Source organism: Cenococcum geophilum (assembly GCF_001692895.1).
Source record: "Cenococcum geophilum 1.58 unplaced genomic scaffold K441scaffold_19, whole genome shotgun sequence".
Classification (NCBI taxonomy): domain Eukaryota; kingdom Fungi; phylum Ascomycota; class Dothideomycetes; order Gloniales; family Gloniaceae; genus Cenococcum; species Cenococcum geophilum.
In genome coordinates this window covers 2242294-2314382 of record NW_027137577.1, presented here as the reverse complement: position 1 = coordinate 2314382, position 72089 = coordinate 2242294, and the positions used below count along the sequence as shown (strand labels likewise).

At 35.0% G+C, this 72089-nt stretch overlaps 3 protein-coding genes across 3 annotated transcripts; 2 read left to right on the top strand and 1 right to left on the bottom strand.

The window, feature by feature from the left end:
* Positions 1-5205: 5205 nt before the first annotated feature.
* On the top strand, positions 5206-5679 carry K441DRAFT_559194 (CENP-B protein; the record flags this gene model as incomplete). Its single annotated transcript, XM_067643441.1, has 1 exon — positions 5206-5679. A coding segment is annotated over one exon (474 nt), but the record flags the coding sequence as incomplete, so codon positions are not given.
* A 44857-nt stretch (positions 5680-50536) lies between these two features.
* K441DRAFT_705422 (amidohydrolase family protein) lies at positions 50537-51829 on the bottom strand (the record flags this gene model as incomplete). The annotated part of the gene is made up of 2 exons (XM_067653599.1): positions 51531-51829; positions 50537-51447 (listed from the first exon to the last, which is right to left on the bottom strand). Exons 1-2 carry the CDS (start codon positions 51580-51582, stop codon positions 50537-50539), a joined length of 963 nt encoding a protein of 320 aa, XP_067504493.1. The 5' UTR covers positions 51583-51829.
* Positions 51830-60385: 8556 nt separating this feature from the next.
* Positions 60386-61215, top strand: K441DRAFT_530416 (uncharacterized protein; the record flags this gene model as incomplete). The annotated part of the gene is made up of 2 exons (XM_067642174.1): positions 60386-60493; positions 60547-61215. Coding segments are annotated over 2 exons (777 nt in total), but the record flags the coding sequence as incomplete, so codon positions are not given.
* Positions 61216-72089: the final 10874 nt, after the last annotated feature.

The window sequence follows — 72089 nt, the reverse complement described above, 5'->3', positions numbered from 1 at the left end:
AGGGCCTACTATTAGTAGGTCGTTTACGTAGACTACTAGGTAGATATAACCTTTGGCAAACACGCTAAGGTTAGATAAGAGGGATAAAAGCTTAGACCTTTTAGGAAGAGGGCTAGAGTATAATACTAGATTTATGGTAATTATTTAAGTCCGTAAAGAGCCTTATTTAGTTAATAAACTCTTTTTATCCCGTTTTCTAGCCCCATTAGTTGCTTAATATATATTTATTTATTAATTGCTCTATAGAGGAAGGCTATTTTAATGTCTATTTATTTAATTTTAAGGTTAAGGGCTGTAGCTATAGCAAAGATCGTTTTATAGCTTATTAGTTTAACTACTAATGCAAATATCTTATTATAGTTAACGCCTTCTTGTTATTTAAATCCACGTATAACCCAGCGGGCTTTATACCGTAGTATTTTACCATTTAGTCCTCTTTTAAGTTTGTAGACCTATTTCCCTTATAAAACTCATCTATTTATAGGAGGGTTGACTAGGGTCTACGTGGTATTATTAAGTAGGGACTTGTTTTCGTCTTTTATAGCTATAGGCTATTATTTTTAAGAGATATTAGCCCTGGCTTATGGCAGTGTTTTCGGTTTAAAGGGCTTAGTTACAGCTTTTGCTGCTCCTAGGAGCGCTGCCATAAATATATACCTCCTTATTAAATCTTCTAAGTATTAGCCTTTAGTTGCTCTTATTAAAATTCGCAGCTTAGGGTGGCTTTAAAATGTTTTATCAGGTACTAAGTATACGTTCTCTGTTTTAGACGGTAGTTCCCTATTATTATCCGTGGCCTTCGTTAGCTGCGCCTTGACCACCCACCCGAAGGGTGGGTGGTGGACATCCAAATAGCCAGGACACCTCAATAGCCATAATTGATCAACTTTCTTAATTATTTAAGGCCACCACTAATCACACACCCCCTAAATGATGCACGTATACCCCCCAATTGATACACATACACCCCCTACCTTATTTAGTTTAGATGCTTCCTTATTAAGTTAGGATATCACGTGCGTTTGACTTGTTTGCGCCTGCATCGCGAAATTAAAGTACGAGCCCATAGTATTTCGTTCAAATGCTGAGGGCTCTCTACGAGTAGATCTGTTGACGCGATTGGCAATTATAGAGCTAGTTATAGAGTTAATAGGCCGACTACCGCGACGCTCTATAATTGCAGGCTCTTAGATGCAAAGTAGAGGTGTTAATTTGGGTCCCACCGGGCGCAGGCGCGGGCGCGGGCGTGGGCGCGGGCGGGGGGCGCGAAGCAGAGGTGGCAGCACCCAAATTGGTTTGCACGACGCCTTATAAAGCGCTACGCAATCTAGTTAATTAACTCACGCGCGATCCAAATTTAGATTCTACTACTTATACTATAACTAAAATTAAGACTTGATCGTGATGTTGCAGTCATAAAACTTACATGGCGCGACTTTGATTTTCGCGATGCAGGCGCAAACAAGTCAAACGCACGTGATATCCTAACTTAATGAGGAAGCATCTAACTTAATAAGGAAGCGTCTAAACTAAATAAGGTAGGGGGTGTATGCGTATCAATTGGGGGGTGTACGTGCATCATTTAGGGGGTGTATGATTAGTGGTGGCCTTATCCCATCATGCGGCAGAAGTCACTGTTCGTATTGGGCGCTTTTGGCGCTTTTGCTTGGGTTAGCATACTGCAGGCACCCTAGCTAGCGCGATTTAACTAGCAAGCCCCACCAAACACGTCGATATTGCGATGCCGACAAAATGCTGCAGAAGGCCACCACTAAAAACACCAATAAAATATATTTTTTGAGGAAGTTAAGCAAAAAGTCGTAATATATAACGTTATGTCTATAGGTTTCTACCCTCCCTCCGTTAACCAGCTGCTAATTATATAGGAAAATCCTCTATTAAAGTCCACTGAATTACTGCCACCTATACGCTTTATATACATTCTTAACGTTAATAAGGATAAGCCGGTAAAGGACCAGCTTAAGGTTATAAGGGAGAACGTGCAGTATACGTTAAATGAGATGTATTAAGTGCTATAGGTTATTATACGGTTTAGTCAGCGGTTATTTGGCATAAAGGATTAATTAAAGGCGGTAGAGAAGGACTTAAAGGAGGCTAAGCAGGACGCTGTACTAAAAGCTTAATTAGCTTTAGAGTCTTAATATTAGGGGCATAAGGAAGTAAAGGGCTTAAAATAGTTACCTAGTTATTGCCTATTAAATGGAAGTTATTAAAGCACTAAAGGCATAAAGGAAGCCTACAAACCTTATATTTATATACTGTTCGCCTTATCTTTATTATAAGCTTTTTTACCTCCTTCTATCTACATATTTAGTACCTTAGTAGGCCCTTATAACCTTGCTTCTTTATAAATCTTTTAATAAAACGGTAAGTCCGTGTCCTACACCGTCAAATTATAGGTAGTGGGGTTTTAGCAGTAACGTAGGTGGTTTTTTAATTTGTTCCAATATTTCTATAGCTAGGCCTAATACTAGGTTAATATTACCTATGTTTTAGTAAGCCCTAACGAAGAAGACGCTTAGTATCTTGCTTATTTAGGCCTATCTGCCAACTACCTATAATAATAAGATTCCATGCCAATTGTATGCGGAAACGGCAGTGGTTTTAAAGGAAGGGCCTGCTTAATATTTAGAAGATCTTCTTACTAATAATATAAGCGTTAATTATAGCTGTATTAAGCGCCTAGAAGAATAAGGGCAGCTAAGTACATACAGTAGTAATCTAGGTGGTATAGTAGCTTTAAAGCTGATTATAAATATTAACGCCGCCTATTTAGTTATTGTAGTTAATAGAGACCCTAGAAAGCGTTAACTTCTTAACTAGATTATTACCCTAAACATTAGCTACTAGCTTTTTAAGGAAGAAATTATATACCCGTAGTTAACGCCAATTAACTTTATTAATGTCTTTATTACTATATAAGTAAGCTGTTATTAAAAACCGTACTAAATTCTTATCCTGCTATATAATTAAAAGCACTAGATTAATTACGCTAATAACTATTCCTGTAATAAAATTAAACGGTAGCCTTTCCTTTATTTTATTAACCCTTTTATACACCTCTAAATAGTCCTTTAAGTTTGATCAAACTGTCTTAGCTGTAGCAATTCTAAGTTGTTGAAGCACCTGGAATAACGGAATATTTATAAAGTAGTTATTTAAAAATAGGCAAAATTAACGAGCCTAAAGAGGAAGTTATTGGGTAAGGTAGAGAACGTACTTAGAGGTATTTAAGAAAACAATATCTTAATAATCTATTTAAGAAGGAAGCCTAAAAAAGTAGCCAGGTAAGGTAAATATAAAGCTATAGTAATATCTATATTAACAAAGACTCATTATCTTAAAGCCCTTAGGTATTGGCTTACTAGGCAATTTAACTATAGCCGTAAATCGTTTAGTAAACCTTACTATTATCTTATTAAAGCTAACTATAGATCTAGGTATAACGTACTTTTTAAACGCCTCGCCTAAAGGAGTTGTTAACGGCTCGATTTTCTTAAAGATATAACGTTTAACGCCCTCTAGTGGAGGTGGTAAGATATAAAAGAAGCGCTTAAGTTGCTTCTATCTTTTCTAACCTATAAATAAGCTAATTAAGTGTTTAGGATATTTAGGATCTATAGCCCAAAGATCTTACACCTGAGTACCTTTAAAGACGCCTATATAGATAATAAGCCCTACCCAAATTATTAATTCGCTAGTAGAGGTCTCCTTTTATACCCGTAATTGTTTACCTATATATCGTCCTAATTAGTAATATCCGCTAGTATTTTGAGATACTATATATAGGTTTGTATTAACAGCAAGCCTCTTAAATATACTAATATTAAAGAATAGTAGAAATACTTAAATCGGTAGGTCTTATCTAGATCTACATCTACTAGACGTTATACTAATCTAATTTACTAGTATACAATAAGCAGAGCACTTATCCTCAACTTGGTTAGGAAGATTATTGGATTTATTGCCCGCGTTAAAGCCACTAATAGGCTCACCAGCACGCCGAGCGGCGAATATTAACTTATCTAGAAGGTTAATAACTTTAAGATCTAGCTTAGGAACAGCGGCTATAGGTTCCCATAAAGTAGGAACGGTAGGAAGGCCCATTCTTATAACTTCTTTAGCTAATAGCTCTGGTAGTTTAGTCTCATCTACCTTATCTGCCTTATCCTTAGTAGTCTTACCACGGGCCTTAAAAACGGCTCCTAATTCGTCCTTAATATCCTTAATCTAGCTGCTTGGCCAAGTGTCCTTAATATTCTTAATCAGCACCGCTACCTGCTGTATAGCTACTAAAGCTACTAAAGCCTTTAGAGGCTACGCAACTACTGCCAACGGGCTATTATATATATACTACATCGCTTAAAAGGATTATAAATAGGACTCCTAGGCTGAAGGTGCTTTTGGAGGCTTTAAAGGCCTTAGAGGCTTCGGAGCCGAAAATACACGACATTTTTTAGGTGGCATAAGGACAATATTTTACTAGCAATTCAAGGATTAAATAGGCGGCGACGATATTAAAGCTTTTTAATTAACTACACCAAATATTATACAGGCTTCCTAGCCACGTCGCTACTATTCACCGCAATATTCAAACGTCGAAGATATCAATAAGGCGTTAGCACCCCTGCCGCCAAGTAATTGTACTGACTCAAGGCCTCAACACCAAGCTATATACGGTATAGAGCCTTAGATAGGCTTATAAGGCTTGCATATACGAAAAGTGCAAGAAACGGTTGCCACACAATGGGATTTAATTACTACACAACCACCAATATGAGCGATTATCTATCAACCGAAAACCAGGTCGCTTGCCTTGCTCAAGCCATCCGCAACGGCGAATATCCCTCAATTGCAGAGGCAACGCGTGAGAACCCTGACCTGTACTGTCGCGTCAAGTATCGCGTTTCTGGACGAACATCTCGATCAGATCGACCTGCAACAAATAGGCTACTCAGCGATACTGAAGAAGAAGGCATTATGCTATGGATTACACGGCTAAACGATATTGGGCAACGCCCTAGCATTTCTATGCTCGAACGATTCGTTAATCGTATTCTTGTCGACCGTCATATAGATCCTACTAAACCACCACGTACCTGCGGTACTAAATGGGCTATACGATTCTGTAAGCGCCGAAAGGTTATACTTAAGACTGAGGTACCCAAAGAGGCAAAGAGATAGGCCGCTGAAGATCCTCTTCTTGTAAAAGAGTGGTTTGACGCGCTAGGGAGAGATATTAAGAAGTACGCGGTACAGCATGAAGATATATACAATATGGACGAATTAGGCATACGTATAGGACAAGGCAAGAAAGAGAAGGTACTTGTTATTTATAATAAGGCAGCACGGTGTGAGGCAGGTAAGGCGTTTAGCCGTGAATCTGCTATAATTACAGAGACGATTTGCGCGGACGGCCACGTTATCCCGCCTTTTATTATCTTTAAAGGCAAGACCCACCAGATGCGCTGGTACTCAGAGATAACAATTCCCGATAGCTATACTATCGGTATTAGTGATACGGCGTATACGAATGACGAGATTGCGCTTGAATGGATTAAATACTTTGATTTTTATACGCAAAGCCAGACAAAGGGTGTATATAGACTCCTTATTCTTGACGGCCACGGCTCTCACAAGACGCTAGAATTTACGTAATACTGTATTGATTAAAAGATCTTACTAGCGTGCTTTCCCTTGCATCTTACGCATAAGATGCAGCCGCTTGATGCGGTTGTATTTTAGCCATTTAAGCACTGGTACGGCAAGGCCGTAAACCAGGCTTACCGCACCGGCGCGTTTGAGATTGATAAGATGGAATTTCTTCACCTTATTCCTGACGTACGGAAGCGCATATTTAAGAAGGTAATAATTAAAGCAGTATTTGCAGAGACTGGCCTTTACCCATTTGACCTAAAGAAGGTACTTGATAAACTGCCTCTACCACCTGAGGCTACACCGGAGGCTATACCAGAGAAGGACCCATTGTCAACGACTATTGATATTACGACACCAAAAACACTTAGGCAGGTAAGCGACCTAGCTTGGTACATTAGGCAGAATTGGGAGGAACAGGAGAATGAGGACCTAAATGAGGCTATACAGAAATATGTATACGGGGCAGAGATTCAGCTTCAGGCATTTAGATCTCTTGAATGGCAGCTAAAAGAGACTAAGGCTGAAAATAAGCGACGCCAAAAGCAGAAGGCTAATGCTAGAAAGGTTATACAGAAGTTTGGGGTAATTACAGTTGCAGATAGCCGTTCACTAGCTAAAAAGAGGAAAATAGCTGATGAAAAGAAGCTCGCGAATAAGCGTAAAAAGCGGGCTAAAACACCAACACTAGAGCCTGAGACTCCTAATGACTCTAGAGATGAATATAGTGAATGGGATGAAGCGCGCGAGCAGTAGGAAGACTTGTAATTATTACTGTAGTGGTGCTATAGAATTAAAATTTTTAAACCCTGGCTATTGAGCCGTCCTGGCTATTTGGATGTCCACTACCTACCCTTCGGGTGGGTGGTCAAGGCGCAGCTAACGAAGGCCACGGATAGAGTTATCATTAGTTTAGTTTAACAATTTACCTATATTTTACGGGTCCGTTTAATTATTTCTTTCTAGAATTTTACTGCTAGTAGTAGTTAGGGGGCTTGCTAAAGTGTTACGCCCCCTTCTAGATAATGTCTTACTAGTGTTTTCCCCTTTAAAGGTTTTGGAAGATTTAAGATTTTATAGCTAGGCTAGTAACTTATCGTCTACTAGGTTTCCGTTTTCCCTATTAGTAGGGTATAAATCTTCTATATAAGGCACTCTTAGTTGTTTTAAAAACCTACTAGGACCTATAGGGTCCTTAGCTGGTTATTTATTTAACTATTTTTATATCCCCCCTTTAGTACTTAGGGTACCTAAATAAGGTCTTTTTTCCATAAATATAATATTTACGGAGCGAGTAATTATGCCATTTTCCGTTAGGATACAGTAGTTCTGGCTTTCTTTAAAGCTAAGGAGTTTATAAGGCATTGTTTTTATATTAGTAAGTTTTCGCCATTTCTTCTCTAGTTTTAGTACTAGGCAGTTATATCCTAGTACTTAGATAAAGAATAAGTCTGGCGTTTTACTATACTAGGCTTCGTAAGGTGTTTTACCAATATAAGCGCTAGGGCTATAGTTATGGATTTTTATAATAGAGATAAGGATTTCCAGCCACTATTTCTTATATAGGTTTACGTTTAGCAGTATAGGGTGAAGTTTATCTATAAGAATTCTGTTTAAGCGTTCAGCGGCCCTATTCTATTAATGCTGCTCTATAGCTATAACTTTAATATTAATTCCTCTATCTGCGTAAAAGATCTAGAATTTATCTAAATGGTTTTCTCCTCCCTAGTTAAGTCTAACGCGTCAATAACGGCGTTTAGGCTAGGAGTATTTTTCTATAAAGCGTTAAAAATAACGGAAGAACTCGCTTTTCTTAGTAATAGGGTAAGCTTTGGCTATCTACGTATAGTTATTAAGGAATGTGACCTAGTATCGGCTTTGGTTATAGCCTATAACAGGAAAAGGGCTAGCGATATTAATGTAGATAAATTTAAGTAAGTAAGTTCCTGGTTTAAACTTCTTTTTATAAAGCTTTTCTTTTATTTATCCTTAGACGCATAAAACGCATACGTAGTTGTCTAAAGGTAGGTCCATTCCAGTTGATATTATTTTAAGTCTTTATAGATTTTACTCCCCTAAGTAACCCATTCTTTCGTGCTAGATTTTATGCCATATAGTAGTAACTGTGTAGGTAGTTAGTCCTAGGGGTGGTTCTAATTATTAGATATTAAAAGCGTATAGGCTATAGAGCAAGAATGCTTTGAATTTTATTCCTTTTATAGTAATGGTTATATCATCGTTATTAAAACCCATTTTTACTCCTTTTGCCCACAGCTTTAATATAGAGATTAGATTAACACCCCCTTTTAGGACATAGAGAGTGTTATATAGGTATAGGTCTATATTTTTGTTATTAATAAGGCAGGACAGTTTTATAGTCCTAATCGCTTCTAGTATTGCCCGCACTCCTATAAAGCCCCTAAGTAGTTTACTAGTATAGCTTTATAGTTCCGTAAAGTCTTCTTTCTAGTAGTTAGAGTAGTAAGAGCAGCCAGAGTTAAGGAAGAAGGTCGCTATAAGGTTTATATCTATATCGGCCGCTATAAGGTAAATAGCTTCTATGCCGTCTAATACAGAGTAGCTTAGTTCTGCTATTAGTTCAATTTCGTTTTTATCTATATATTTATTACCCTTAGGTTTCTTATTCTTCTTACTATAGAAGTTACTTTATTTCCTCTTTCTTTCCCTATTCTTTTCCTTATAGTGCTTTTTTTTAAAATCCAGATATAGTTTCTAATACTCGTCCTTTATATAATAAAGCCTATAGCAGTACTCGCAACTTTTTATCTTTTAGGTATTTTAGGAGATTGCTAATAGAGCAGTCTTATTATCTTCCCGTCCCTTTATATTCTGTTCTTCCCTTTCTACTACTTATATAGCTTTATTAAATGTTATAGCTGCTTTTATAATCTTATCCTTTTTATCTTATTCTAGTAGCAGGGAGTGTTTTTAGTGGAAAGAGGTTAGAAACATATTATAGTCTAGGCTAAGTCCCGTTAGGAATTTACTAACTAAGGAGATTTTACTAATTGTGCAGTTAGGGTTAAGCTTTATAATCTCTGTTTATGCTTCTTATAGCTTTTCCACGTAGTTTATTACCCCTTTATAGGTATCTAGGGTAACTTCCTGGTAATGTCTTTTAAGGTATTAGTAGACTGCGCTTCCTATTAGGCGAAAACGTTTTTGTAGCTTAATAAGGATCTCGTCTATATTTTTAATTCCTTTAACTTCCCTTATGGCATTATAACCGAATCTGCTTCGGATAATGCTATATACTTATTCCTGTTTATTAAGCTAGGTATCTAACTTAGTTTTATAGGCTGCCTCTAATAGGGTCCCTTATTCTAGTCTTTTAGCATTTCGTTTTAGTAGATCTCTATATTTATTTATTAATGAGTAAAGGCGTATCTGCTTTGTGAATTCTATCTATCCTATAATAGATTCCAGTTTTCTTATCTTATCTAGCCCTCTAGTCCCTTTCTTATTTATAAAGCTTATTTTTACTTTAATTATAGGTAGCTCTAATATAACTAAAAGAGAGTTCTTAGGCTTATTGGGGATAGGTTTAATTGTTAAGGCCTAGGAAGTTTAGGACGTTTAAGGGGGGCAGGTAAAGGTAATGTGTTTATAATATTGGGTTTAGAGTCTTTAACGGTAGTAGAACTTTAAGGTTTTGGTGTCTCTACTCCTTTAATAGATTTATATATAGTTTTGGAGGCTTAAGAGAGTTTATCTATTTTGGTTTTAGAGGTCTTTAGAGTATCTAAGAGAATAGGTATAACTAAGGTTTTATAGGGTAGTTAAAGAGGAGTTTGGACTTTAAGACTAAAGAGTTTAGTTAAGCTAGCTACGGAGAGGGTACTATTAGAGGCTAAAGAGCAGTTTAAGTTACTAGAGCAGTTAGGTATAATACTAGGGTTAAAGTTATAGTCTTTAAGTTTCTCCGTAAAGATATTACTAGTATTATTTTTTTTAAAGTCTTTAAATATATAAGGGTAGAGGAAGATATTAAGGAAATAGTAAAACTATACTGGTTATAGAGGTCGAGGCCTTAGCTAGTATAGAATTGGTTTTTTAGGCCTTTAGTATAACCGTTAAGGTATTAATTTCTTTACCGTTATAGTGATTTTGGATAGGATATATATCTATTTCGAAATTAGATGTATAGTTGTCCTCTAAATAAAAGGCTGGTAAAGGGGTTTAATAGTTAAGGGTTTCTAAAGAAATTTAGGAGGTTAGTTTTTAGTGTTTTAGCGCCCAGCCTCTTTATAAGTGGTTCCTTTTAACCTCCTTTTATTATATTTCTTATATTGTTAGGTTTTTAATAGTGTATATAGTAAAAGATAGTTATAAGACTGTAGGGTTTCTCTGGAATATATCTTTTTTAGTAGATTATGTATTTTAGTTTAAAGGTACTTAGAGGCTTAGCTTTATTTCGTATAATCTAGGCTTATAACCTATTAAAAGTAGATGCATTAATTACTTAATTTATCTATCTAGGCTTATAACCTGTTAAAAGTAGATATATTAATTACTTAATTTATCTATCTAGGCTTATAACCTATTAAAAATAGATATATTAATTACTTAATTTATCTATTTAGGAAAAGTTAGTGGCTATATAGTATAATCTTAAGGAGGCTGGCTTTACTAGCCTCCTTATACCACTAAAAGGCCGATTCTTAACAAGGTATAATAGCGTAAGAAGGTATAATGTGGGATTAATGGCTATAGTAGAGACTAGTATTTCTTTATAGGTAAGCTTTAACCTTATTCTAGTTAGTTTAAATCCTATATAGGTAAAAAAGCTGGTATTTTAGGCGGGTTTAATTATAAGTTATCCTTTATAGGCAACTACAAGGCGTTATAAAAGCCCTTATTCTATGTTACAGTACGTGCTAACTATTAAGGTATAAGGTATAAGGTAACTGTATATTATTAACAAACGATATTGTATAAGGATCTATGTAGGAGGTAAGGCGATATATATATACGTCGCTTAGGGGTTAGGTCTGTGCTTATGTTATAATAATACTAAATTATAATAACGTATTAGGTTAGTGCCGTAATAGTATATCCCCCTTTTAAGGCGAGCTCCTATAAGCTAAGTAACGGCAGTAGAAATACAGTGGTAAAAAAAATAGATATATATCCTCATCCTTTTAGTCCTTAAAGGTTCTTGTCCTTCCAGTCCTTAAAGGTCCTCGTCCTTATAGTCCTTAAACCCTCCTACCTATATCCCTACTATATCGCTCTCCGCTAGTGCTCGTCTTAAGCACTAAATAAAGCTGAAGGCAAAGGGGTAAAATAAAGGAGATAAGAAAAAATTTATCTACGGGGTATATGGCGGATATTAACACTTAAAAGGCTTAAAGTTGCGGAGATTAAGGTTAAGGCGTAGACTCGAAAGGCTCGGGGGTTACAGAGATCGAGGTTATTGCGTAGATTCTTATCGCGGTAAACTTAAAGTACTATCTATGCGAATTTGAAGACGGAGACGGAGATAGAGACGAGATCGTAACCTATAGTCTTATACTGTGATCAAGACACGAGGAACATAGCCCGCAGGGTGTCTCCCTGCAGCCGGCTTGGAAACTTAGAACGTAAAGCAGAAGCATGGCTAGAAACAGACTTGGAGACAGGGACACGAGGAACATAGCCCGCAGGGTAAACTCCCTGCAGCCGGCTTAGAAACTCGGGTGGATAGAGAGGAGATCGGTTCGAATGGATTTAACGTGCAGAGATTTTACTGGGTCGGCATTGTCGTAGAACGGGGGTAAGAATCCCGCCCGGGGTAGGGTAGCTTTGGAACGGTGGAAACGAAGCTCTACCAGGGGCGTAAGAGATGACACGACATACTGTTACAGTACGTGCCGACTATCAAGGTACGAGGTACGAGGTGACTGTATATCATTAACAAACGATATCGTGTGAGGATCTATATAGGAGGTAAGGCGATATATATACACGTCGCTCAGGGGTTAGGTCTGTGCTCGTGTTATAACAACACTAAGTTATAACAATGTGTTAGGTCAGTACCGTGACATTCTACTTCCTATTTAGGTTTAAGTTAGAGGGGTAGATATAGCGGCTTTAGTATATCCTTTATAGGGTAAGCTTTAACCTTATTCTAGTTAGTTTAAATCCTATATAGGTAAAGAAGCTAGTATTTTAGGCGGGCCTAACTATAAGGCATCCTTTATAGACAAGCTTTAACCTTATTCTAGTAAAAGCTAGTGTCTTAAAAGGGCCTAACCGTAAGGCGTTATAGGTTAGGATAAGTATAGCGGGCCTTTATCCTAGGGTAGGATAGGTAAAGAAAGTAAGTATAGTAGGCCTCTGCTCTAGTATAGGTAGATAAAAAGAGTAAGTATAGCGGGCCTCTGCTTTAGTATAGGTGGATAGAGAGTAAGTATAGCGGGCCTCTACTTTAGTATAGGTAGATAAAGAGGGTAAGTATAGCGGGCCTCTACTCCGGTATAAATAGATAAAGAAAGTAAGTATAGCGGGCCTCTACTCTAGAGTAGTAGTATTAAAATAGAGGTTGTCTTTATTCTACCGCTTAAACGTACTATAACTATTCTCACCCCCTTAAAGTATATAAGCTTATAGCCTAGCGCGCACTCTAATTAGTTTAGGAGTTTATAGTAGTTTGCTAGGAGACCTTAGGGAATAACAATAATAGTAAGGAACTTAGCGCGCGTTTTAATTGGCCTAGGAGTTTATAGTAGTTTGCTAAAAGACCTTAGGAAATAATAATCATAGTAGGGAACTTAGCGCGCGTTCTAATTAGCCTAGGAGTTTATAGCAGTTTACTAAGAGACCTTAGAAAATAATAACAATAGTAGGGAACTTAGCGCGCGTTCTAATTGGCTTAGGAGTTTATAGTAGTTTACTAGGAGACCTTAGGGAATAACAATAATAGTAGGGAACTTAGTGCGCGTTTTAATTAGCCTAGGAGTTTATAGCAGTTTGCTAGGAGACCCTAGGGAATAATAGTAGTAAGGGGCTCAGCGCACGCTCTAATTGGCCTAGGAGTTTATAGTAGTTTAGGTAATATCTAAGTAAGGAGCTTAAGAGACGTCCAGCCCCTAGCCTATATTTTAGTCAGAGGTAAGATCCACCTTATTTAACCCATTACCGATAATATTAGTAAACTTTTATATATCCGTAAAGCTAGTTAGGTCATTAATATCTAGAAAAGGATAGGAAGTAGTAGCTAAATATAGGTCCCGTACATAGAGCTGGTTAAACTACTTAATCCTCTCCGCTAAAACATCTATACTAGTATAAAGAATATTATAAGAGTTAAATAGCTATAAGCCTGCTAGCTGCCTAGGGCCTCGCGGCATAGCTAGATTACTTAAATAGATTATATAAACAAGTAGGAACATATTAAGTTCCGTAAAAGCCCACGTATAAGCACCTAATATCTCCTCGCTAAATATATACTCTATCTTACTACGCACCGTCCTAACCGTCGCGTTTAATAGACATACTCGATTAAATATAATATTGGTATTATGGGTAGAGTTCTTATAACACTTTATTTTAATTTTATAGCTGCTATTTAGGTGCTCTAGTCCAAAATTAACGGCCTTATATATATTAGGAGACCTAAGCCAGTTTATAACCCCTAAAGCTAGTATTATATACTAGAGTTTAGGCGAATTTACTAAAGTAAGATTCCACTAATAGAACAGCATCTCCTAGCTGTAATTATGCTATAACGCGCTAAAGAAGTAGACGATAAAGGGGTTAATAAGCCGTTATAGTATACCTATATCGGCATGTTTAATGGCATGCCGAATAGTAAGAAGTGGCTTAACTTCTTAAAGTAGGTAATACATTGTTTAAAACTTAATGTCGCCGTATACGCGCCCACTTAAATCCACACCGCTCTATACTTTAATAGTAAAAGTAGTAAACCAAATATCCTTAACTATTTCTAGAAACCGCTTTAGTGTAAGGTAACTAATCGCCTAAGTAACATTCTTTATACGTTCCGACGATAACGGATTAGATAGGTTAAATAGTTTAGGTATTATAGTAAGGAGACCTTAGCGCTGTATAGCCGTATAGAAGAGGGCTATTACGCGCGCTATAAAGCCCTACTTAACGATCGGTACTACTTAATAGTACTTAGCGTTCTCCTATATAAATAGTGCACAATTCTATAAAGTAACGTCAGATCTTAGATAATAGTGCGCCTCCTTTTAATAGTCCTTAGGCGCTAAATACGTGCGTATAATAATATTATATAGGTTTATCTCAATATAGAACTATAAAGGTATACTAAAAAGCCAGTCCTAACGGTTAAAAGGATAACCCGTATAGGCTTATTCCTATTTTACTAACCTAATATAATGCGTAGTAAGCTAGTTACTATAGGTAAGCTAGAGCTGATTAGTAAAGTCGTTATATATAAAGCTATAGGGGTTATCTAAAGCCTAAAGTTTAAGCTAGTTAAGAAAGATATTCTTATAGACGCCGTATATACCCTAGATAGTACCCTTATCTTCTATTATAGCACTAAACTGCCAGAACTTAGTCTTCCTAGTATTAATACAGTGTATACTTGGCATCTAAGGGAAAAGATCACTTTTAGTAAAGACGCGCTCTACCCTATGTAAATAAAATCCCTTTATTACGTTAGCGATAAAGTAATAGCTAATCTTTACTGTTAACTCATCTCTAATAAAACTAGGTAACTGGAAGATATTATTAAATTATAGCGGTTTTATTAAATTATATATTAATTAGCGTAGCCTAAATAAAGGTAATTCCGGATAAAGTATAGTAGTAGCGGTTATTAGCAAACGTATAATAGATGTATAACCAAGCAATTTATTACGTTTTGTGTCCTTAAAGTTTACATTATTATATATAACCACTATTTGTAGGTTATGCGCTAGAGTTTTAAGATACCTCTATAAATATTAGCCCCTAAAGAAGTCTACAAAAGCCCTTTTAATTGGCCTAAAAGTTTATAGAAGTTTATAAAAGCTTATAGAAGTTTATAAAAGCTCTTCTAATTGGCCTAGGAGTTCGTAGGAGATAGATATAAGATAGTTAACATACCTCTGCCTCCTTAGCAATACTATTTATAATATAATTTGCCGAATAATAGCTATAATATAGCCTAAAGCCGGATAGCGTTTTAAATACCTTCCTTTTTACCCTAGAGCCTATAAGATAGATATCTACGAGTAAAGTAAAGAAATTGGACCGCTTTTTAGCTCTAGAAGAATAGATTATACTAGTAATAGTATACACCCGCCTAACTAAAGCGTTTTAACCCTCCGCCTTTTAACCTTCTGCCTAATAACTTGCTTTATAGGCGCGCTGGTTACTAAATAGCTGTAGTAAAGTTATATACTATATTAGGGTAATATCTCGTATAGTATAGAAGGCGACTTTAAAGTCTAAGTCCTTTATATTTAACGTCCTATTAAACGTATTAAAGTATAGCTCCTAAATAAGGCGGTCTAGCTCTATAGTAAAAGACCCTACTAGTATAACTGCCCCTTAAATATAGCTAAGTTGCGGATTTTTTGTAACTGTATTTAACAATACTTGCCGTTATCTTTTAAGGCGATTGTACTAACGGTGCCTAATTATAACCCCCCCTATTATCTACATTGTCTACTCTAATTTAGGTAGATAGGAATTATATAAAGCTCTAACCCTTTTATTTTAGGGTGTTAACTACGGCTTATAACTTCCTTGCGTGCCTCTACTATTATATACTTCGGTTTAATAAGGGAGGTTTAGGCTCGCTAGTATTAGGTTAGCTATTATTATCTATCTAGTTATCGCTATTAGAGGAATCCTTAGATATATTAATAAAGTATTCTAGCGGGCTAAAAAGAGTAGGTAGGCTAAAAAGGCTAAATAAAGGACTTTAAGTATTCTGCTCGGATAGATGCCTATTAGGGGTATAATCGGGCTCTATTACGGATGCAATATATAGAGTAAGAGATAAGCTTTTAAATAGAGGTATTGGCGAGCTAAGTAGCGCTATATTAGGGGGTAATATAAAACGTTAAAGACGATAGAACTGTCTTCTACTAGTGAGGCTATATAGCCCTTATAAAAGGCGACCATAATCTCTTAAACCCTTAGAGAGGAATCCACCTCGGCGCTCTATAATTGGCTGCTAAAGCTAGCGCAAGCGCTAACGCCTATAGCGTATATTAGGCTACGGCGCCGGTCGCTAATTGGTTTAGGAGTTTATAGGGATCACAGGGGTTATAGAGGTGTGGCGGTGCCAGCCGCTGATTGGCTTAGGAGTTTGCAGGAGGAGAGGTGGATTTTCTCTCCGAGGGTCTGAGTTAACTGAGATAAGCATCGGCCGTGTGCTAGTAAGTTTCACCGCGACCAACACGTTTGCATAACAGCGACAGGTTCGGGGGGCTGGGGGAGTATCACATCATCTAGGCTCGCGCAGCTGGACGGCCAAAAAAAGCTAATGTGTCCCACAGCTGGGTCGTGGTCGACCCTTATTTAATACGACGGATTAGCAAAGCGATATAAAATCCGCATCAATAGGTTAATCAATCAACCGAGCTGACACAACCCAACCAACTAATTATACTCTAACTACTTGAACGGGACATTATGGCCATTGATCCCACTGCCCTCGCGGCACTAATAATCTCCGTCATAGCCCTTGTTATCGCCGTCTTCCAACTCCTTGCCTAAATTGTCGGCACAGTTAAAGGCTACCGGCATTGTCAGGAGTTGATACTTAGGAAATAGTCTAAGCATAGGAAGCGCGACTAGAGCTAGAGCTAGTTCCGTTATGGTACGTTATTTAAAACTCCTAAAATTATACTTAGACCATGCCACAATTAGCTAAAGGGTATGCTTAGGTTATATAGTAACGACCGGTTAAGGAAAGAGATATATTATAATATAACTGCGGATAAAAAGAACACCGAGGAACAGAGCACCAAACTTATTTGCTAGGTCTCGCTCCTAAATACTCTTTATAATAGGGCGGCACTAATAGCTAAGGTACTCTTTAAGGATGGCTATTAGAGAGGGCTATAAGGCAAAGAACAAGGTCTATTCTAGCCTTATATCCGCTTATAACAACGATTATAGGACTTAATACCACCTAACGTAATGCGGCTATTTATAACAACTACTACATTAAATATTGTAATACTTGCGTGTCGCATAGGTGTTAAGTAAAAGGATTTTAGGCCCACTAACGGAATTATAGAAGGAGAAAGGAAAGGTTATATCTTCTCTTCTACAAGGGTATATAGACTGGATACGGTATTAAGCTATATAAGGCTATTTAGGGGTGATAATATAGAAGCGTTATTAGGGGATCCTAAAGACGGCAACCCTGGCCAAGAGATAGTCTGTCTAAAACTCTATTTTATTTAGACGCCGGTAGCGGATAAGCTTTAGTTTAGAATTATTCCTAGCAATCTAGGCTTAGAGTTACTAGACTACCGCATTAGTACTACTAAAGAGATCTTTATTATACTTTAGAAGATCGACCTAGAGTGTAAGGCAGTTAATAGCCTTAAAAGTATGCAGAAAGTTTAGGTAGGCTATTTGTATAGATTCTGTAATATTATCCTAATAGTTATAGCTTAGCTTTACTAGCCTAAGATAAACCTTAACTAGTACCCACGTCCGCTTAAAAACACCCTTAGCCTTACCTGGAATTTCGCTGCTTATTATACTTTTATACGTAAGCTTAAAGAGTATAACCACTATTATAAGTAATAAGGTTAAGTTTAAACTTAAACAAAGTGGGTTAAATAATAATATAATTAACTTTATAATGTATAGAAAGAAGAGTGGGATTCTATTAGCTAAAACCTAGATGTGCGAAAACTAGAGTTTTATAATGCTCTTAAAGATATATATAATAAAATAACGGAATACTTTTGGTCTATTAAAGATAGGCTAAATTACATAGATCTTGTTACCGCGTATCTTAGAGAAGCGCCTCGGTTGTATTTAGATGCTAAAAAAGCGATAAAGGATAAGAAGGTGGAGGAGCCTACTTATTCCAACGTTAAGCGGTAGCAAGGATAGGCGATGGTTTACTACTGGGAATATATACCCGACTACAGAAGCTATATGGCATGTAAAGGTTATAATGACAAGGATTTAGTAGATAAGGTATAGATTATATTAATCTTCCGGGCGTTCCTCTAGATAAAAGCACATATTCCTAAGGAAAATATTACTATTCTTCCCTTACTATATTATGGGAGCCGGCTGCCTATTTATATTAGCTAAAGTTAAGCGTCTAAAATAACGTGTATATACACTTGTGTTAGTATAACTATTTATTTTATCATTGCTATTTTATAACCTTCCATCTAAGAGAATAAATATTTAAATTAACCTATGCACTACTCCCTCCAAGCCAGTGATCTTGTTGGATTGGCGGCAATATAGCGTGGACGGCTAGATCCAATTTGCTTTGGCGGTGGATCCACTAATTTAATTAGTGGCGCGGAGTGGATCTTGAAGCTTCGGAGCTCCTAAAGCGCCAGTTCTATACCTAATTAAAAAAAGGAGGCTGAGGAGGAAGGATTAATAAGGTGTTAAAGCGTGGTATTAAGCCAATTAGTAGAGCTCTACGATAACTTAGAGTTTAAAAATAGGAGTATTTTCCATATAATTTAGGAAGCCCGCCTATCTTACTTTCCTTTCTGCGTTCTTCCTCCATACATAATTACGCCTTAGCTCTCTTTTACCTCCCTTAATTATATAAAGCGATATTTTCCTATAAATGCAGCCGCGCCTACTAATAATATTATACTTAGGCCGAAGTCAATTAACCTAAAGGTAGATAACTCTAAAAGCTTTAACAAATTTTAGCTATACGGTAAGTAGTATATATGCGGTGTAGAGCTCTAGCGAAGAGGCTAAAAAATACTAAGTAATAAATATTACCAATCTGGCGTTAGGGGGAGGATATCTTTCTAAAGGAGTTAGACGGCAACACGACGTTTTACTACTACTAGCTTTATAAAAAGCAGAAGCAACTCTAAGAGCTTATAACGGTATTAAAGGGGAGGTACACAGCTCTAGATTACCTCTATTAAGATTATAATATAAATAGATCTACCGGCGAGCTCAAAGAGAGGTATCCTTCTAATTCGGATCAGCTAACAATTAAGGAGTATCCTACTCGGTAGTCGCTTAAACTAAGTCGCAATTTTAAAAGCTTTAAACGGCTCTTAATTTAATAGATTGTGTGCTGCTATATTGCCTTTTTCTAATTTAAGAATAAGTATTTCTATAGCCTCCTCTTCTTCCTATATCTAGGCCTTAAGAAGCTTCTTCCAAAAAGGCTACAAGTATAATTTGTGGCTGGGTAGTCGAGGCTTATAAAAAACGGAAGGAGGAGCTTAAGATTAACTTTTAGAAAGCTTAAAGCGCAATATTAATATCCTTTAATCTTTAGATATCACTAAATTCCTATATAGTTCTTAGTGTAGTTGCTTATTTTATTAACAAAAAAGGGAGGCGTTGTAATGTAGTTTTAGGCCTATAAGAGGTACTTAGTAAATATAGTAATAAGAACTAAGCAGGCGTACTAGTTACGCTCTTTAAGGAGTATAGTATTTATAGTAAAATAGGATATTTTATAGCTAATAATGCAGAGTTAAATAATACGTATATTGACACTGTCCTTTAAGCTCTCTATTAAAACATATTAGTAAAGTAGCAAAAAGCACGTTAATTGTGTTGCTTTAGTTATATTATAAACCTCTACGCCTAGGCTTTTATTATAGGGAAGGACTCTAAGAAGATTTATAAGTAGATTTCTACTGCCTATTACAATAAGGATATAGTAGCAGTTAAGAAGCTCTAAAGAAAGCGCGGAGCGGTTGGATTACTTTATAATATTATCCAGTTTATTCGCCTAACACCCTAGCATTATAGCTTCTTTACAAGGATCTAAATAGGAGGTTCGTTAACTAAGTTTAACAGCTTAGAGGTAGGTAATAAGATCTTATATTAGCATTTAGTGTTAAAATCTAAGCTTTAACTTTCCCTCTAACGTTACAACCAAGGAAGTTAATTAGCTTAATTATGGATTTTCTATATACCGGTAGAAAACTATATAGTCTCTCTACACGGTCGTAATATTTAGATTATTTTAAAAATTAATATAAATATTAACCAGCTTATCCAGAACAATTAAACACATTAGAATTCTCTTTTTATAGCTATTAGTCGCTTTCTAAATTACAAGCAACGTATTAAACAATTCTGCAACACCTATATACCATTAGCCGGTTTAAAGCCTTTATTAAACAATAATAAGCTCTAAAACCACTACTAAAAGGAGCTTAAACACCTATATAATTACCTTAAAACGTTTTACAAAGCTACTATTATAGTAGAGGGCAACGCAACGGGCCTTGCGGATTACTTTTAAACACTTAATTAGCTTCTAAATAAGCTTAATTCTACAAAGTAGAAGTTCTTAGAGCTCTTAGCTAAAAAGTAAAAGTACCGCTATACTCGCCAGGAAGCTTAAAGCTATAAATATCTTACAGGTAAAGCGGAAGCTACTTAAGCAAAGTGCAAGAAGTATTATAAGAAGGCCGATAATACTAGGGCATACTACGCAGCGATTATACTTAACTCAACGCTTAAGATAAAGTAGTTTAAGTAGCAATGGGAGGACTTAACTAAGAAGTAGAAGTGGATCCTTATAGTTAAGAATCTAGTTAAGAAGCTCTGGCTTAAATACAAAGGCAAATATTTATTAAGCCTCTTAAATTTACCTACCTTAGCCGCAGTCAGCAAAGACGTATACCTTTACTTAGGCTTATAAACGCCTAAAAGTCTCTCACCCAGTTTAGTCAATTAATTAACCTAATAAGGACAGCTTTAAATCCTACCTTAAAACAAACTACGAGCTAGTTAGCGAAAACGAACAATTTAATGTCTTATAATATTGGCTAAATCGCTATAAAAGCCAACCGGATTTAGCTCGCTTTACTCTTAATATACTTATAGTGCCTCCTATATCAGATAAATACAAAAGACTGTTTAGTAGTTATAAGATTCTACTTAAAGATCGTCGGTCTTAATTGCGAATAGATATAATTAAGGCGAATAAGTGTCTTCGTGTTATGCTTAAGCCCAACCCACTCGGCCATACAAACCACCAAAAAGGTAGCAGCAGTGTCTCGCGACTGGACGGGCTGCCGGTTGGAATGTCTTATAAGCTCTCCAGCCCATACGTGACGTATGGGTAGCGCAAGGCATAACACTTCGGCACTTGTATAGGCCTCCGTAAAAAGGAGCATTTAACAATTAGAAGGTTAGAGAGGTAGAAGGAGAGCCCATAGCTCCTTTTCTATTACCCGTATAAGCCTCTACCGCTCGCAAGGCCGTAGAAGCTCTGCCTTAACCACCTAAGGTAGTTAGTAAGGCTTAGGGTAAGGGCCTCAAGGAAGAGTTTAACGCAATTAAATGCTTTAAGGTAGAAGATATACTTAGCAATAAGGTAGAGGTTATTAAGGACGATAAGATTATAGAGGGAGGCTTAGAGGGAGGTAGTGAGCAAATCTAACACCCTTTTTGGTAAGTTCAACTACATTCTACTCCTTTATTATAACACCAAACCCATGCTAAGACTTACTATATATAGTATATATCTACACTAGAGCGCCGTAGCAATCCTGGCGGCAAATCGTCTTTTTAATGGATGGCGTGGATTTGGCCTTAGATCCACGCCAGGCCAATCCAACAAGATCACTGCTCCAAGCTTCGCAACTAGTGACGTATAACATCGATGCCTAGAAACTGAGCTCAGCTCATTTATCGAGCTCACAAGTCTATATAGCTCGGTTTACTATCCGTATTACCTGCAACACAACATAATTAACGATAGTACTTCGTCTGGCGCTCCACCGCCAGCAGCATCTCTCTACGCCTATTCTTACCATGTCTGTTGCCGCTTATCCTCCCAAAGTCCGCGATTCTAGGCCGTGGATGCATCTTAGCGTTTAGATACCCTATCGCCTCTATCGCAGACTCTTTCGTTGTATTTGCCTAAAGAAACGATAGAGGCTGGAACGCAGTACACTAGGACCCGACGTTCCATCCACCTTCCAGCCGTTGAACTTAGCTGTGCACTCTGGAAGGTCAGCGGCAAAGCCGAGGGAGATCTCTGCTGATATAGGCGCGGAGCCAGATCTGCGGGGGAACAATCAAATCAAACAAATATAAGCCCTTGGTTTGGTTTGTTCGACTACTTTAGAGACCGAACTTTGTTTAATTTAACATGTCATCCTACTCCCCCCCCCTAAACGAGACATACGCACCCGGGTACATTTATATTAATAATTAAATCAACAACGCCTATAATCTAGATCTAAACAGCCTAAATTTAAGCGACTACGCTTCTTATTACAGAAGAAAACGGCTTAGAAGTTTCCGGGTACGTTATAGGCGTAGTATTACACCTAGCGTTAGCTAATTAGATAGCATACCACCACACTCTTCTAAAGTTCCCTTCTAGATTAATTTATCACTAAAATCATCCGCAGGCTGCTAAGGATTACACTAAAAGATATGCGTAAAGGTTGCCCAGTCTTAATTATGTTCGCTAGGGTATAATACCAATTTAGTATATAAAGTAACGTTAAGTTCTAGTAAAGAGATTTCTTCCTTATACTCCTTTTAAGCTAACTTTTAGGCAGCAAGCTCTTATTTTTCTAGATTATCTACCTTTAGTCTATCGACGTCTTCCTAAGTAAGGACCCTACCCTTACTTAGGAGTCTTTTACTACTTTTCTTATCTATTTTAAACGCTTAAAACTTCTTATTCTCTTCTCTTTATATATACGCATTAGTCGCAAAGCCTATAGTAGCTTTAAATAGCTTTTTAAGACGTCGTTAAATAGGGATTTAAGTATACTATCTAGTCGCTTAGTAGTTAATTCGGCAATCTAATTTCGTAGAGATTAAAGATCCTCTACTATTTAAGGATTTATATTTATAATTAATTAATTAATTTCTAGGCTTATGGAGGGCCCTATATATAGTAGAGTCTTTAAAACAGCTGTAGCATTATATAGTAGAAGACCTATAGCTTTCTAGGCCGTAATAGTATTAAAGGGGTCTAAATAGCCTATATCTAGTGGCTAAAGCTTATACGTTAAATAAGGCGGGAGAGCTACTAAGACAGTTTTACGCAATAGTATATATTAGATAAACTACCCTAGGAGGGTACAACCACTCTTAGATGGGAAGTCACGGTGCTATTAGTCTGTCTATCTATCTATCTATCTATCTATCTGTTAGTCGGTCGGTCGGTTATAATTAGTTAGAAGTAATTAGTAAAGCAGTTAGTAAAAAGTAAAGAAAAGAATATATCCTAGTACGTTTGTAATATTTAGGAAGGAGGGAAGCTAAAGGCTTTATAAATATAGGAAAATAGGGGTAGTGCCGAGACACTAAGCAGTGGCCTATTTTACCCCACTACACTACTAGGTAAGATAGCTCGAATAGTTATTTATTAAAAGTATATAATAGCTTTAAACATTACCCTTAGCGTCCTCTATAAGTTAACTTATATATTAATTATAGTATTTAATATAATATAGGCCTAACGAGTTATCTGTTTAGCTATTAGTTAAGGTTATATATATATATCCGCGAAGGCGCTTATTATACTTAGTTATCTAATATTAAGTCTCCTAGTATTATTACCTCTTTTAAATTAAAAACGGAATATTACGGTACTATAATAAAATAGATTAAATAACTACGTTATAGTATAAAGAGGAGAAGAAGGTAAAAGGGGGTATTATATATAAATAGTAGGGCTAGCCGCTAAGGCGCTAGTAGTAGGCTAGCTAATAGTAGGAAATAGTATAAGATAGTACGAGACAGTATAAAATAGTATGCGTTAAATTAGTGCCATAACAGTACCCCCTTTACTAGAAAGTTTAGTCCCTAAACTAAATGAGTAACTTATTTTTACTATGGGGATATTACTTTTACTTACCACTCTTAACTAAGCCAATAGTAATTTTCTATATTAGGTATAGAAAATCCTAATTAGTTAGTTTAACAAATAAAGTTAGTAAAACTCCATACCGCTACTATATAGCGCTTCTTGGCAAAAAACTAACTAATTAGATAACTTTAACCAGCGGTTAAAATTCTATAAGATCTTAACTACTATAAATTATCTTTATAGTTAGCTATAGTTTTAGCGTAACTCTTTTTTATTTTATGCCTAGTTTAGAGGTCTTAGCTTCTTAGGGTATTATTTATAAAACTTTAATAGTGCGCGCTCGTACCCTTTTAGGGATTTCTTGAGTTCCTAGGTTTCCTTATTATAATACTTCTACTTAATATAATATATTAAGCCACACTTGTCTATTTATTTATTATATATATTAAAGATCTTTTTAAATTCCCACTTATCTATAATATTACCGTCATTATCCCTTTTAGCTATTCTACTTATAATATTATAACGTTCCTCTTTATTAATATATACTTAACTAAAGATCTCTTTAGGGAACTAGAGGCGGACTTTTAAAATATAGAAAGACTTATTAATACGGATATAGTTTAGAAGGTTAACTATAACTACTCCTCTATAGGCAGTTAAGACGGGCTAGGGTCCGTCCTAGTTATTATCCTACTTCCTCTTAGGCCGGCTAGTCTTTATATTTTTAAGGCTAACTATAACTATATTATTCTTTTTAAATATTATACCTTTATCTTATTTTATATTAGTATTATCTTTATAGCATCGCTAGAAGATATAAGCTAGGGCTTTAAGCTGGGTTAAAATGCGCTTAAAGTAGTTAGCAATAATATTAGCTTATAGGTACTCCTTCTTTATATATATAAAGAGGGCTAATAGCTAGGGGCCTACTAGTTTAATACCTAGACATAGGTTATAGCTATAGTTAGTAAAGAACGGTAAGATTCCCGTAGTTTTATTAACCTAGTTATTTATAGTAAACTTAATAAGGGGAAGCTAATTTACCTAGTTATCTTAGGTAAAGCTTATAAAGGCGCGTAGGTACTTATTTATTACTACGTTAATAATCTTAGTTTAACTATCTATTTTAGGGTGCTATATAGAGCTAGGGCTTAGGGTTACCTTTAGGCGCTAGTTTAGGTAATACTAGAAGTTAGAAATAAATAAAGAGCCTTTATTAAAAACAATAGTATTTAGAGCGTTATATAACTTATAGACAGTATAAATAAATGCTTTAATAAGCTCCTTAGTATGTAGGCTAATAACAGAAATAAAATATCTTATCTTTATTAGGCAGTTAATAATAATAAAAATATATTTATATATTTTGCCGTTATAAAGGCACTTAGGTAGGTTAATAATATAGTTAATAGATATATCAGTCTATAGGCAAACTAGTAGTTCTGGTAATTTTAGAAAACTAGGTAGTACTAAGCGTAGGGTCTTTATACAGAAGTAAAGAGCGCAGTCTTTTATAAAGGTAGCCGTAAACTATAAAATACCTAGCTACTAATATATTTAATTAAGGAGGCTTAGTGTTTTAACGCGGCCTAGGTAACCTATAGGGCCTAAACTATATATAGTATATAACTTCTTATTAGAGTTTAGGTAAATTAGGGATAAATACTTAATTCCTATAGTAGATTAGGCCGTTAATAATTAAATATTTAGATTTATTATAGCGGAGCAGCTTCCTAATCTGCTTAGGCTAACGGCGTGGTTTATCCCATGCGCTATTGAGGCGTCCAATATATGTGGCCCGTGCACGAACACCAAAACATCAATCAAATGTCTCGAGTGTAGAATTAATGCAATATACCGCTCTGTAAAGAAGGACCTTGCTAGCAGGAACGCCTCGCCTTAATCCGATCGCAATTAAGACGATAATATAGCAAATTTGAGATTTATTATGCTGATTTGGAGCCTCATTGATTGTTCAAAATTACGACTTAATTTTGCCAAGACTCCTTTGATTTGAAGCCTTTGGTTGGCTCGTCTATTTGGACGCCTTTATCAACAGCGCATGGGATAGTCTTCCCGTTCGTATAGCGCAGCCAATATATTCCTAGCGAGTTTATTCTCTATATAGGCATTTTTTTTTTAACTTTAGGTCTATTACTATAATAAAGTCTTTAACAATCTAGTCTTAGGATTTACTTAGTTGCTCTTCTAGAATAGTAGGGTCGACTTTCTTTAGTAGTAAAATAACGCGGTTTTAGTATTATAGACGTTTATTATTAGTATTAGTAAATATAACGCCTAGGAGGCGGCTAAGAGCGTTTAGGATTATAGCTTTAGTGCTAGGCCTATAGGTAATAATAAAGTTAAATTAGGAAAAGAACTTAGCCTAGCAGACTTAACGCTAGTTTAATTATTTTCTTATTATAAAGGTCTAGAGGTTTTTATAGTCTATAATAATTTTAAACAGCAACTTAGTTTCTTATAGTTTAGGGCACTATTTTTTTAGTAACTTAATAATTGCTAAGAGCTCCTTATTATATATTTTATAGTTATATTTAAGGGCTAAGTGCTTAGTAGAGAAGAATGCGACTAGCTTAAGCTTATTACTTTTATTAGCTTAATAGAGTACTCCACCTAAAGCCTAGTTTAAGGCATTTATCTCTACTACGGTCTTCTTTATATAGTTGTAATACACTAAACCCGGTACTATGGTAAATGCTATTTTTAGGGTCTAGAACGCCTATATTTAGTTAGGGCCCTATAACTAGCTAATACTCTTCTTTAATAGCCCAGTTATAAGGCTTAACTACCTTAGAGTAGCCTTAGATAAATTATTAATAGAAGTTCGCGAAGCTAAGAAATTACTATAGTTCCTTAACTAACGTTAGGTCCTTCTATTTCTATAAGGCCTGCACTTTTTTAGGGTCTATAGTTATACCATTAGTTAAGATAATTAAGCTAAGGTATTTTATTTTAGTAGTATAAAACTTAAACTTATTAATATTAATCTGGAGTCTAGTATTACTAAGTCTCTAGATAATTTTATTTATATATTTTATATACTTAGTGCGTATTTTTAAGAAGATAAGGACATTATTAAGATATATAGTGTAGTAGTTATTAAGGGCGTTATATAGAATATAGTTAATATAGTTTTAAAATATAGCGGGTGCGTTAGAGAGATTAAACAGTATAACTAATATTTTATAGAGCCTAAACTGGGTAATAAATACTATAAGCTACTTATGGCCTTCCGTAATCCGGATCTAGTTAAACGTAGTAATTATATTAAGCTTAGTAAAGTACTTAGCACTATAGAGTACATTAAGTATTTTACGGACTAGTAGTAATAGATATCGATTTTTAATAATAATAATATTTAGACTTTAGTAGTTATAGCAGATTTATATACTACCGCTAAGTTTTATAATAAGGAGAAGTAGTATAGCGGCTAGTAAGGTTAATTTGCGGATAAAACCCTTATCTAGTATCTCGTTAATCTACTTCTTTATATAACTAAGTTTAATAGGTAAAAGTAATCTATTTTTATAATACGGGGTCTACTTTCCGAGTAAAATCTTAATTTTATAGTCCTATAGTTAGTAAAGGGGTAGTTTATCTACGTTTTTAGGGAGGAAGTGTTTAATATATTTATAAAACTCTTTTAGTAAGTATTACAAAATGTCTTTATAGGTTAATCCTAGTTTGGCTTTTAGAAATTTCTTAATATTAGTATTAACTATCTTTTAGCGTAGAAACCTAGACTTTATTTTTAGGTTTGTTTTAAAGAAGTTATAAAAATAAGGGGGTAGCGCTTTACGGGCTTTATCTATTATATAGTCGCCTTCTACTAGCCGGCGGAAAGACCTTTTTAATAGGGTTGGTACTTTTATTAGGCCTATAGGCAGCTTTTTAAGCAGCTATTAATATTCTTCTTATTTAACTAGTTTTACTAGCTTTGCTATATAGATCCTTATTACCTTTACGTCTTTTTATTTATAGAACTAGGTAAAATTAATAGCATAAGTGTATCTAATATTGTCTAGGTTAGGGCGTATTTAGTTCTCTAGTACTACGGCTAGGCTAGCACAGCTTAATTAGCCCAGTGGGGCGGAAATAAGGCGGCGGCCCTATATAGTGCGCGTAGGAGATAGGTATAAGGTTAGGCGTTATAGGGAAGAGGTCTTAATTGCTCTGGTTTTAGTCTTAGCTATAACGCCCTTAGCTATTATACGTGTGGTTATATATATATAGTAAATAACTTAAGGTTAGGTATTTTATTGGCTAACCTAAGTTAAGCGGATGTATATAGGGGACATATAGTTTTAGTAGTATTTATTTTTTTAGGGAATGGGATAATAGTCTAGTCTTCCAAAATCTTTGCTTAATTTACTGCGTATATTAGCTTACTAGTATTAGGTACCTTTTTTACTATCAGCTAACAGTATCTAAGCATTAGCCATATAATACGTCTATATAGTACTACTTAGTTATAGTTAGGAATGTGCTATAGGAGATAGTTATAGGCATAGTAATTAGAGTTAAACTTGAGCTCTAGGGCGGGGAAGTCTGTCCTTAGGTTATACTTTTTAAGCTAGGGCATTCTAAGAATTACTAGTATAGAGGGTGATAACTTTATAATATAGAAGAGCATAGATTCTATATAGTAGCTAATTATTATTATTACTATAAAGTAGTAGGTAATAAACCTAGATAGAAGTTTATTGGTAAGGCGGAGTAGTTTTAGAACTAGGAGTCTTTTCGTTATAATATTATACTTTTTTATAAGTAAATCTTTATCTATAAACTCTAGTGCTATACTACTAGTGTTAATAACGCTTACTATTTTAATAAGAACTTATAGGAGTAGGTTATATATTAAGAAGGGGTAGGTCTAAATAAGGATAGTATTTCTATCGCTATTTACTATTTTAAGGTTAAGTAGTAGCTAGCTTAGAATAAGGTTTAACTAATCTAGTAGTATAGATCTAATCCTTTTATCCTTCTCCCCGTATAGTTTTAACCCTTAAAAGTGACTTAGTTTAAGGGTTAGCCTTTTAATAGCTAAATTATAGGGCTTAGCTAGTGGCTGTAGTCTTAGCTAGTATATCCTAACGTATTAGTCTCTAACGGTGTATATATACTAGAGGGTACTTTACTAATAATATAGCTGGTTTTATAATTAGTAGTAGTACAGAGTACTTGTCCATAGTTTATATTCGGGACTATTAGCTAAGGCTATATTAGGGAAGGGAATCGTAGGGGTAGGTTTCTATATCTAAACCCACGTCCTCGTCTATAGTTACCGTCTTAATTACTATCCCCTCTATTAAAAAATCCGCTATAGTTAAAAGGGGGTTAGCGTAGTAGTATTAAAAGGGGATTTAGGTTCTTTTAGGGGTTATAAGCATCTTTCTAGTAACTAGGTTAACTATACGCTATATAGAGTCTATTATCTATATAATATCTTTAGACGTTATTAGGGAGACTATTACTACTACTACTAAACTTAACGGCGTTAAGGTTTATTAGGTTATTCTATAGTAATATAGGTTACTTCGCTATTAGTTTAAGGGGATAGCTTAGTAATTAAAGGTAATATATTACTAGGTTCTAAACTTATATTAGGGACATCCTATCTAGGTATATTTAGACCCTTAACAGCAACAAACTAGGTACCAGCTAGAACATTAGTAGAAACTAATAGGGTTTATACCGCCTAAGACTTAGTATATAGAGCTATAGGTGCTTAAGCATCTTATACCTAGAGCTTGTTCTATAATATAGGGAGTAAGATATCTATTATCTGTTTTCCGTCTCCTATTTTAAAGCCTTTAGTATAGTTTAGCCGTTATAATAGTCTATTAGTAGGGTTGCTTTCCCCTAGCTTATATTTAATCTTAAAATTAAATTATATAAGCTCCTCTGCCTATTTAGCTTATTAAGATATAAGCTTCTTTATAGTTATAAAGTAGCGTAGATTATAATAATCTAAGAGTATATAAGTGGTATAGCTTACGTGCTTAAGTATTACAGTACGTGCTAACTGTTAAGGTATAAGGTACGAAGTGACTATATATTATTAATAAACAATATCATATAAGGAGCTATGTAGAAGGTGAGGCGGTATATATATATATCGCTTAGGGGTTAGGTCCGTGCTTATATATACACATATATAAGCCATAATAACGTATTAGGTTAGTGCCGTAACAGTATATCCCTCCCTAATAAGGCGAGCTCCTATAAGCTAAGTAACGGCAGTAAAAACAGAGGTAAAAAAAGACATATATCCTTATCCTTTTAGTCCTTAAAGGTTCTCGTCCTTCTAGTCCTTAAAGGTCCTCGTCCTTACAGTCCTTAGACCCTCCTACCTATATCCCTACTATATTACTCTCCGCTAGTGCTCGTCTTAAGCACTAAATAAAGCCGAAAGCAAAGGGGTAAAATAAAGGAGATAAGAAAAAAATTTATCCACGGGGTGTATGGCGGATATTAATACTTAAAAGGCTTAAAGTTGCGGAGATTAAGGTTAAGGCGTAGACTTGAAAGGCTCGGGGGTTATAGAGATCGAGGTTAAAATATAGGCTCGAAAGGCTCGGGGTGCGGAGATCGAGGTTAAAACGTAGATTCTTGTCGCGGTAAACTTAAAGTACTATCTATGCGGATTCGAAGACGGAGAGACGGAGAGATTAAGATCGATAACCTATAGTCTTATACTGTAATTAAGACACGAGGAATATAGCCCGTAGGGTGTCTCCCTACAGCCGGCTTTAGAAACTTAAAATGTAAAGTAGAAGCATGGCTAGATACGGAGACTCGGAGACTAAGATAGAGAAACCATAGCCCGCAGGGTGAATTCCCTACAGCTGGCTTAGGAAACTCGGGTGGACACTAAGACTAAGAAATATAGCCCGCAGGGTGTCTCCCTACAGCCGGCTTAGAAACTTGGGAAGGAAACAAAGAGGTCGGCTTAAGAATTCGGATAGATTCGACAGAGATTTTACTGGGTCGGTATTGTCGTATAGGGGTAAGAATCCCGCCCGGGGTAGGGTAGCTTTAGAAACGTGGCTTTGGAAACGAGGCCTTACTAGGGGCGTATAAGATGACACAACATACTGTCACAGTACGTGCCGACTGTATATCATTGACAAACGATGTCGTATGAGGAGCTATGTAGGAGGTAAGGCGGTATATATACGTGTCGCTTAGGGGTTAGGTCCGTGCTCATACATACGCGTATACGAGCCATAACAACACGTTAGGTCAGTGCCGTGACATTAAGGTAGTGTCGCTACCATCTAAAGCAGTTAACTATGGCTAGTAGTTCCTTATTATAGGTATAATATCTAACTTTAAATCTTTAGAATTTTCTACTATAAAATGCTACTAGTTTTTAGTAAAGCTAGGTAGTATCTAGATGCCTATTAAGCTATAGTAGGATACTAGCGAGGGCAAAATTTAATGCATTAGTAATTATTATTAATAGCTAATTTAGGTTAAAATGCCGCAGTAATAGAGCTTCTATAAACTTTATATATAGTTCCTAAAAGGCCTCATAAACCTTTCTAGGCTATAACTATAGTTTATACTATTTAGTTGGTCCCTTTTTAGTTTTCTTCCTTCCTACCTTTAAGCTTTTTACTCTCTAGGCTAGGTTTTAGAAAGCTTCCGTAATATAGTTAAATAGGTATTAGATAACGTCTAAGTAGTTATAAATAAAGCGCCTATAGAAATTGGCAAAGCCTAGGAACACTTAAATCTCCTAGTAGCTCTCTGGCTCTAGCCACTCTTAAATTATCTATACCCGTATTAGGTCCATAATTATACCTATAGGCGTTATAATATACCCTAGAAACTTAACCTACTTAGTATTAAAGATATACTTTAACGCTTTAGCGTAGAGGCCCTAATTATTTAAGCGTTCCAGCACTTCGCGGATGTGCTATTTATACTAATCCTCGTCTTCTAAGTAGATTAGGATGTTATCTAAATAGACGATATATATACGGTTAACTAGTCCCCCTAGGGCTCTATAAATATACGACTAAAATGTTATAGGCATATTAGCTAACCTAAAAGGCAGTATATAGTACTTAAAGCAGCCATATTAGGTTTTAAAAGCGGTTTTTTACTTATCCCCTTCTTTAATACGGAGCCTATAATAGGCATTTTATAAATCCAGCTTTATAAAGATCTTCGCCTTAAATAGTTAATCCAATATTTTACTAACCAGTAGTAGTAGGTAACAGTTTTTAATTATGACTTTATTAAGACCGCGATAGTCTATATATAGCCTTATAGTTCTATCCGGTTTTAGGATAAAGAGAATTAGTACGCCTATTAGTAACTTACTAGGCCGGATCCATCCCTTTTCCTATATACTATTAAGGTATTCCTATAAAATCTTAAGCTTTTTATAAGAGAGGTTATAAATAGGAAGGTTTAGGGGCATCTTACCCTTTTTTAGATTAATTATATAATTATACTCTAAGTTTTGCATAAGGATATAAGCTCTTCTGCCTAAAAATACCCTTAGTAAGTCCCTTAGGCCTAATGGAATTTTTAATAGAGTAGGGTTATATTTATCCTCCGCGTTATTATCGGGTAGGTCCTAAAGCTCCCTTAGAATACTTATAGGCAGTATCACATACTATAGTGGCTGTTTATATATAGTTGCCACTATACGTTAGATAGTTTTATATAATAGCTAGTAGAGGGTAGAAAATTCTTTAACGTAGCGTTTAAGGTACCGTAGTATATTCTCCGCGTATTACTTAAGCTAGAGTAACCTATAATAATAGAAGTATCTTATAAGATCTTTAAGATCGCTGCCTCTCTATAGTATCTCCGCAACCTATCTAGTAGTTCCCTATAGGGTATCCGTTATAAAAGGGTTATCGCCTATACTAGGCTTTATACCCATCTTGCTATTAAATAGGGGTTAAATTTAATACTCCTTTAAGTGTAGAGCGTATACTGTTTTACCTAGAGCTATATCTTCTAGAGTGTCTTTTAAGTTTATTAGTAATATACGCCCTTCCAATTCTTTATCGTTCTGCTATTTAAAGGCTCCTGTTTTAAAGCGTATCTTAAAATCTACTTCTATAAGCTAAGGGTATTTAAAAATAAGGTTATAGCCTATAAAGTCAGCCGCCTAAAAGGGTTGCAGGCTAACTACCTTAGTGCGGTTATATATGTCAGCTACGAACACTATAAGCTTGTAGGTATTATATAGTTTAATCTAATATTTATTTAAGAAGCCTATAATAGGTTTCTACTACCTTTATAACAGGATAAGTTTATACCTTACCTATAGGGAGTACCGTTTCTAGCTTAACAATAATATAGAGTATATCTCCTTCCGTATCTTGCCCTAGTTATAGCTAGAAGAGGTCCGTAACTAGGGCTTTTCTTTTTTTTAGGTTATTAGCGTATTTATTGCCCTATTTTTTCTAATAAGATTTACCTTTAGAAAAATTTCCTTTTAGCTTTTTGGAGTATTCCTATAAGGGTACCGGATAGGTATTAAGTTGGCCTTAAGAATCTTTCCTATTACTTACGGCTCCCAACTTTAACTATTCCGAAGTTCTCTTTAAAAACGGCTTCTTTAGAGCTTAGGTCTACCCTATATTGCTACTAAAGTACCCGCACTTTTAGTTACCCCCTAGCTTCTTACCGGAAGAGGTCTAGTTCCTTACTATATCCTTAGTATTTAGAACCGCTCGTTTAAAATTAGTATAAGCGGTAATCTATAATAGGGCTCCCACGCGCTTTATTTTGTTATAAATTGCTAGCTTAATTCTAGCCTAGTGTAAAAGGCTAGTCTAACCGGAACGTATAATTATCTAATCAATAGTATAGAATAAGAGTTATAGGTAAGTAGAAGATAAGTTAAGGTAGAACGATCTTTATGTATAAAGGACAAATGCTTTCTAACCTCTTCTATTTAGAGACTAATTGCTAATTCTTCTCTAGAGGAGAACTAGCTCCCTATATAATCCTTCTAAGACGCTAGCAAAACCCTTCGCCCCTTATCTGTCTAACTATGTCTCCTAGGACGTAAATAAAATATAGATAGGACATAAATAAAACCTTCTACTGTCTTATCTAATATATACCTTCTAGGGGATTCTATTATAATTACCTCCCCTTTAAGGGTCTTAGTTCTCTAAGACTTCGCCTCTACTAAGCTTTTATAGAGTTCTAGCTAAAACCACTAGGGAAGATTTTTAGTAGAAAGGTACTTTATAATACGGCTTATAGCTAGTTCTTTACTAGCCTAGAACCTTACTTTATCTTTAGTTCCTCCACTCTTCTTCTACTATAGCTCTTTATAATGCCTTTATAATAGAACTAAAATAATAATAATAATAATTGGATGGGATTTACCTTTCTTATTATAAGAGTTTGTTATAAGTTAATCTGGAGGTTATCCTATATAACGCGTCCATAAGCTATTATTCCTATTTACCTAAAATAGGTTCTAATAATAACGTCTTTATTTTAATTTCTTCTAGTTTATAAGCTATCGTTTCTTACGCGTCTTTTTATTAAAAACACTATTCGTCTTAACTTTTAGTAGACTGTTTTTACTATATTTTAGCTTTTAGCTTCTATATCTCTAACTATCGTTTTATAACTATTCTATTCTCTTTTTATAATACATCTATAAGTAATAGGATCCCCATTTTATCTCTATTAATAATACTAACTTCCTATAGTATTCTCTTATAATATCTTATAGTTATGCTGCGCGTCCCCAGACCGGCGGCTGTATTATTTTAGTGCCACCTTAAACTACCTCTATTACTCCTGTGGTAATCTTTCTAAAGTGCTACCGTTATTGCGTTTATGCGCTTATGCTAGACCCGTCCCACGCCTATAAAATACCTCATTTTAGTAAAAACAAATCTAAGTATTCCTATTGCCGTAGTAGGAGAAAGACCTCTATTCTAGTAATTTCTATTCTATTTTATTCTAAATTTTACTAATTATATTAGATCCCCGCTATCTATACGCGTAAGACTTATAAGCTCGAGCGCGCTATTTAAGATTTCTACCTTTATTTAAATAGCGACAGACAGAAATAAAAGGTATTTACCCTTACTTATAGGCTCTTTAATTTAATAAGGGTTTCTACTACTATAGAGATATAATAATCTCGGATATATAGTATCTAAGAGTGCATATGCAAGTAGCTTACCCTTATAAATAATAACATCCGCACTCTTACGCGGGCCTTTTTAGCTAGGTAAGTTTCTTTAGTAATATATTTAGGAACTATACTAATTTTCTTAGCTAACGGCTTTTAGATCCCTACTTAGATGCTAATTTAGAGCTTAGAGATACTAAGGATAGTAATAAAAGTTAAGATAAACGTTCTCCTTGCCAGTCTCCTGCCTATATTAGTCCTTCCAGTTCCCGTTATACTAAGAAGAATATTAGTAGAAGTGCTAATACTTCTAGGGATAGAAGTGCCGATAATACTATTAATAATAAAGTTAAGATAGAAGAGGAGGCTCTTATTACTACTGTTAATATTTAAGTTATTATCTAGTTCTTTCCTTTTTCTTATAGAATAGCTTTATATAGTACTTCTTAAGTGCCTTTAAAATGCCCTATTATTAGGAATTGGCTTTATACTTTAAGGATACCTTTATTTTAAGCTTTAGTAATAATTTATATAAAGGTAGTATACTATTATAATCCCTATATATAATAAACGGGTAGTATTCCTATAGGTGCTTTATAATTTCTTAAAAATTTTAATTCTTTATAGGCAGTTTTTTTGCTTCTCTTTATACTATTAACTCTACTATATATCTCCGGTACTAGACTAAATACTTTCCTTTTATCCCTAGCGGATCCCTCTAAATCCATAAGACCTCTTTTTATAGTGCTACTACTTATTCTTAAATAGCGTCTTCTTTAGATAGTATCCCTAGTAGTTCTCCTATAGATCCTTATAGGCTTTCCCTTATAAGGTCCTAGGATCCCTATTATAATAGCAAAATATTTCCGTTTTTAATACCTGTGCTTAACCTTATGGTTTTAATTTACGGGGTTTTCCCCATTATTTTATCTGTGGTATATTTAGAGCCGTTACTAGATCTTTACCTTTAGTCCTTAAAAAGGGTTTAATTACCATATCGCATTTTAGTTAAAGGTGCTCCTTAGGTTCCTAACTATTATACGCTTAAAAGTATCCTTCCTAATAGATTAAGAATTCGCGCTTCTTCTAGCGCTATCTTTAGTCTAAAATATCTTTTACATTCTATTCTAGTTCCCTATTAATTTTACTAGGTAGTAGCGGTTCTATACTATCTCTTCTCTAATATAGCTCTAGTAAGAAAATATAAAATATAGGATATATTAGATATAATTTTAGTAATTCTAATTTATAGGCTTAATTTCCTTTAGTTTTTTTAATTATCTTAAAGGGTCCGAGCTACTAGTAATCTAGCTTCCTCTTAATACGTTTTATTTAGATATTTTTTATAAATAGTAAGACTTCGTCTCCTATCTTAAATTCTTTTAGTATATATATATTTTTTTATAGTACCTTTTTTATACGGCCTAGGCGTCTAGTAAGTGCTTTTTAAGTTCTTCTCTATAAATTCTTATTTACTTAATTCTCTTAGACGCTACTAGTGCCTCCCTTTTAGGAATAATATCCTTAACATTTTAGGGGTTATTTACTTTTACCTCAAATAATACTTTATAAGGGGTCATTTTTATGCTACTATAGATGCTTATATTATATACGTATTGCGTTAAAGCTAACTATAATATCTAATTATCCTATTAATAATTAATATAGCAGCAGAGGTAGTGTTTTAATAATATATCTAGACGCTTTATTAGCCCATCTATTTATAGGTAAAAGGCGGTACTTATTCTTTACTATATTTTTAATAAGAGATAGAATAAAGACTAGAATACGCTATTAAATACGGTACCTCTATTAGATATAATTCCCCTTAGCATACTAAATAAGAGTTACTATTTTAAAAATAGGTCTGCTAGTTCTACTACTATAATTATTATTATAATAGTAAAGTACCCTAAGAACTTTATATATCTATTAATAATTACTAGGATAACGTTAGCAACTTCTTTAGTTTTTATTTTAGTAGGGGGTAAGCCTATTATAAAATCTATTATTAATTCTAATATAGGTCCCTACGAAATAGGAAGCACTAATAACTCGCTACACAGGCAGTATCTAAATATCTATACCCTTTAGCACGTATTATATCTTAATATATAGTCCTTAACCTCTTTAGATATTCTATCCTAAAAGTATTTCTTTTAAATGGCCTTAAGGGTTCTATTGGCACCGCAGTAACCCCTAAAAGGGTTATTATAGAAGACCTTTAGAATTTCGTCTTAAACTGCTTGGTCCTTTAGGATATATATAGCACCCTTAAAGCGCAATAAACCCTTTTAGTCTTGCTACTATAGCTTCTTAGTAACTCTAGCTAAGTTAGTCTCTACTATATCTTTCTACCTCTCCCTAGAGACGAAGGCGTCCCTCTATTATACTTAAAGAAGAAGATCTAAAAAGGTTTTGTATAGATTGCTTACTTCTATTTTACCTACTGCCATTATAAATATAAGGCGTAGTATAAAACGTTTCAAACTATTAGTGCTAGTAGATTTTTATACCGTTATATAGTATACTACGCTACGGATAGGTATCTTACCTATCCCCTTTAGATCTGGACACTTATAGCTAATATACCGTTAAGTTAAAGGTGCTATAATACCCCTAGCATATCCCGTAGAATTTTTACTAATTTTAGAGTACGCTAACTTTATAATGTTTACCTAGCCTATAACCTAGTCCATAACTATATCCTATAGCTCTATAATTATAGCGCTTTGTAGCTGTATTGCTAGGACCTCTACCCTATTATATAATTCTATAGTTTTAGGGAAAGAGTCTTCTTTCTTCTTAAGCAAATTTTGCAATATAGGGATTATTTCCCCTATACTGTCCTAGATTCTTCCTATCTTATAATCTAGACATCTTAATAACCTATTAGCGGGATTTGTCTTTTCTAGGTAGTACGTAATTTTAAAGTTATACTATAATAATGCCTTTGCCTATCTGGCTTATTAACCGCTTAACACCTTTATAGTTATAAAGTATTTTAGGTTATTATGGTTTATAAGGACTTTAATAGGGTAATTGCTTCCTATATAATAATGTTGCTAATACTTTATTACTGCGACTATTATAAGTAGCTTCTGGTTGTATATTATATAACACTATTCTATAGGGGTTATTTTTCTTAACTAAAACGCCATAGGATGCTATTCTCTGTCTTTTAATTAAGATATAATTGCCCCTAGGGTAAAGCTAAATGTATCCGTTTTAAGGTATATATATAGCTCCTAGTAGAAGTATATTAGGATAGGCGCTAATGTAAACAAATCCTTTAACTGGTCTATAGCTTACTTAGTAGCTTCCCTAAATATAAAGGGTCCTAACTTTTTGCTATTCTTAGATCCTTTTAATAGATTAGTAATTAGGAGTATTACTTATAAATAGTAAATAATAAAAGTTTAGTAGAAGTTTACTATGCTTAAGAAAACCTACACTTCTCTAAATATTATAAGGTAGGGCTATTCCCTAATAGCGTCCACCTAACTTTTCTCTATTAATACTCCATTAACGCTAACGATAAAGCCTAGAAAATTAATACTAGTAGTATAAAATGTGTACTTTTTTAGGTTTATATAGAGCTTATATTCCCGTAGTCTTTCTAGTACTATTTATACGTAGTGCGTATATGCTTTATAGTTATTAGAGTAGACTATAATATTATTAAGGTAGACTATATATATCGTATCTAATAGGCCCGATAATACCTTATTAATATAGGCCTAAAATATTACTAGTGCGTTAGTAAGCTTAAATAGTATTACTAGGTACTTAAAGTGGCCGTACCGTATTTGGAACACCGTTTTCTACTTATTGCCGGCTTTAATCCAGATTTAATAGTATGCATCCTTTAGATCTAATTTTATAAATATCTTTACGCCTAATAGCCTGTTAATAAGCTCCCCTATTAAGAGTAATGGGTAGTAATTCTTTATAGTAATTTTATTTAGCGCCTAATAGTTAATATAGAGGTGAAGGGTCTTGTCCTTTTTAGGTATAAATATAATTAGTGCCCCTACTAGGCTTATAGAGGGCAAAATCTATCCTCTCTAAAGATTGTCTACTATATATTAACATAATACTGCTAGCTTATTTTCTAATAGGTTATATAGTGGTCTAAAAGGAGGTTATTTATCCCCTGTGTCTATCTTATGCTTAACTAATATAGGGTTAAGTAAGGTTTATATAGCCTCTTTATTAGAAATATCCTCTAAGTTTATATATTTTTATAGAATCTCTAGTTTCTTAACTGCGTATAGCTAAATATTTAAAAAATAAATATCCTGTGTCCCTGTTCTTGGTGTTAAGAGTGGCATATATAGTATATGCCCACCCTTCTTCTTATATATAGTTTAAGAAAGTCTTTTAATCTTTAATTATAATGCGCGGTTAAGACTTCTGATGTTAATATAAGGCTAAAGGCCAATTAATGTCTAGATTAACTTGGTAAAGCTATAGGTATTCTAAAATAAGGTTATACCCCTTAATTTTTACGGCATAGAAGCGCATCTCTTATATATCCTATAGACCATCGCGGTCCTAGCTAGCCACGGAGAAAGCCTATTCCCTATAGTATGGAATTTAGTGGCCTCTAATACTTTAAATAGTGCGCACCTATAAGCTGCTAAGGTCTAAATCTAATTCTTTTATTAGTAACTAAGAAATAAACCCTATAGTCGCGCCGCTATCTATAAGGTAGTCTTATGTTACTTATTTATTATTAACTTAAATAAAGACAGGCATAACTATACAGTAGCTTACTCCCTTTTTCTCTTACTAGCCTAGTATAAGGGAGTAAAGATTTACTAAGCTTTCTCTTTTCTTAATTAATCTAACTCTTATTTCTTTTACTAGTAGAAGTGCTTTATATAGCCCTTTTTGCCATAGTTATAATAAACGCGTAACTCTTAGATCTATTTATTTAGATTAGGTTTTTGCCTATTATTATTCTGGGGCTAACTAGCATTGCTTTAGGGCTTTAAAGCCTACTTACGTTATTCTTCCGTAGAGTAGTTAGGTTAGAATCTACCCCTATTATTAAAGCTAGGTCTAGTCCTACGCTCTTTATTATTAGTGTCTTATTCCTTTTACTTGTCCGGATAATCTCTTTTAGTATTTTTAATCCGAGTAGCTTTAGAGATAAGCTTTTCTTAAGAGGTAGGAATTTCGCCCTTCTCCTATATAGCCTATTAAATCTTAGGTTATAACTTAGCAAGTAGCTAGTAAAGTTATATAGTATTATCCTATAGGTTTAAGTAGGGTATATTATCTCCTAGTTCTTCTAAGTAGTTTATAAACTGGACTATACTCTAACCTTCTCGCTGTTTAGTATTATAGTATCGCTAGTTATAATCTATCCCTTAATTAGTAGGGTCTTAGACCTAATTAACTAACTAGGACTTAAGTTCGCTAAATTTAAGGGGTATAGTAAGTTTCTTCTTATAGCGTATCTATAAACTCTTAACGGTGCTATATAGGAAGGTAGAAGCAATTAGTGTCTAATTATACTTATTAGAGTAATATTTTGGATATAGCTAAAACTTGGTTTTATATTAATGGATAAAACAATTATAGTTCCAGAGACTATTACTATAGTACTTATTAGGTTCCTTTATACAGAATTTAGGTTTTTCTAATATTATAGCGTAGTATAGCGTTGCCCCTTTAAGTCCGCTTCTTGTTTAGGGTATCTATACTTCCCCTAATTGTCCTTACAATTGTTCTTAGTAGTTTTAATATACTTATCTTAATTATATCTCTAACTCCTTTGTTTTTATAAAGGTCTTATATAATAACCACTCTAATAACTCCCTAGTGGTAATCGTTTTTAAGGGTCTCGCAAGGTTAGATGGACTAGCTATAGCTTCTTTATAGAAAGAGGGAATGCGCTCCTTTAGGGAGACTCTCTAACCCTCTTGCGGTAGGGGCGTCGTTTTAGAGGGTAAGGAGGTATAGCCTATTATCATTAATTAATAGCTGTACGTTCCTTCTATAAAGGATTATAAGCGATTAGAATTATAAAAGGCTAGTTTAACTAGAACGTATAATTATTTAATTAATAGTATAGAATAAAAGTTATAGGTAAGTAGAAGATAAGTTAAGGTAGAACGATCTTTATGTCACGGAGTAAGTATAAGCGACGATAATATATAGCAAGGTAGATATTATTAAGCTATATACATAAACTGTATAAGGAGGTCAAGACGTTGCGTAAGGAAAGAAGGTAGGGAAACGGGAAGAAAGGGCATATATCGTTGACTTAGTTGCTTAGTTAACACGTGTATAGGCAGAATAGGGTTCAGGTTGTGGTCCTGGCAGAACTTAGTAGAATTTGGTGGAACTTAGCAGAATATAGCAGAATGCCGTAGATTACCGTTAGATTGCCATTAGATTGCCGTTAGATTACTATTTTGCGGTTAGTCTCTAATTACTAAGTTGGTAGAAACAGGTAGATGTGTGTAAGGTGTTACGGGGGTGTCCCGTAATAGTACCCCCCCTTTAAACTTAAGCTTCTGTGAGATAGGGCTATGGTAGTTCTAGGTAGAGTTTATAAAAGTCTTTTGTGGCTTATATAAGTCCTATAGAGTTAACGGGTTCCTATAAGGACTTAGTAAAGCCTCTCCATTTTATAAGATATATATATTAGCGTTTCCGTTTATCATACTTAATATTATTAATTCTTTTAATAAAGTACTCGTTCTTACCATCCACTTTAACTAGTAGGGGAGGGTCTTATATCTGTTTAGGCAGGGCGTCTAATATAGGGGCAGTAGGGTAGAGGACTGACGTATAGAATACGGGGTGGATTTTAACCGTATTAGGGAGCTTTAATTAGTAGGCATAAGGAGAGATAACCTTTTCAACCTTATAAGGGCCAGCGTTCTTCTAATTAAGTTTCTTAGTAGGTTATTTTATATTTAGATTTCTTATGTCTAGCCAAACGAAATTACTAATTTAGTAGGCCGGTGCTGGGGTTTGTTTCTTATTCGCTGCGGCTTTATAGATAGATTAAGCCTATATTATCTCATTAGTAAGGAACTATTATAGTTCCTTTATCTTCTCTATAAATTTATTTACTTCTGCGACTTATAAGGCGTAATAAGTAGGGTAAGGAACATTACTGAAGGGTTTAAAGCCCATTTGTGGGTGCTAGCCGTAATTGGCTAAGAATAGGGAGACTTTTATAGTTTCCGAGACGGAGTTATTTGTAGTAAACTTAGCGAATATAAGCCAGTTAATCCAGTCATCCTATAAATACGACGTGTATATCCGAATATACTATTCTATTATAGCATTTACGCGTTTTATTTGGCCATCTGTTTCTAGGTAATACGTAGTAAACAACAGTGCTTTAATACGGAGTTAAGTAGTTAGTTCTTTCTAGAATGCCAAGATAAACTAGCTACCTCTATCGGAGATAATCGTTTTAGGGAGTCCGTGGAGTTTCTATACGTAATCTAGGAATAGTTAGGTAATAGTAGGCGTTAATATATCGGGGCAGGCAATTAAGTATCTTATTTTAGATAGTTGGTCTATAACTACCATAATATTCATACAGCCTTTACTCTTAGGAAGGTCAATAACAAAGTTAATTAAAATATCCTTCTATCTTCGGTCCGGAACAGGCAGCGGCTTTAAAAGACCGTTATACGTCTTATGCGAGGCTTTAGCTCGTCGGTAGGTATAGCAGCTAGAGACGTACCTTCATGTCGTATTATATATGTTCGGCTAATAATACTCCTATTAGAGTAGTTCTAGGGTCTTTCCTTAGCCTGGGTAGCTGGCGACAGGTAGATTATGTACGTGTTTAAGGAGTTTAAGCTTAAGCTTATTGTAATTAGAGATAACTAGATAGTTCTAGTAATACAAGCGGTTTCTACAGGCTTCGCATTTACTTAGAGAAATCTTTTTAGAGCGTCTAATGCCATCTTATATTAGCTTAAGCGTCTCTTAGATAAACTCGTTATTTAGGTATTTATTAACTATAATCTATTTAATTAATCGATTAGTTATTTCAAGGACGTATACCGTAAGATCTTTAGTAGGAGGGTTAAATAGTTTAGGGCGAAGTAGGGTCTGATTTCGGTAAGAGCGCGCTTCTTCTAAGGCTGGCGCGTCTTGCGAGCGTTAGGTTAGGGCATTAGGCTTCTAGCCTTAGACGCCTAGGCGGTACGTAATTAAGAATTAGAAATAAGACAGATATTCTAACTAGCGGGCCTAATAATGACTTAGCTATTTCGTGGTCGTAAAGTACTGTAGGTTTTTATGGTTGCTAAGGACCTTAATTAGAAATCTAGCGCCTTCTAGTTTAGGTCGCCATTATTTAAAATATCTAATAATAGCTAACAATTCCTTATTATAGATCTCGTAGTTATATTCGGCTGGGCTTAGTCGTTTTAAGAAGTATACTACGGGGTATAATACTCCATCCTTATTATATTAAGATAGGATGCCTCTAGTGACGTAGTTAGATAAGTCGGCTTCTATAACACTTATTTAGTTTAGGTCAAAGTATTAGAGTATAGGCGCAGTAGTAAATATAACCTTTAGATAGGTAAAGGCCTTCTTATATTCCTTATTAAAGATAAAGACTTTATCCTTTTAGGTTAGAGCTATAAGGGGTAAAACTAGGGCGGAGAAGTTATTAATAAACCGTTAGTAGAAATTAGNAAATNCTATAAAGGCTCTTANNTCCNTAACNTTCTTAGGTTCTTNNTANTTTATAATTACTTTAACTTTCTTTAGGTCTATTTATATACCGTTTATAAAAATAAGGAGTCTAAGGTATAGGACTTCCGTTTTATAGAACTCGCATTTATCTATATCTAATTGTAGACTAGCTCCGTATAGGGCTTATAGGACAAGGTTAACGTGTTTCCGATATTTGGTTAGGTTATTACTATATATTAGGATGTTGTCGATATAAGCAGTATAGAAGATGTTAGGTAGGGGCGCAGGGTATTATTTATATAATGTTAAAACAAGCTCGGAGCGTTTATGAGGCTAAAGGGTATTACTAAGTACTTAAATAGTCCATATTGGGTACGAAATGCAGTAAGCCATTCGTCCCCTTTTGTAATGCGGAGACGGTTAAATGCAGAGATAATATCGAGCTTTATGTAGTAACAAGCCTTACTTAGTTAGTTTAGCGTCTCTTATATTAACGGGATTAGATATCGGTTCTTAACGGTAACGGCGTTAAGAGCTTGGTAGTCTATATAGAAGCGCAGACCGCCGCTAGGTTTCTTAACAAAGATCACTAGTACGGCTATAGGCGATAAGCTTACTCTAATAAATCCTTTGCTTAGGTTCTCGTCTAAATACTTTTATAGCACTTAGAGTTCATTTTGGGATATCCCGTATAAGGGTCTAAATCCAGGCTGCTTTCCTTATTTAAGTATAATCTTATAGTCATATAGTTAGTGTTTTAGTAGCTTATCGGCTTCCTTTCGTAAGAATGCATCTAGGCGATAATAATACTCTATTAGTACCTTCGTGGCAGGGTTGGTGTGCTTCTTTAGTGCTAAGGCCTTCTTAATATTGGCTATCGTAACAGCGAAGATCGTATACTCGGGTTTCTTAGCAAGTTGCGCTAGCGGGGTAGCTCTAATTATGCGGATATCTAGGGTGCTAAGCTCGCTTAGATTGTCCATAGTTTCTTATTTAGGTTTAGGTTCGGTATTAGGTACAGAGTTAGTATTAGATTTAGGTTCGGGTTCTTTAAGAATCCTTTTTATAGTGGAATACTAGTCCTTTTAGTATTTTCGTATATAGAGCTTAAGCTTTTACTTAGCTTGGGGCGGTGTAGTGCTTAGTAATAACTTATGGAATTTAGTGGAGTTTTTAGATCCTTGGTAGATGTCGGTAGAATTCTTATATTAGTGGAATTTAGTAGAATTCCTGGGTTGGTGGAATCTGGTAGATTCCTTAGGTATAGGGTGGACAGTCGTAGAAATTTTAGACTGGTAGATTGTGGTGGATTTTTCGGATTTCAGTTCTGGGTCTAAGTAGTAAGTAGTAAGGCACTTCTGCTTGCAACGAGAGGCGGTAAATAGAAGCTTAAGGTTGTCCTAATTAATAGTTACCTTATATAGCTTTATTTAGGGTTGTCTAAGGATTACTAAGTAACCTAGGGTGGTAACGAAAAGTTTAATTAATTCTTTATAGTTCAGGTATTAGAGTCTTAGGAATACTACGTAGGTAATACGGCCTAAAATAGTGCGTTTGCTATTAAATCCAAATACGTTAATATACCGGTTAAGGGGGGTTAGGGTAAAACTATTATCTTACGTAAAGATCTTGTTAATAAATCCTATGCCGCTAGCTCCTGTGTTAATTAGGATTTAAGCGTTAGCCTATTAACTATTCTGCCAAAGACGGCAGTTGATGGTTATGCTACGGTCCTAAGAGTTGGAGTTTGTGACGTTAAATGCGTTTAACGAGATCTTATAGTAGAGCCGTCTCGGAGAGCGACTTAGCTCTAGGACCTTCCTTTTAGAGGTAATTAGGGTGGGGTTCTTATAGGGCGTCGGCTGTAGCTTTATTCTTATAAATGGTGCTTACTAAATATAGGACTGGAACTAGGTGGAGATCGGGGATAGTAACCAGAAGATCAATGCGGTAAACGGCTGCTGGTGTTAGCCGTTTGTAATTTGTGTTTAGGTATAGGGATAGAGCAGTAGTTAAAGAGGTAAAAGCTACTTCTATATTTAAAGCAGAGGCCTAGCTTAATGCGTCGTTCTTATTTAGAGGACCCTAGTAGGGCGTACCCTAGGGTCCTAGTGTTAATATCCATAGCGTTAGGGTGCTTAGGCTGAGACAATGACTTAGTAAACATTCGCGGGGTTGCCGTATTATATTATGGAGCGGGCTTTAGTATTAGGCGTAGTATATTATTGTATCATTTATTAATGACGTTTATATAGGCATTAAGGGCTCCTAGTAGGTCTACGCCTATTAGGGAGGTTTTTAGTTTAGGGCTTAGGGATTTAATAAGGCTGTTAATTAGTACGGAGTTATTCTAGCCTGTTTCCTTTATATAATGGTTAAATTCGGAGAAGTATACTAGGAAACTTTTCGTTCCTTAAGTTATATAGTTTATTTTTCTTTAAGCAGTAGCTTAACGGTTTAGGTTACTATATGTGGCTTTAAGAAGTATAACTAGGCTTTGCACTAAGTTTGGCTAAAGCGGTTTAATAAGGTTAGCTATATCTCTTCCTAGTCGACTTAGGGCGTAATAGAGTTAGTTAGCTTTAGTTAGGTAACGGTTAGCATTACCAGTTAGCTTATTTTTAAGCTAGCTTAGAAATAATCGGAGCTCTTATTATTTACTAGTAAATACCAGGGGATCTAGTAGTCGTTTGGATCGTTTTAGTGTAGTAGTTAGCTTAGGGTAAGTGGCTACTATAGGTTTAGGGCTCGCGTTCCACGTGTTTATCTCTAGAGATAGCGTTTAGTCTTAAGGTCCTAGCGTGGGCATCTTAAGGGCGCGGACTTCTTCTTAGAGGTTTTTAATTAATTGCTAGTATCGTGCTTCTTATTCAGCTTATTATTAGTTTAAAGTGGCTTAGTTCTGTTTAAGGGCGTCTATAAAAGACTTTTATATCCCTACTAATTATTCTTAGAGTGCGGATATAATGCCGGCGGCCGTTATAGGGGCTTCGGGTTCGTTCTACATATTAATAGTAGTATAGGTAGTTGACGTAATATAGTGTTACGGAGTAAGTATAAGCGACGATAATATATAGCAAGGTAAATATTATTAAGCTATATATATAAACTGTGTAAGGAAGTTAAGACGTTGTGTAAGGAAAGAAGGTAGGGAAACGGGAAGAAAGGGCATATATTGTTAACTTGGTTGCTTGGTTAACACGTATATAGGCAGAATAGGGTTCAGGTTGTAGTCCTGGCAGAACTTGGCAGAATATGGCAGAATGCCGTAGATTGCCGTTAGATTGCCATTAGATTGCCATTAGATTACCATTTCGCAGTTAGTCTCTAATTGCTAAGTCGGTGGAAACAGGTAGACGTATGCAAGGTGTTACGGGGGTGTCCCGTAACACTTTATATATAAAGGACAAATACTTTCTAACCTCTTCTATTTAGAGACTAATTACTAGTTCTTCTCTAGAGGAGAACTAGCTCCCTATATAATCCTTCTAAGACGCTAGTAAAACCCTTCGCCCCTTATCTATCTAACTGTGTCTCTTAGGACGTATATAGAATATAGATAGGATATAGATAAAACCTCCTACTGTCTTATCTAATATGTACCTTCCAGGGGATTTTATTACACCTAGATAAGCCTAATCTTCTCCTTCTCGCGGATGCTGCTATCCTTATTTTTAAAGGGCTTTAGATCTATTTATTAAGTATAAGTTTCTATAAAGTTTATAAACTAGCGGAAATCTTAATGGTCCAGCTGTGTACCATTTTAGAATTATTCTTTATTATTATATTATACAATATACGGATCTTAGGTATAACCTTTTAGGAAGGTTTATAGCTATAGCCATATAATAATTTACTCTTTATTAAGTTAATTAAGCGCGATCTAATTTAGTAATCAGTCCTTAATCTTACTAATAATCTATTATATATATTCTCTGGTATTATCTTATATTATTAGCATCTTAAAGAAGTTGTATACCTTATAAACCTAATTATCTAAATATTAGGCGCTAGGTTTATAACGGAGTTCTAAACTACTAAAGGCCTTAGCTAGCTAGTCTATATCTTTTTTCTATTTATTATATAGATACCTCTTTAAATCTTCTATACCTCCTTAGGTAGGTATTAAGTAGCCCCTAAAAAGCCCTTAGCCTTAACTAGGTTATAAAAGATTTTATCTAGCTTAGATTAAGCTCTATTAGATCTAGACTTACCCCTAAAGGTTTTTAATATATTTATTAGTAGCTCCTTCCTATATAGCTTCTAAGAGCCTAGCGATAGCTTCCTAATATCCTCCTTAAAGGAAATCGGTATAGGGCTCTTAACTTTCTAAACTTAGGCCTAGGGAAGCTCTAGCTATAGAAGTAGTGTTAGTACTAGTAGCTAGTATAGGCTTCCTAATAAGGCTTGGGTCTTAAGTTAGTATTTAGGTTAAGTTACCTAAAGGGGTAGGCCTACTTAGCTTGTAAGTAGTCTATATACTATTACTATACCAATTATAGGCCGATGGTCTTTTAAGAGGGCTCCGGTTAAATCCCTAATTAGACGCGTTAATATATTCCTCTAGCATTTCTAGCTTAGGGGAAGATCTTAGGGTTACCTCTAGCGCTTAATCTTCTAATTAGCCTAAGTAGGGCCAGAGGGGTTTCGGCTACTTTTTAGTAGTATTATGGCTATTATAGAGGGTGTCTGCGTTTTCCTTAGCGTTGCCGGTAACTATAGGTATGTGAGAGTTTTTAAGCTCCTAGCGCATCTAGGTATTAGGGCTCGTTTAGCCGTCTTACCTAGGTATTTATATTATCGCAATCTCTCGCTATTAGAGGGACCTTTTTACCTTAGTGCGACGGCTTTCTATAGGGTATCCGTGGAGTTTTCGTTTAGGTCGTTACGAGATTTTTTAAGGGAGAAATAGTAGATATAAATAAAAGATATAAACAATTTAGGTTTTAAGCTAGTTGCCCTTTTAAATAGAGTAGAAAGGATTTAAACATAAGGGGACTTTATAGATAGGGGGCTATAAGGACACGATTGTAGAATAGGATAGATTGATAAGAGAGATAAATCCTTAAGGAGATAAGGCCTTAGGGATTGTGGAGATTATATACTACGGCACGTACCTCTAGTATATAACCGACGGCTATTTAAGGGGTATCTGGGGGTTGTTCTAAGGGCAACCTAAGGTAACCTACAATAATATCCCTTATAAGATACTAGTTAGTAAGGATTTACTTCCTAAATCCTATCCCTCCGTTATGCTACGTAGTAGGGGGTAAGCTTTAGGCAGAGCCTTGTGTAGAGCTCTAGTAGAGCTTTATATAGAGATTCGCGTAGAGCCTTATACAAAACCACGTGTGGCGTATAGGTATATAGACGTATAGGTATTAAAGGTCTGGATTAAGCTTAGCATAACCTTAGGTTACGCACGACCCCTTTAAGTCCGCGATATATTGTCTAAATATTACCTCTCCCCCTTAGGTAGTGGCCCCTACTTTTTGGACGCGTTTTTAAGGCCTAAGTTAGTACTGGGTTAGTATAGAGGGCCTTGGCGCGCCTTTAACCTCACTATCGCCTTAATAATCCATTTTTTAACCCTTTCCCCGCGCTGGCTCGCGTAGGGCTTCTAATTTTATATAGAAAGGCCTACTATAATTCTAATTGTATAATATAGAGCCCTCTCTTTCTCCTTCTCCTTTAATATTTACGCGTCCGGTGGCTTTATTTACCCACGCTACGCTTATACGTCTCCCCCGTACCTCTTATAGATATAAACTCTTTTAAAAATCTTCTTACCCTATAGTCTACTTTATGGTCAACGGAAGCCCCCCTAGCCTCCTCCCCCTATAGCCTTTAGAGCAAATTTAAGGCCTAAATAGTACGGCTATATAATATTTATAAGGCCTAGCGCTTAAAGAATATTATAAGGGCGTATAAGTTAAAGTAGAAAGAGTATAAAGACTAATACGCAAGACTAAAAAGCAATATAGATGGCGCCTAAGTAATAAAAGATAAGCTTTACTTATTTTTAGAGCAGTAAGTTATTAACTAAGAATTATAGGCCACTAATTATTAAAAATAGAAGTTAAAACGGAAAGAGATATAGAAAGATATTAAGCGGGCGAAAAAGAGGTAGAAGATGGCTAAGTAGGCAGAAGGGTAGCTAGGGGGGGTAGCTATAGTGGCAGCCGTAGCTATAGGGGAGGAAGCTATAAAGGAGGAAAAAGGGGAGATATAGGACAAAGAGGCCTTAGACGCCCTATTTAACAAGATAGTCTAATACTTAGTTATAAATAGCTACGTCTTCGCTATTACTAAGCTTTGTGCGTGGTAATTAGAAGGTAAGGCCTCGCAGCCGCTATAGGGGCCGAAGCTCTTAGTAGTGCTAGATAGCGTCCGCCGCAATAAAGACCGGATTTAACGTATTAACTTTATTAATTAAGGCCTATTTATAATTACTAGCAGCTATAATATTAAAGGACTTAAAAAGGTAATTACTTAGTGCTAGGAGATAGGCTTTAAGATACCGGGTTTAGTTAAGTCTTATCTTTAAACCTTGGCTAAGTATTTATTAGGTTTGTATCCGGTCTATATAACTACCGTTTTCTAACCAGTTTTTTAGGCTATATTACTATTACCTAGAGTAAAAGTAGATGGGATATTTAGCTTGCTAACCTTATCCTTATTAAACTAAAGAATAAAAGGCCTAAACTAGACAAGCTGGCGCTATCTCTCGCTTTTACCCTATAATAGGCATAATAATTTTTTTAATAATTTTTTATAGGCATAAACTTTAATTTTATATTATAACTGCAAGCACGTAAACGCTTATAAAGGCTTCACCTATGCATAAACCAGAAGAACTTTTGGGGCTGTGTGAGGGTGGTGGATCAGGTCTATACCGTAGACGTAGACACCAATAGATCCTTCACTGACTAAAAATTAACGCGAAGGCTAATTCTGATTAACTTAAAGGGGCGCAGTTCAGTGTTTACAGTGAATAACTCGGATCGTTGTTTCTTAATTACTGCTCTACATACTCCAATTAAGTATCACTTCCCTTCTCCTCCCAACCTCGGAAATAACTTCTTCGCCGTCCCGATATAAATGTCCTCTTTCGCTTCCCCGTCCACATCAAGCCCTTCCAACTGCCGTGTGAAATACTCAATACTGCTTTCCGGCGCATTCGGGAAATCGCTCCCAAACAATACGTGCCCCCTCTCCGCAAACCCCAGCAGCATCTTCAGGGTGGTCCCATAACTGCTCAACGCCGTATCGAAATAGAACCGCCTGGCCTCCCTATGGATCTCCTCTCCGCTCATCCCAACACTCATTGGCGTCTGCGGCAGCAGCCCCGCCACGCGGTCAACGAGCGCGGGGAGCGTGCCGCCGGCATGCGAGAGGATGATCTTCACGCTCGGGAACTGCTGCGTGCGTCCCTGCAGGATGAGGTCGATGGCCGCGCGGCCCGTCTCATGCGGGTAGTCGAACAGCGGCTGCGGCGCGTGTGCGTTGACGAGCGTCGTGTCGACCGGGTGCGTCGGGTGCACGAACACGACCGCCGCTCTCCTGTCCAGCTCCGCCCACACCGGCACGAGTCGCTCGTCCCCGAGATACGTGTGCCCGGCGCCGTACCGCGTGTAGACGATGACGCCGTCTGCGTGCAGTATGTCGAAGGCGTATGCGATCTCAGCCAGGGTGGCGGAGGTGTCGAGGAGGGAGGGCAGGCAGGCGAAGAAGCCGTAGCCATGCGGGTCCTCGTCTCTGATGTGCGCGCAGTACTCGTTGCATTTCCGCGCTAAAGCAGCGGCTGCTATGGCATTGCCGACTATGGCAGGCCCTGGAGCGGTGATGGAGAGAATGGCTGTCTTGGTGCCGGTGCGAGTTTTGATGTCGTGGTCGGCGGAGAGTGTCCAGGGGGGTATATACCAGCCTGAAGGGTCACCACCGGCTTGGTTGAGAGCTATACGATATTAGTGAGGATTCATAGTAGGAGTACTGTGCCATTGTGAAGTTGGAACTAAGGGAAAGGGGAAGAAGGCTTGCCTTCAGTGAATTCAGGAGGGTAGACGTGGTGATGAACATCGATTTTAGGCATATTCGCAGCAAGGTGGTAAGTAGGTAGTTTATATATAGAACTCACGCAGTATTTCTCTATAATAATTGACCTTGTGTATAAGATAACTTTAGCGGGCCTAGATACAGGAAAATTTAGCTTGATTGTCTGAGTCTACTCTTTACATGCGGCTTTTATATTTCTTCATTCTCTATGTTGTTCCAGCCCCGCCGCATTACGTAGAGTTCCTTACTATCAACCAATGCGAGTTATCCGGCATAACTTCCGAGTGTGTCGACCGAGTGGCGATCACGATCGTCGTCGTCGTCAGCTTTCCGCCACCTACCTCATGTTTATCTCATAAATCAGACGCTCCGTAGTAGAATTTGGTTACGGGGCAGGGGTAGCACGTGCAACGGCTCCCTATCCCCCCCCCCCCAAAAACTTCTGCGAAGCGTCTTTAATCTAACCGCAGGAATCTTAACAGAACAAGGTAATATCCTCTAAGATGAGCCAGTGTGATATCTAGTATACTTTGCATTAATTCGTGTTTTTCTGCCCACTTACGTTAAATCTTTACCCGATGCATTCTTCAGCTTACCAATACTGGCCCACTTTGCAGGGTCAAATGTGCATAAAGGGGCCTAAAAGAAGGTATTTTCTCTGCTGGTATCTTAACCTTCCTTTGCAATTTCCTAGGCATTCACCTGTTTATCTACAGGCTTCTCGTTGTGTCTTTTCATGGACCAAACAGCCGGTTCATCTGAAATCATCCAAGCCTTTAATCATGTCTAAAGAGGCTAGGAAGACGAGAGCCTGGTCTGCCACCATAGTTGAGTATCTAGAATTAGAAGAGGGGGCATATCGCACCATCATCTGCTAAAGTCCTTCTGCTCAAGCTATAGACACTTAGTGTTTACCATTCTAGATGTCTGCCAATTACCCCGCAATAACTCTACGTTCACCCTTGCCGCCAAACGGCGCAATAATAAAAATATATCTTCAATGAAGAGTGGCCAGGCAAGGGCTAGTGAAGTTTATAGGTTTGTTTGGTAGTTATGTTTGATTTTCACAAGTATAAAGGCAAGGGTGCTTCATTTGCGTCTGGGAGATGGTAATAATGTCGGTTGCTTGCACGGCGGGTGCTTAAGGCTTTACTCTTCTACCAGCAAGTGTTCGTTTATGCGAGTTGTTGAAGACGGAAAGAAAAGAGTAGTAATAAAGGGTTGCTGGGGCAAGGACAAATACCCCAGACTCCCTTCCGGTTTCACTATAGCCCCCTTTGCCCGCAGTCGTCCCGAGTTGTGGCCGAGAAGTTGATCAAGCCACGATTCAGCATAAAGACAGAATAGCTCTTTTATCAGGACTCAAATCATCTGCATCCCTTGGGGGGGTTATTGTGTTGTCTGCGTGCTATATTAAACTGGGTGCTCCTCTTCTGGTCGTCTATAAATTTCCGCGCCCGTGAACAACACCTCTCAACTCTCCGAGCTCCGGACTCCAAATGAGGAGCTTCGGGGCTTACAGCTCGGCGTAGTCCGAAAAAAGCTTGGCGTGGTCCAAAAGTTCAACGTGGTCCGAACTTCAAATTCAACCTTAGACCACGCTCAGCTTCGCACCACGCTTAGCCCCCGCATATATAATACACATGCAATTTAAATAAAATAGAAAATGCAAAGTTGTTCGTCCATAAATCGCAAATATTATAGTATACAATTGTGGTATATGCTGTGTATATGCCTCAATATAGCCAAATAAGGTAATAGTAGTTAGTTATTAAAACATGGCCTATATACACGCGTAGCATATCTACAATAACAGTTACACCACAACTTCTTCTCTATAACATTATAGTATATACCATAAGTATATACAGAGCAACGTAGGCATAGGCCTTATATATACTAACAGAAAAACTAGGGCAAACTTTTAAAAATACATTTAATAATTATATACGCCGCGTATACGCTTACCATAAGCAATCTAACAATTACGGATTTTAATAACCCACAGGTGGCCTCCACTGCTAACCCATCTCCCTTTAGCTATTACTATAGTAAGCATATACTCCGTATATGCGTATATATACTTATAGAGCCTTATAGGCCCAATTCCGAATTTAAATCCCGGTTAGGTAGCACCTAGTAAGTTATATAGTTGCATATGCACGGTATATACTTATAATAACTATAGCGCGCGCCGTAGCAGCTCTTACTAGTAGAAGATATAAGTGTATATAGAATTGCACACCTAGTGCATATATTAACTATATACAGCCCTAGCTCTCTTAGCTTAAAATAATATAAGTATATACAACTTTATATACTGGGTAGGCATATACTAAGCGTATACTAGACCCGCCTAATACCGCCTCTATGCTTTCTTTAGTAAACACTATAGTATATATTACTTATTTATACCCTATACGTAGCATATACTAAGCTAAAGTTTAGGTATAATATCGCAGTTAATAGCACGCAGATATGCGGCTGTGTCTTTACCGCTTAACTAAGTATACGTTTTATATATACGCAGCATCTACGGCTCTACTAATATAGCTATAGTATCGCCAACATATCCGCAATAAGCACAGCGGTGCTTATATGTACTACTATATTAATATAGTAGCCTGGTATATACTTACTATATATAGTAACTAACCTAACTACTAATAACACGCTAGTTAGAGAGTTAATTACGGGTAAGAAGTATATGCTATATATATACAGTGTATATACAAGGCTAATATATTATAGCGCCCTAAAACTATTTATTCTCTCTAGTACTTAGCGGGACGCCAAATACCTATATAAGCCTAGGTATATCTATACCCATATATTATATATACGTCGCTAATAGTATATATAGTTGTGGCCCTTTAGAGTCTAGGATCTCGGAGTATATAGATACCTACACACTCTTTATATATACCCACTCTATACTATATATATACTAAGCCTAAGCTAATTAAATATAGTGCCTAGGACTAGGGGTTTACCACTTAATTTAGTAGGCAATTTTATCGCAAGGTAAGAGCACTGGTATTACTTTTATATATGCGCACTATACCCTAATATATATATCTATCTATCTATATACTTATTCCCCTTAAGTTTAATTTTAGATATAAAGGTACTTATAGGCCTAAGGGTAGTGTATATAAGGAATAAGCACGGCTACTACTAGGGCTACTGCCTAATTCTAAAACTAATGCTTAACTCTATATTTAGGAGACTAGAAAAGTTTAATTTAGCGTATCCCCTATATATATATTACTAAAACTACCACTTAGTTATATTGCTAGCTTATCCGCGCATACACTACGTATATATAAACCCCTAATGTCTTCTACTAACTATAGGTTAACACGCGCTTATGCTAGGCGTATACTAACTTAAGGGAAATAGCGCGTCGGCCCTATTACTCCCTCTACTAGCTTAAAGCGTAAGGTTAGTATTTTATCTATATATATTTAGTATACGCTAACTATATACGTAGCGCGGCCTAACCCCCCTAGGCGACCGTAAGGAATCCCCCTCGCCGTCCGTACGCCGCTTAAGTAGTAGGTTTACTTTATATATACCTTATATATGCATTATTAATGTTTAGTATAGGGGGTAGAAAACTAACTAGCCGCTACTATGGTGGTAGTAAGAGCTTTAATAAGTTTAGTTTATTCTACTGCGTATATTATACTTATGTTCTATATAAGCCTTTCCTACTATAGGTGGAGCCTATTACTTATTTTGCCTTACCGGTTAAGTCCTAATATATACTAGGCCTGCATACTACATATATAGTGTATAGTATACATTATTAGAGTTTTGGCGGAGTTTACTAGGCGGTTAGGCTAGGTATATACCCAATATAGGGCGTGGGGGCTATAGGCCTATATTAATTAATTCTTTATTTATAGTAATAGAACTCTATAATACTTACTCTCTATATATTATATATATACGCCCTATATACTAACACTATACTCCTATACCCACTTCTTAAGCTCTGCTAGTTCCTTTGCTTTATTATATATATCTTTAACCTATTTTAATTTACTAATTCGTCTCTCTATATTTTATATATATAGTATATATACCTCCTTTTCTATCTCCTTTATAGATAGGTTAGATTTATACCTCTTACCTATAGTTTAAGGCGTTTAACTTTAAGATAGTAGAGGCAGCATCTGCGCTATATATGCTATAAATATGCGCGACATATCCGATACTAATGCTATTTCATTATCTACTATACTTATCTATAATATAGTCTGTTTACTAAATATAGTAGATAATTCTATACCAGGTATATACTATAGATTTAGCTTAGGGGTATTAAATAGGTTCTAAGGATTTTAAGGAAGATTTAGTCTAGGATTTCTAGCTCGTTACTTAGCTGCTTTTCGCTATTTCTAGGCTGCTTAAGCTTAGCATCTACTCTATATCTACAGCGTGTATATATATATTATTTCTATAGCTATACTACTATCCGCTTTAAGTTATAATAATTTCTTTATATATTATCTATTCCCGTCTCTTTATATAGCTCTTATAGATTAAATATCTCTTATATATAGAGTTTAAGTTTATATTAAAGCATTAGAATATATAGCGTATATATAGAGCGTATATATTACCGAAGTATTATAGTAAGTACGCATAATTTTCAACTAGTAAAGTTATTATCTTAAAAGTAACTACTTTTACTAATTCCATTATGCTTCTGTATATATGCCCACTACTTATAAGGGACCTTTAACTTTTCCTTTATAAGCCTAGCTAGTATCTATATTTTCTTCTTATTATTTATCTAAGACGTAAGCTCTAGATATAGTATGTATATACTTTATATACACGCTATAAGTTTCTACTCTATCTCCGCTTTCTATATCTACTCTATAATATATCTTGCTTTATAAAGTTTTATTTAATATATACTAGGCAGAATATAAGCATATATTAAAGGTGTTCGTCCTATTTACGTAATAGGTTAATTAAATATAGGTAATCTCTAAAACCTATATACCGTTAGTATATGCTAGGCATATATAACGCGTATATATTCTTTATACGTACCACTAGCTTATTTCTTATATATATTAACTATAGCCATGCGAAGTCCAGTTCCGTAAATATATATAAATTATATAAATAATCGGGCAGCATCGCCTAAAACTTTAAATACCAGCTTAAACATCTTTATATATACAATACGTATTTCTAGGTTAAGAAAGGCATATACCTATACCTTAATTCCTGTTATAAATATTAGCCTACGCCTAGTATATGCTTAGTATAGGGCGTATATACGTTTTAAATTCTTATCCTATCCCATAATTAAGAATAGATTCGTTTTACCTTATACCATTTTAAATAATAGGTCCATTTTAATACATATTACGTATTATAATGCCTTAGCTCATATATATATACAACATATAATAAGGAAATGCTCATTATTAAAGTTATAAATTACTTAAATCCATTACTTGGTGTTCTCTTTATATTAGTCTATAGAGAATTTGCGTATAACACCTACTTCGCTTAGGCTTTATATATATATAGCATATATCTAACCTATACTTACCTATATATACCATCCCCTCTAGGAATTATAGCAACCTCTCCTTTTAAATTAAAGTAGTAATTCGATCCTTAATATTAAGACTATTATATACTATACGTAGTGTCTGCGTCCTATACTTTCTGCATAAAGTATAATATTCTAATAATAGGATAAATCGACCTATACTATATATATACTATATATATACGGGGCATATATATAGTAAGGCTTAGGACTTCCATCTACCTTATTACTTTAACTACGTCATTAGCAAGGTCAATTAGTAGCTTTATTAGGTATGGTGGATAATATATATAAGAATTCCGCGTAATAAGGTAAATATAAGGATACCGTGCCATATTAATAGGAATATAGTAATCTAGCTGTGCACTATATATTCGGCTTACTACTCTACCTTAGCCTTATAGGTGGTTAAACCCTATATAGGGTTAATATATACCTAGCGTATATAATATATAATATTACATACCATAATATTTTTGCTTTAACGTTAAATATCCAATATAGGTATATTCTTATTTTAGTTCTTAAATTCTATATTTTATAAATAGACGAAGGTATTAAATATCTACTTAGGCGGTTGTTAATAATAAAGGCTAGGCAGTATACTATAGTTTAGTATTACTGCTACTAAAACAACCAATAAACTTAATCTATATATAATAAGCATATATTACGTATACGCTGGCTATACACGTACTCTATGCCGAAAAAATATTATTAGTCTGCTTTTACTACATATACATTCTTATATTCTAGGGTAAATACACTACCGCCATAATTGTAAAATGCTATAGTAGTAGCTGTATATTATAAGTATATATTTAATATATATAAACGATACTTACTTCTCTATACTTTACTTAAGCTTTTATTAATCTCTACCGCCTAGTATAGACGACTGCTACGCTTTTAGAGGTCGTTAATTAATTTAAGCTTAACCCTATTATATATAGGGCATATACGGAGGATATCCTTATAGGCGTGCTCGTAGTATTTAATACCGCTATATTTAAACGCTTAATAAAATGCTTTTCCACTCTCTCTATTATTTTCTTTAAGAAGCTGTAGTTATATAATTTTAGGGTTACCAATTTTATAGAATAAGAATTAAATCTACTAGAGGTATAAATATAGTATATGCCTAGTATATATATTACTTACCTTTAATATATACTGCTTAATAACCTTATACACTATTTCTTTATCTGCATCTATAGATAGTAGAGGTATTACTTTATAGATAAAGTATATAATTTTTTTTCTAGTTGCCAGATATTCTGGCATTATAATATAGTCTACTACCTCTTAGATAATAATTTAATATCTACTATAGAAGCTAATAAGTGCTCTATAGTCTTAAAGTATACTTTAGCTATCCTAAGCATATATATAGCCTATATATAGAGCGGTATAGAGTCTTACCTTAGAGAGACCTATATAAAATAGAAGCCGCTATTATATACTATCTTAACCCTTAACCTCCTTATTCCCCTTATCCTCCTTATCTTTAATACTCTCTCTACTAATTATATTATCTTTAAAACCATCGTCTTCGTTTTTAATGTTAGGTGCGATCTGGGATATCTACGTATACTTAGTATATGCGTAGCATATAGTTATAGATACTAACTAGTAGGCCGTTTAACCACCCTACTATACTCTCGTTTACTTTAGTATAGTTTTTACTTATTATTAGTATAGTAAGGGACGTATAAATACGCGTGTATATATATATATGTGTGTGTATATATAGGTATATATATATATATATATGTCTCTATATATATATCTCTGTGTATATACGTAGTATATACTCTAGATATTTTAGTTTATATAGTCGCTTAAGTTAAATATAGCTACCGATGCGCGTTCTATATGGGTAAAAGTTAAGTACCGCCAACCTTTTGCCGGCGCTCTATCGGCGACCACACTCAACTTTCGCCGACCCCCATCGGCGACCACGTTCAACTTTCTCCGGACCACGCTCAGCTGTACCCCGCGATTCCCCTAGCTAACTAGGACAGTTCCCCTGGCTAACTAGAATAATTCTCTAGAGTAACCAAAATAGCCCGTGCGTACGCCCGCAGGCGTTCGCTATAATCACTATGTACAGTTAGTGGCGATTACGCGAGCTCGCGTTCCGTAGCGAAATAAATTTTTGCCAGAGGGGGGGGGGGTGGAAGCTGGTCATGCACATGTAGTCGTGCACATTACTATAAAAGCTTAAGCTTAATTTAAATAATTTTTAAATAATTATTCTTATTTCCCAAAATATTTAGTGATTTTCATTCTCACTTTTTTAATTATAGTAAATACTATTATATTCTTATTTATAATAGGATACTAAATCGCAGATTTACAAAAACGTAGTTGCAAAATCAGGGGCTATGGCTTAATGCGCACGGCCTGATCTGCACGAGGCGGGAACGGCCCCTCATCCTCCGAGATGCTGCTTCGGCGATCGTGCGCCGAGGAGTTATTTGTCTAAACCGCACATGGACATATATAAGTCCAAGCCAATAAGGCGGCTTGCGAAGAGGAATCGGATCGCCTTCAAGAATCGCAAGTTACTCACGTTTGGCCAGCCTAAACGGACTAGGCCGATGTGCGTCAGGAATCGAGAAGCGTCCAGCTATCAGCCACCTCATGCATTTACAGGTTCCTCTCACATTAGGCGGTTAGTGTCAGCTAACACACGGCTAGAAAAGTACAGAAAACGGTTGTAAAGCCGCAGTTAATTGGTGGCAAAATCTAATACTCACAAAATGGTGTTTAAATACACAACTAAACGCCCTGCAAACTATTCATAAAATGTGAGAAGACCCTATAAATTTTCGTGACAGCGGAAAATACCGAGTCATAGTCCTAAGAACACCGAGTCATGGTCCTAGGAACGGCTGGATTAAGGTTCCGGAGCTGATGACCCGATTGCCACAAATTACCTCCACAGACCGCACATAATGTGCTTTGCTAGATCCCTTGCATCACGCACTGTCCCCATTGCTTTGCTCAGACTCCTCTAATATTCCAAGTTCTGCTCATTGCTGCAGAAGATTCCAAGCTACCCTTATGTAGCACCTTAATGGTGTCGGCCAGATCCGAAAGCGTGTTCCTTAATTTGGTTTAACTGAGCGCATGCACATTCTCATACCTATCACGAGATGGTCCAGTTCACCTTCTATTTTATTCGCGAAAGTTTCGGGCTGACAGCATGTAGTCCACAGAATCAAAACCTCCTGGACTAATTGCAGTCCCTGCTATCTGCCTAACTATTTCAACAATATTTGTATTCGCCAGAGTCTACGCTCGCCTTTTCCTGGTCCGCAAGTTTCAAATCGATGACTATCTATTAGTTTTCGCTTGGGTAAGGAAGAAATCCTGCAATAGACCGCAAATACTTCTAACCTGCAGAACTAGCTGGTAAATATTGGCCTAACAGTTATTTCACTCCTTCAATTCACTCATGGAGCTGGCCATCACATATGGGATATCTCACCTAGTGCTTTCAAGCCGTTTCTGCAGCTCCTATACGCCACGGGAATTCTGTATGCTATGCTGATGCCTGTCACAAAGCTAAGCATTTGTCTTTTGTATCTGGGTGCCTTCGGTAGAGACCACACAAGTAGGATATTGATCCTCTGCATGGCTGCCTACTTGGTTATAACCGGAGCCTTGACCACCATATGCATGACGTTCGCATGTAAGCCTATTTCTGCATATTGGAACAACCCCCTCAGCGAACAGTGTGATCGCCAATTGTCCAATGCAATCACCTATTTCATCTCCGGATCGAATATTTTTACCGATATTGCCCTTATCGCGATTGCATATCCTCAACTACGAACCCTCCAACTCAGCTTACGGCACAAATTTGCTCTTTACGCCGTAATGTGCCTAGGTTGGCTGGCTGCCGTCTCCGCCACAATTCGCATAGTTATCATGTCTAAAATTCTAACTTCGGCCGACCCACTCTTGGCTCTATCCGGCGTAATATCTTGGTCAGCTGTGGAGGCAAACACTAGTCTCATCTGTGCCGCCGCACCCTGCCTACTTCCGCTAATCAGGAAATTCCTGCCACGCCTGCTCTCCTCTTCTGGTCGTCACGAGCTGGGCAGCAATCAATTGAATGGGCAGTCACTCCGTAACTCCGTGGAGATAGAGATGCCGAATATCGCATCTATGAAAACGGAGGACCTTCTAAGCACCATGGGTAATGGCAGCAACGATAATGTAAACAATCGGCAATGGGTTGTCCATGACGAGAGTTCACAGATCTCAATTCTAGAATCTAGATATCAAGGGAGGAGTGATACGGAAAGCGTGTCAATTAATGAATTATAATATAAATCTTTGCATCTCTACACGTAAAGGTAACTATCCTAAGAAATCTAAGCTACTATCTCATCTGGCTGGTGCACGCATGACACTGGTTCAATTCTATTCCCTTCTCTTTAAAAAACGGTAAATGGCTGGTAAAAGTGAGCGTTAATCGTAGTCGGGCTTGAAGAAGGCACAAAATGCTTGACTTTTAAGTTGCAAGAAGGGAGGGATCGATTAATTGTCCACAGACTTCGCCCGTAAGTTTAAAAGCAATTAACCACTTCTCAACTTCGGTAGTGTGCGGAGGTTGTCATGCTTTTCAAAAATGACGAAAGTCAAGTTGGCACCCACGGTGGGCCTGCCGAACGTGGGTATGCTAGTACATTCAAGGTCGCTGCCACTTAAAGAGTCTAAAAGCTTGATCTATTATGGACCTTTAGCCATTAACTTGACGCTACTTTAGCGTGCATAGCCACAGCCTAGGCCCAATTGAGGAGTCAGCTCCGAGGATCGTCAACCTCAATATGGACGAGTTCAATATCCCTTTGTGTGGCAATTTTTTCATGGACTTTTCGTATATGCACGCCTTATAAGCCAATCTAGAGGCTCTATACCGTATAGAGCTTGGTGTTGAAGCCTTGAGTCAGTACAGCAAGGGTTCTAGCAACTCATTTGACGCTTAGATATTGCGGTAAATAGCAGCGACGTGGCCAGGAAGCCTATAGTATATAGTATAGTTAATCAAAAAGCTTTAATATTGTTGCCGTCTATTTAATCATTAAACTATTAGTAAAACATTGTCCTTATGCCGCCCAAAAAACGTTGTATATCTTTAGATCTGAAGCCTCTAAGGTCTCTAAAGCCTCCAAAAGCACCTTAAGCCTAGGAGTCCCATTTACAATCCTTTTAGGCGACGCAGTATACACACGATAGCTTATCGGCAGTAGTGGTAATTAAGGATATTAAGGATAAATTAGGAGCCATTTTTAAGGCCTATGGCGAAACTGCTAAGGATAGGCAGATAAGGTAGATAAGACTAAACTACTAAAGCTATTAGTTAAAGAAGTTATAAGAATAGGCCTTTCTACTGTGCCTACCTTATAGGAGCCTATAGCCGCTATTCCTAAACTAGATCTTAAAGTTATTAACTTTCTAGATAAGTTAATATTTACCGCTTAGCATGCTAGTAAGCCTATTAGCGGCTTTAACGCAGGCGTTAAATCTAATAATCTTTATAATTAAAATAAGGGTAGTAAGTGCTCTGCTTACTATATACTGGTAGATTAGGTAGGTATAGTATTTAGTAAAAGTAGATCTAGATAGGACCTACCAATTTAAGTATTTCTACTATTCTTTAGTATTAGTATATTTAAGAATCTTGCAGTTAATACTAACCTATATATAGTATCTTAAAAAGCTAGCAAATATCACCAATTAGGATAATATACTGGTAAACAATTACGGGCGTAGAAGGAGACCTCCGCTAGCGAATTAATAATTTAGGTAGGACTTATTATCTATATAGGCGTCTTTAAGATTACCTAAGTGCAAGGCCTTTGAGCTATAGATCCTAAATATCCTAAATATTTAATTAGCTTATTTATAGGCTAAAAAAGATAAGAGTAACTTAAGCGCTTCTTTTATACCTTACTATCTCTAAAGGGCGTTAAATATTAGGTTTTTAAGAAGATTAAACCGTTAACAACTCCTTTAGGTAAGGCGTTTAGGAAGTACGTTATACCTAAATCTATAGTCAGCTTTAACAAGATAATAGTAAGGTTTACTAAACGGTCTATAGCTATAATTAAATTGCCTAGCAAGCTAGTACCTAAGGGCTTTAAAATATTAAGCCTTTATTAATATAGGTATTGCTATAGCTTTATATTTACCTTACCTAGCTACTTCTTTAGGCTTCCTTCTTAAATAGACCATTAAGATATTGTCCTCTTAAAAATCTTTAAATATATCCTCTACCTTACCTAATAGCTCCCCCTTTAGGCTCGCCAATTTTACCTAATTTTAGATAACTACTTTATAAATATTCCGTTGCTCCAGATGCTTTAATAACTTAGAATTACTATACCTAGCACGGCTTAATTAAACTTAAAAGACTATCTAGAGGTGTATAAAAGGGCTAATAAAAGGAAGGAAAGGCTACTGTTTAACTTTATTAAAGAAGTAGTTATTAATTTAGTGCTTTTAATTATATAGCAGGATAAGAATTTAGTACGGTTTTTGACGATAGTTTACTTATATAGCGATAAGGACGTTAATAAAGTCAATTAGCGTCGGCCGTAGGTATATAATTCCTTCCTTAAGAAGCTGGTAGCTAACATTTAGGGCAATAATCTAATTAAGAAGTTAACGCTTCTTAGGCTCTCTATTGATTATAATAACTAGATAGGCGGCATTAATATTTATAATTAGCTTTAAAGCTACTATACTACCTAAATTACTACTATACGCACTTGGCTGCCTCTATTCTTTTAGGCGCTTAATACGGCTATAATTAACGCCTATATTATTAGTAAGAAGATCTTCTAAATATTAAGGAAGCCCTTCCTTTAAGCCCACCGCCATTTCTATATACGATTGGCGTAGAACCTCATTATTATAGGCAGCTAGAAGATAGGCCTAAATAAGTATAATATTAAGCGTCTTTTTTGTTAAAGCTTACCAAAATATAGGCAATATTAATCTAGTATTAAGCCTGGTTATAAAAATAAAATAAAATAAAAAACTACCTATATTACCGCTAAAACCCTACTACCTATAATTTAACGGTGTAAGACGCAAACTTACCGTTCTATTAAAAGCTTTATAAGGAAGTAAGGCCTTAAGTGCCTATTAAAGTGCTAGATATATAGATAGAAGGAGGTAAAGAAGCTTATAGTAAAGATTAGGCAAATAGTATATAAATGCAAGGCCTGCAGGCTTCCTCTATGCCTTTAGTGCTTTAACAACTTTTATTTAGTAGGCGATAACTAAATAACTATTTTCGGTCCTTTACTTCATTATACCTCTAATATTAAGACTCTAAAGCTAATTAAGCCTTTACTATAGCGTCTTTCTTAGCCTTCTTTAAGCCTTCCTCTACTGCCTTTAATTAATCTTCTATATTAAATAACCGCTAATTAAACCGTTTTACTACTTATAGCACTTAATATATCTTATTTAATATATATAATACGTCCTCCCTTATAACCTTAAGCTAGTTCTTTACTAGCTTATCCTTATTAATATTAAGAACGCGTATAAAGTAGATAGGTATAGGGAAGGAATCTAACAGAGGATTTTCCTATATAATTAGTAGCTAGTTAATGGAGGAAGGGCAGAAACCTATAGTCATGACATTATATATCGCGACTCTTTGCTTAACTTCCTCAAAAAAATATATAGGTTTTTTTAGTGATGGCCTTCTGCAGCATCTTATCGGCATCGCAATATTAACGCGTTTTGGTGAGGCTTACTAACAAAATCACGCTAGCTAGGGTGCCTGCAGCATGCTAACCCAGGCAGGAGCGCCCAAATCGCCTAATACGAAAAGTCTCTTTTGCCAGACGAAGGGATGGGTTTGACGGCCGCTTATATTTAGATCCTAATAACTAAGCACGATATTTATACGTCAACTATCCCTATCCCTTAAACCGTCAGTTATGGGCTTATAGCTCGGCGTGGCTTGTAAAAAACTCAGCGTGGTCTAAAAGTTTAACGTGGTCTAAACTTATAAACTAGCTTTCGGACCACGATTGGCTTTAGACTACGCTAAGCTTTATATATATATAGTGCATATATAAAAAATCAATTATTTTAGAATTAGCAAATAAATAATATTATACAATATTTTAGATATATATACTTAGCATATACTATTATATAGTCTATAAAATAGTAAGTATACATGCTATATATGCTAGGTATATACTATAGTATAGCCTACCTTATAGAATAGTAAGTATATATACTATATATGCTACATATGCTAAGTATATACTATTGTATAGCCTACCTATAGAATGGTAAGTATATATACTGTATATACTATATATACTAAGCATATACTATATTATAACTTACCTTATAGAATAGTAAGTATATATACTAAGCATATACTATATTATAACTTACCTTATAGAATAGTAAGTATATATACTAAGCATATACTATAGTGTAGCCTACCTATAGAATAGTAAGTATATCCGCTGTATATGCTAAGTATATACTATAGTATAGCCTATATTATAGAATAGTAAGTATATACGCTGTATATATTAAGCATATATGGGGTATATACTCCTACTAATAAGCCGTTTAACTACCGCGATATATTCTTATTTGCTTTATACTAGTACGTATATATACTTAGTATATGCACTATATATTTAGTATATGCGGTTACTAAGGTAAATTATAGCTACCGATGCGCGTTCTATATGGGTAAAAGTTAGGTATAGTCATTACTAAAATATCGTAAACTCGCTTAGAGGCAAACGTCGCGTATTGCCCACTCTATTAAAACGAGACACACCCTATAACTTTACTAATATAGCTTTATATTTTATAAATAGGGCCTTATTTTATAGCCCTTTACTAAAGCTATAAAACTAGCCCCTGTTTATACAATTTAGAGCTATATTGGTAGGACTATAGGGGGTAAAGGCAAACGTCGCGTATTGCCCACTCTGTAACGGGACTAGCCCAGTTATAGTAGGAACGTCTCGGTAAAACACTCGACGGATAAATTCCGACACTTTGTCCAAATTCTGCCGAATTCTACTAGCTTAATTAACTTCTGCCAAGTTCTACCAGATCTATTAAATTCTACTAAAGTTCGTTAAAGACCGCGTGCGTATATACGCATGCATTAACTACTAAGCCCCTAACTATTTAATTATATAATTCTCTTATTATTCCTTTCTCTTCTTTATATAATGTCTTATTCTTAGCAAGAGCTATATATCCTTATATTTAGATAAAATATATATTATTCCTTTAAATCTTCCCCCAAAGTCTCTTTATACCCTTATATTATATTATATTAAAATAGTAAACGAACTTAAACCTACCGCGTTAACTATAAGCATTATAGCCCTAGTTAGGGAATAGTTAACTATAATATAACAGTCCTTTATGGATGCTTTAGCCTAATAGCGAGCGATATTAGAACCTTAGCACTAGTAATTAACGGGAGTAATCCGCAAAGAACTCTATAACCTTAAAGCACTTATATTAGAGACCCTAATAATAATACCTATAAACGAAATTAAAATAACTATATATAAACCCGGCCTATTAAATATAAACCCTAAACTAGTAATAGTAGCTTAACCTATACCTATAATAAACCTAATACTTATTATAAAATCTAAAAAGCTCCCTAACCCTCTAATATTTAATAAAAATAACTTATAACCCTTTATAACTAAGCTCCGTCTTAAACTTTTAATAAACTATAACTAATACTCTACTAAAGCTAGTAAAATTAGCTATAGAATGTCTTATTTAAGTAAAGACGCTATATAAACTATAGACTTATTCTTCTATAATGGTACCTTTATTAACTTTAAAATCTTTATTTCTTTACTAGAATAAATATATAATAACGCTAGCCGCAAATATATAGCTATTATAAAACTTAAGAACCTATAATAACAGAACTAAGACTTTACTAGCTTCTTTTTAGAATTTTTAGGTCTTATTAGCGAGCTAGATTAGAATTAAGCCGCTAGAGTTACTACTCTTTAATAAGCTATTTTAGATAAGATTAGAGCCTAGTTAGTAGATAGGAAACTACTAAAAGACCTACCTAAATTTATTATAATGTATTAACAAATTAATAAAAACCTTTAATATAATAAATAGACTTATTCTCTAAAGCTAACTATACCTTATATTTAAAACTTTACGAAACTAGTATATACTTTAAAGCGCGATCCGTCTCTAAAACCTAAAAGCCCTATATATGTCACGGCACTGACCTAACACATTGTTATAACTTGGTGTTGCTATGACACGAGCATAGACCTAACCCCTGAGCGACACGTATATATACTGCCTCACCTCTATACATAAATCCTTACACGACATCGTTTGTCAATCATATATAGTCACCTCGTACATTGTACCATGAGAGTCCTTATATACTGTGACAATATACAACCTATGGACCTTAATGCTACTTAATCCTATATACCTTTAGAAACCAATAAATAAAGAATATAAGCCGCAAATAGAGAATGCTTTAGATGTAGTAAAAGGGGATATATTTAAAGAAATTATTAAACTTACCCTTTTAAAAAGGTCTAATATAGTTCCTCTTAGTCCTTAAATTATATTTATTCTATAAATTATACTTAGTCGCTATAAAGCATTTTACCTTTAGTTAATTTAGAAAACGAATTATTCTAGGGCTAAGTTACGCCTTAGGATAAGAAGTGGAAGAGTATAAGTATCTAGGCTCTTTTAGTGCTAATATATAACACGACTCCCTTAATATACTTAGCGAAATTTTAAATACTTAAAAAATAAAAGGGAGTATAAATCCTTATAGATAGCGAAGCTACTAGTATAGGCTTTATTAATATAAATTACGCAAGTACTTAACGCTTAAATTTAAAAAAACTTAATAAGCCTTAAGGCCTATAAGGCTTTAATAGTAAGCCTTTAATATACGGCAAACTAACGCACTATACTTTTATAAAGATATAGATAAGTAAATACCTTAAATACGTTTCCCTATTTATAACACCCTTAAAGTATTATAAAATAATACTTAAATATAGATAGCTAAAACAACATAACCCTTTAATTAGCTAGGTTAAAAAAATACTAAAATTCCGTATAACCTATTGCTAAAGTTATTACTTAAAATACTACTTACCTATAAATATATACATAACTATTTAAATTTAATATAATATAAATTACCCTTACTATAAACCCCAAACTAATATAATAAAGTTATAACTGCTAATCGCGGTAAAGAATGCGAAGATAATATATTAAAACCCCTTAAAATTTGTATAATATAAGCCGCACTCTTTTATTTATTAGCAAGAAAATAAGACTATAAGATCTTTACTATAACACTAAAAGATATTAAAAAGGCGTTAAAACTGAAGTAATATATTAACCCCTAACCTCTTATACCTAAAGAATATTATAATCTAATTAATACGTTTAATAAATAATTTATAAACTAACTACCCCTATATTAAGATAAGCACAATTTTAAAATAGAACTTAAACCTAATATAACGCTATAGTTTGGCCCGTTATATGGTATATTGCAAGAAGAGCTACTTATAATATAATAATACCTTAAAGAGCACCTAGAGAAAGGATTTGTTTGCCCTAGTTAATTACTATTTACCTCGCCTATACTATTTATTAAGAAACCTAAAGGAGGCTTAAGGTTCTATATTAATTATTAAGCCCTAAATACAATTATAATTTAAAACTAATATCTAATTCCTCTACTTTAATAAATGCTTAACTACTTAGTAAAAGTATAATACTTTATAAAGCTTAACGTAGTTACTACCATTAATTAAATCCGTATTTATAAAGAAGATAAGAAGTATATAGCTTTTTATATATAATAGGGACCTTTTAAATACCTAGTAATACTATTTAGCGTAAAGAACGGTTCTAATACGTTTTAGTAATACGTTAATAATACGCTTCGCGAATTCCTTAATATATTTATTACCACGTATATTAATAATAATTTAATCTATTTATCTTCGCTTTTTAAGCATTAAAAGTATATCTAAATAGTCCTTAAACGCCTATAAGACGCGGGCTTATAATGCGATATTAAGAAATATAAGTTCTACGCGTCTAAAGTTACGTACTTAAGCTTAATTATATTCTATAACGGAATTAAAATAGACCTTAAAAAAATCGCTATAATTATAAACTAGGAAAGTCCTAGTAGTATATAAGATATCTAAGGATTTCTAAGATTTGTAAATTTCTATTATTAATTTATTAATTACTTCTTAAAAATTATTTAGCTATTAGTAAACTTAATAAGGAAGAATATATTATTATTAATTCTATTTATCGCCCGATTCGGTCCCTTTTTAGGTCCATGCAGGCTTCTACCTTCTATATATAGGAAAAACCCCCTAGGGGGGAAAACCTAGGTATATCCTTTCAGCTAGTCTTACGCGCTCCGCCTTCGCCTAGCCTGTGTACCTTTATATAATGTCTGCCTTACGTACCATGCTTCCAAGGTGTCTTGGAAGATCTAGGGGGTAGTGGGAGGGTTTGTAAGGAAGAATATAGAATTTAAATAAACTACTAAATATAAATAAGCTTTTAATAACCTAAAATATTATTTTATAACTACTTTAATTCTTACCCACTTTAATCTAGACCTTAAATATATTATTAAAACAGACTCATCTAATTATATACTAAGAGGAGTATTATCACAATATAATAAGAACGGCGAGCTACGCCTAGTAGCCTTTCTCTCTTGGAAACTTACCCCTACTAAATTAAACTACGAGATTTATAATAAGGAACTATTTATAATTATTAGATGTTTTAAATAATAGCGTCTAGAACTTAAAGAATTGTTATTTTTAATATGCGTATTAACGGACCATAAAAACTTATAGTACTTTATAACTATAAAGCAATTAATATAACGCTAAATTTATTAGGCCGAATACCTTTTATAATTTAACTTTAAGATTATATACTAACCTAGTAAACTTAATTAGAAGCCTAACTTATTAATATAATAATTATAGAACTTACCTACTAACGCCTTTAATAAACGGATTATAAATTAATTATAAATTTTACCGCCCCCTAAACGCTTTAAGAAACTACGCCCTATATTTCTAAATATAAAGCTTAATAGGAATAAATTAAAAATTAATAAGTAGGATATAGAAATTAATTAATTAATAGAGTATAAATATAAGAATAACCCCTAAATAGTAGATATAATAAAAGCGATTTAAATAGGGAAACGGTAATATAAGGATATTACACTTGCTAAATGCGAAATCTATAATAATTGGTTGTACTATTAATAGAAGATAGTAATCCCAAATTCCGAACCCTTACGATTTAAAATACTTAAATTTATATACAATTCCCCTATACTAGGGCATCCTAGTTATATAAAGACTTATAAGATTATCTAATAAGTATATTACTGGCCTATAATGTATAACTAACGTTTTACACAAGCGAGCGCCGCACACGGCCGAGCGCCGCAGCTCAAAACCCCACCAAAAATTAGAAAATTCATACTTTAATATCTTAACAACCACTAAATAATAAATTCTAATAATTTAGATTTAGACTTTTATATACACTTTATAGCTTCTATTAAAGTTATATAGTAAATAGTTTAGTAGTTTTTAAGATATTAAATCTTAAAGGGTAAAATAGGGCTAGGTTGCTATTATCTTAAAAACTACTANACTATTTACTATATAACTTTAATAGAAGCTATAGAGTATATATAAAAGTCTAAATCTAAATTATTAGAATTTATTATTTAGTGGTTGTTAAGATATTAAAGTATGAATTTTCTAATTTTTGGTGGGGTTTTGAGCTACGGCGCTCGGCCGTGTGCGGCGCTCGCTTGTGTAAAACGTTATATATAAAATATATTTAAGTATATAGAATATATATACGTAAGAAGACCTCTTATATAAAGAAGTAAGGAGTCCTTTAATCGTTACTAATTCTAATATATAGATAGCGAGATATTTTAATTAACTTTGTAGTTAACCTGTTTAATAGTAATAGGTTTACGAATATTATAGTAGTTATTAACCGTCTTATAAAAATGCGATATATAATTCCTATAGACTTAATTAATATAATATTAGTAGCCGAATATTTTATTAAGCGCGTCTTTAAGCTATACGGACTTTCTAATTTAATAATATCTAACTATAAAAGCCAGTCTGGTTTAGACTTCTGGTAAGCCCTATATAAATAATTAAGTATATAAATATAACTCTTAACTATATTTTATCTAAAGATAGATAGTTAAACTAAAATTATAAACATAATTATAGAATAATACCTATAAATATACTACTCCTACCTACAAGATAACTAGGAAAAGTAGCTACTATTAGCTAAGTTTACTGCGAATAATATAAGAAACGAATTAATAGGTATAACGCCGTTCTACACAACCTATGGATAAAACCCTTAACTTAAATTTAAACTATAACCTAAAATTAATACAATAGAACCTATAATTAAGAGGATTTAACTAAATAACGCGTATAACTTTACTAATTAACTAAAGTAGTTAACAGAACTATTATAAAATAAATTAGCGTACGCTTAAACAGTATAGGGATAGTATATAAATAAAGGACGAGCTCCCGCGTAGGGCTTTAAAGAAGGTAATATAGTTTACCTAAATATACAAAACCTAAAGACTTAACGACCCTTAAAGAAACTTAATTGGAAGTTTGCAGGCCTATACTAAATTAAGAAGAGACTAAGCCTATATACTTATAAGCTTAAACTATTAACTAAGATAAAAATATATTAAACCTTTAGCTAAAAGGAGGGGTACTATAATAGGACTAGCCTAGTTATAGTAGGAACGTCTTAGTAAAATACTTAACAGATAAATTCTAATACTT